The following is a 72,089-nucleotide window of genomic DNA, read 5'->3' as shown; positions in this document are numbered from 1 at the left end:
CTTTCTCAAGGTCCTTCGTTGCACCTTGCTGAAGAGGTGGCAAAGCCGGATAACATTTATCAATTGCCATTTTACGTTGCCTATGCAACTGCTCACTCGCTTGTTCTTCTTCATTATCTTTAAACTGTATAGCAGCCTGCATTATCCAGATACCCTTCTCTTTTTTATTTTTCTTCGCTAGTTTAATTTCTCTCTGTTTGGCTTCCTTTCGCCAGAGGCGGAAAGAGTCAAACATCGCCAGCCGGGCTTTCTTCTTGAAGAGTTTAACTTCTAGATTATCTAAAATCTCCGTGTCATAACTACCATATTGGGGCCACTTTAGGACACCATCCTTCCTAGTTTAGCGGATCCACACTTCATTATACGTAATGGGGCCCACACCATGTTTCGAATAGAGCTCATAGGTCGGAGTTCCAACCGAAGGTATCGGACACGAATCCTCCAATCGGGAATCCCTATTACAACCACAACAAAATATCTTTCCAAGTCTGCTAAGACCAGGCATCTTCGCTCACTAGTCTAGCTTCAAACTTCAAGGGATTATCGAAACTCGATAGTCTCGCAAATACACGAGTCCCTCGGCTTTGGCGCTTGCAAGTTCCAAATCCAAGATCCCTAAGGATACCCAAAAACTAAGGACTGGGAGACGCAGCACTCATACTTAACTGAGGTATCAATCACGTCACTAGAAGACCCGTCTATTGTCTCGCTCTACAAATCATCAAAGGGTCCAAGACAGGGCGACAGTCAGGGCAGCAGTCCTTCGTAGCCGTCGGAAAGCGGGGAACCTCGCAGCAAAGACTTTCGGACCAAGACGACATACAGGGGTCAATAAAGTGGTTGGCCTTCCTCCAGAATTTTCTCTCGAATCTCCTCACGATCTTCAGGCTTGGACTGGTACCACTGAAGTCGCCCAACGTTGGGCGCCAACTGAAGAACCGGGTTTTAGAACCCAGCGGCGCCAGGGGCACGCCCAATTTCTTCGGGTTCACCTGTCTTAGAATACAGAGACACGGGATACTTCTCGGTGACGTCAAAGATCAAATTTATTGGCTGCAACCAGGAACAGAAGTCTACGAAGCACGACAAGGGTGGTTCGCTAGAGACTGCAGAATTTTCATATTGCGAGACATCGTCTTTTATGCTAAAAATCACATTCCTGACAAACACAATTATTTACAAACTATCCAATCACAGGTGACATTTCAAAAGGTATCGCATAACGACAAGCCCACTTTTCAGTTGTCCAGCCCACCATCAATTACACGGGAAAACCCAACATTCTTGCTCGGACAGGCTGGACGAACCCATAATAAAAGACCACAAACCCAAATCATAAATAGGCCATAAAAGAAGGAACATAAACAGATGAGAAGCAAGATAGAAGGGTGTGTGCGTGTACCATAAACTCAGCAATGTCCTGCTCTTTGATCTCTATTTTGACCAGCTGCCGAACAAGGAACTGGCTCAACAAGGTTAGCTTCGGGCAATGGAGTCAGTTCGCTCAGGTCATCTAAGAGTCAGCTAAAGGTGTACGTGTCCCAAAGACTCGTTCAGCCGTAGTCATCGGCCTATGTGAGGGCAACCACAAAATGGCTGCCGTACACAAAATGGAACCCGAAGGTTCAGAACGAAACCTCTGAATACATAGTGAATCCATCAATCGAACATGACGAAAACACTCGTACTTGCCGCACTCATCATTTGCGGTTCACTATTACCAAAATCGTCACGATACGACGACCTTTATGAAACGGGTTCAGAATCACGGAACCTCAATGCTTAGGAATTTCCTTAAAATACCCTCACTGAAGGCAGAAGCGACATCTCACTGTTGAGATGAAAGAAGCATCCTCATTTTTTATCTAGACTGGACTTTTAGTGGCTCTATGATTGGCAACGTTATCGCTAAAATATATATCCCTCATTTGATGGTCTCATATATTGTTGAAGATTACTAATTTTAGGGCATTTCTCCCACTCACTTTGTGAATCTATATCCAGGCAGTTATGGCTGAGACAGCTTTGGATGTCTCCCAGAGACACCATCAACAAAAAGCCCATCTGAGTTACATCTGTTGCTATTTCCAAATATTGATCTCATAATGCTAGCAGTAAAGTTCTTGCGCATTGTGTCCAAACCATGCTAAAGAACATTTTTGGGTAGCGCATTCAGGACATCATAGTCACATCTCCGAGGATGTTGTGCCTCCCTAATGCCACCCTTGGGGTGGCAAAAGAATCCGCTGCATTCCCAGGTTTACGATTCCTCGTAAATCTGGTAATGCGCCAGATTCGATGGGTGTTGCGTGGGAACGACCACAGCAACAACCATGGAGCAGTTTACTGCGTGAAAGTGGCACATATTATTACAAGGCCATGCAAAGCCAGGTAAAGTGGCTTCACGTGGACTTGTAAATATGTTGCGGCACATTGCGCCACCGGACCATCAAAAAGTGATACTCTGGCAGCACTTAAGCGCTGCTAGGGCCTTATAGGGGCTAGATGTAGGTAGAATAGATTTACCGATTTTTAATTACCGAATTTTACTGATTCGGTAATTAAAAATCGGTAAATCTAAGGGGTGGGTATGTAGGCATTCCAGATGTGCTGGAATACCGATTCGGAAGAATTTGGTATTTACCGATTCGGTAAATACCGAATCGGTAATGCCCATTCATTCCTATGGGCTTTGAAGCCCATAGGAATGAATGGGCATTACCGATTCGGTATTTACCGAATCGGTAAATACCGAAATTCACAAGGGTGCAGGGGGTGTCACTTTGACACCCTCTGGCACCCCAAAAATAGGCATGTGCGCCATGTGGCACACAGACATGCCCTAAGGGCATGTCTGTCTGTCACATGGCTAGGTGTGCATGCACACATGTGCATGCACACCTGAATTCGGTATTTTACCACCCAATAGCATTGGGTGGTAAAATACCGAATTTGTAGGGCCTTTGGGACTCAGAAGAGTCCCACCTACATCTGGGAATTACCGTATCGGTAAAAATACCGATTCGCTATTTTACAGATTCTGTAAATTTACCGAATCGGTAAATTTACAGAATCTGTAAAATCTGTCCCCCTACATCTCAAGATGCCAAATACCGGTCGGAAACGGCCGAATTCGGCCTGTTTCCGACCGGTATTTGCCACCTACATCGGGCCCATAATATGGCCCTCAATCTTTCCTTCTGAGTTACGTGGTTCCTATCTACCGAACGACCCTAAGCTTGCTCAGGGGAACAGTTACCAGTGGGTGCCATGTGAGCTTGTTGAGCAAAGCGTCTTGTCGTGGGTGGAGTCCCACCTGAACCCCGGCCTATTTTAGTGTCTCCTAATATGGCCTTAATGGGATTGATGCTAGTTCAGTAGAAGAAAAGGCGTTTGCACAACTGAGAACATATAAATTACAAAAGTAACATTTACTGATTCCAAGTCTATTCTCTCGTGAATGCACCGCCTGTGAAAGTGGAAACATTTGTTACTTTTTACTGCTATTTCTAAACAGCAGAAGGTCGAAGGCGCGTTTCTGCTGCCAGCAGCTGTGCTATAAATGTTGCAAAAAACGGGCTGAGGGAGTGGAACTGGAAATAGTCAAACTAAGTAAGAAGAAAGCGAGATGATGCTCGTCTCTTCAACAGCAACCACTAGACATCTTAAACAACAAAACCTGACCGACGACTCGTGGAACCCAAACTTCAAATATGCTGGGAGTGTGGGTGTATATAATTGTGTTTGTTGATATGTGTGGTTCTGTGGATCTGTGGGTCTGTGAGTAGAATTCTTTATGCGTGGGATGTCTGTATTTCTTTGGTAAACTTCCTATGGATGTCTGTGAGTGACCGAGTGCTGGGTAAACTATGTTCGCCTGGTCTGTGTCTGGTGGTATGTGATGGGCTACCTATCTATCACTTTGTATGGATGGACCGCAGTCCAGGCTCCATTTGATAGACTTTGCCTTTTGATTCCACACCTGATTTATGTAGTTTATCAAACTTACCACTCAGCAGAATTGTGTAATAACACATGTCTGAAGCATTTCTATTTCAGCGAGGAGAGATCTAGAGGCAATGAATCGTAATTTCGTTGTTAAATTGTCTTCCTGATGTACCAAAAAATTGTCTGTTTATGTGTTTGTGTGTCTTTGGTCACTTTAACTGACAAAAAACTCCTCCCAGACATCATGAATCAATTACCCTGCCCCACGTATAAAGTTTGCTTCTTACGCGATCATGTATAATTAGCCTTGCCTTGCAAACGTAAGGCTGAGAAAAACCTTTATATAAAGGCTTTAGGGCCCTTATGCTTCCTGGAGCTCAGGTGAATAGCTTGGCTTGTCCTACACTGTCCTTTTAAGGGTAAACCTTGGACTTCATTCTCAGTGGGGGGTATCTTGCTCCAGAATCTATTCCTGCTGCCTGAATTCAAGAAAGCAGCGTCTCCAGTTTCTGTATGCTGGCCAAACAAGGACACTGGTTGGCACAAGGTGGCAATGGCCCAGTCTTTCCTTTCCACCCATGAGCAGCACACCACCTGCTGTGAGGGGAATGCTCTATAACCGCAAGCTCACTTGCAATCGCCTCCTTATTCCTTCCAGCCAATTGTAGTTTGAAGGAAAGAGGATTGAGCCCTCCTTCTTTCAGATTAGCTGTCACTTATTTGTTCTCCTCATACTCATATCAGTCTTAAAATATTATAGAAAGCTTATACAGTGTCTTTACAGCTTCCATTCCCAAGTAGAAGCAGTCCACTCTCTCCAGCCCGGAGACTGGGTTTATATGTGTGTGCAGTTGTGCACCAGAGAAAACCACACAGCGGCCTTGTAGTGTATGTACCCTATCAGATTTAGATCCTGCTCATCACAGTTGTCAAATGTTGTGGGCTGGTGACTTCAATCCACTCTTCTCACTGTCAGTGAACTGCTCCTCCAGGAGACAAAAGTGCCCCTGCCACGGCTTCAAAGCCTGTAACTTCCTCAGGTTTCCTCCCCAGTCATGGAATGAAACACTAGGGGGCCACCCTGCAAGGTTCCACTCGGGGTGCCCACATACAATTACCCTGTCACCCACTGTGTTAAAGTACGTCAAATCTGCAATCCACACCAAATATATCAGTAACTGGTTTAGTAAGTATATAAACTTCAAAAAGATGAACATGCTATAGTGATAATAATTTTCTATGTAGGGTTTGAGGGGCTGTGCTTTTCCCTGACCGCACCTAGAACATATTTCAATGTAACTCGTAAGAAAAAGGGCTACAGAGGGTTACTTTGTGAGGGTTATACAAATGCAAATCAAATCCATTAAAAACATTTTTGACGGTTAAACTGTCAGTACCACTGTCTTCACTCATTAACTTAAAAACTGTTTCCTTCCTTCCGATGTGCAGTTATGCTTTTTACCTTTTTAAACAGAATAACAGTTTATCTGCTGTGCTCTACTTGTATGTTGGAGTACTTCCAATAAATGTGCTCCTACATGCTGCTGAACCATTTTCATGGGCGGCTAAACAAACAGGCTAGCTGCTTAGTTAAGAACGGAATGCTGAATATGGCCCTGAAATATTTTTGGGCAACCTATAGTGCCAGACTCTGCTCAGGATGCCTAGGCTAGGGACTGTAACATATTTACCTTGCACTACAGATCCTAAGGGAGCAGGCAGTAATGTTATCCCTCTGTTACAACGATTGTCAAGCGTGTAATCTGCATATCACCTCAGTACAGCTCAATGCAATGCAAAATACTTTATTCCCACAGTGTGCTGCCCTACTCATTGACAGCAGCATAATATAGATACCCAATATGCTTGTCACGTTTGGAGTCTTTCTTATCGGTGTTAAGATGGTAGAACGGTTGTAGACTTCAACTCGTGTAGGACCTGGTTTGTCCAAGATATTGGCGACCCCTTCTGGTAGCCACTGTGCCGCTCGCCGTGAAAAGCCTAAGCAGCCACTGCCCACCAGAAAAAGTCCCAAGAGGAAAAAACCCTGTAGGGAAGAACCTCTGATGACGAGGAGACTCCAGAAACGACTGAGTATATATAAGCCAGGAAATACAGAGAAACCAGAAGCCCACGATGGACCAGGCAAAAACAGGAACTCAAAATAGAGCAGGAGGTGCCAAGGGAGGGAGAGCGTCAATGGAAGGAAAGGACCACCAAAACTGAAGCAGGGAACCAACAGGAGCGAGGACACACCAACAGGAACAAGGAGTGTTGCAACGCAAGGAAGGAAACGATTCTGCCCCTTTTATATCCAAGAACAGGAAGTAAAAAACAGGAGCAGGAAGTGACAAGACAGGAACAGGAAGTGACAAGACAAGAACAGGAAGTGTCAAAACAAGAAGAAGACCGCTGCCATCTTGGATAGGGAAAGGAGGGAAGAGCAGAATAGGAAGGCCGCAATGTTAGGAAGGTAGAAAAACCTTCCCCAAGGTCCTCTGGGAGCATGACTGTGAAGGAGAGAAGGAGAACAGGCAATAAGATGGCCCCAAAGGAGATGACCTAAAGGATAATACCATGCAAAAAGGTAAGGCAAGTGTCCCCCAAAAGGTATAGGAAGCCACAGTCTCCACCTGGGAACTCAGTATTCCTAAAATGTTATGTGAAACATCTTTTTTTTTTTAAATTTTTTTATTTTATTGGCAAATTCAGAACATAAAACATGAATATACAGAATAAACAATATGGGATGATACGGTATACATGGATTACGAGGTACATACACAGATATAAATAATTAAAATTCTACCTCAGGGAAAGATATGACGATTAAGAGAAGGAGCACTGAAAAGAAAGATGAAGAATAATACAAAAGGAGAAAAACGAAACAGAAAATGGAAAAGAAAGGAAAGATAGCATTAAGATCAGAATCAATCAAAGGCCCTATATCTGATTTCCCCTTTCTTCATTATACCACCTGGTAATAGGTTCCCATATCTGTTTTCCTATTGCTCTCATTTTCCTACCTCTTGTGGCATATATTGAGATTTCTTGTTTATAGATAGCTATGAAGCGACTAAGCCACATATTAAAGGTAGGAGGCTCTGTATCTTTCCACCTAGCTGCTAGAATTATCCGTAACACGGCGTATCCCAGAAAAAGTACCACCTGTTCTTCTCTATTGTGTTTCAAAGAGTCATCATGACCCAATAGGAGCAATGTTATAGAATCATAAATACGATGCCCAAAAATTTGGGTCCAGAATTCCAGCATCATAGTTTTGATTGTTACCAGTGTAGGGCATTCAGCAAACATGTGTAGGAGATTTGCGAGTGGTTGTTTGCATCTAGGACAGTTATCATCAGTCCTAAGCCCCCATGCAAACAATTTGGCTGGCGTGTAGTATAAATTATAGATGATTCTATAATATTGAGCCTTTAAGTTAGAGGCTATAAAATATCTTGTTGAGAGGGCTAATGAGAGATCTAAATCTACATTTGGGTTAGCTAATTTTAAGGCCCAAGATTGTTCCGTGCGCTCTAAATCATCAGGAGTGTTGGCCAAAAGTAGCTGATATAGAACCCCAATTCTGGTAGATTTTTTCCCTATAATGTCAAAAATTGGGATATTATCTAGTAGGATTTTTGGTTTAGTATTATAGATACTAGCTGATATTTGATAAAATTTTAAAAAGTCACTCGCGGGGACATTATATCTTACTTGAAAGAGCTCAAAAGAAAATGGGAGATTATTACCAAACAAATCTCCGATTGTTTTAATACCAAGGAGCTCCCACCTCTGGAATCTGCTGTCATTAAGGATACTGGGAAAAATTTTGCATTGCCATAACGGTGTATATTTCGTATATGTAGGAAGGCCTAGATGTTTGCCGATAGCTTTCCAGACTGAACGAGCATCTAAAACAGTCTTTAATTTAATTTTTTTATAGTAAGATGCTTCAACCTGCCTTAAAAAAAGTCCCTTATGTTTTTTACCTAGACTGAGCTCATATATCGATGGTATATATGGAGTTATAAAGGTTGGGCCTCCTGGTTTAGCGGTCAAAAGAGGATCCATGTGTTGCAATAATGATGCCCAAAAATATAATCTTAAATTTGGTAAGGCTAAGCCGCCTCTACTTTGAGGAAGTGCTAGCAGGGGGAGGGCCCGCCTTATTTTTCCGTAGTTCCACATAAACTTTGCTATGAGGGAGTCTATAGTCTTTATAAAGTTCTCCCCAGGTAAAAGGGGGATTGCTCTGAAAAAATATAAAACACGCGGGAATACGTTCATTTTAACGTAATTGGCCCTACCTATGATAGAGAGGTGTAGACTGTCTACCCTTCTTAGATCGCTTTTAATTTTATCAATGAGGGGAAAATAATTAATATCGCTAATCTTACTTATCTCTGCCGAGAGTACTACACCTAGATAAGTGGCCTGTTTAACCCTAAGTGTGCTTTCGTATTGGGTATTATTAGTGGATAATACCATAGTCTTATCTCTATTCAAAGAGTACCCTGAGTACTTCCCAAAAACTTGGGTAATTGTCTCGATTTCATGAACTGCTTCAGATGGTTTAGTGGTTATTACGGCAATGTCATCCGCATATGCCATAACTTTGGTGGAAAAGGACCCTGTGAATACTGGTTGTATGGATGTTGAAATTAATAATTTTTGAATAAGGGGATCTATATAGAGTGCAAATAGGACCGGGGAGCATGGGCAACCCTGCCTTGTACCTCTCTGGATCGTGATAACTTCCGACTCATTACCTGCTATACAGATTTTTGCCGTGGGGTTAGTATAAATGGCTTTAATGGCATTGATAAAATTATTTCCAAAATGTTTACTTTCCAAGATGTTCCAGGTAACTGCCATGATACTCGGTCGAATGCCTTTTCGGCATCGAGGAAGATCATCGACATCTCGCCCCCGTGGCGCCCATGATGTCAAGTAGGGTTATGGCTCTACGGATATGGTCTGTAGTGCCTTTGCCGGGTATAAAACCGTGTTGCCACGGGGATACGAGCCGTTCGATGACCCCGCTCAGACGATTTGCAAATATTTTAGCGTACAACTTTGAGTCGGAGTTAATCATAGATATGGGCCTATATGAGGAAGGCAGGTGGGGTGGTTTACCCTTCTTGTGGAAAATTATTATATTTGTTTGTTTCCAAGACTCAGGGGGAATTGTGTGGTATTGGACTCCAAGAAACAAATCAAACAGAAAAGGAGTTATCTGATTACCGAGGATTTTATATAGATCCAATGGAATTTTATCCGGTCCGGCCGCCTTACCATTGGTCATCTCGGCTAATGCGATCTCCACCTCAGTGATCGTAATCTCTCTGTCCAGGTAAATCTTACTTTCTTCATTGATACTTTTATGATGAGTCTGGTCTGGGAGCCAATTATTTAGAAATGTTGTAACTTCATTATCAGGATGTGAGATATCGCTACTATAGAGTTTTTGATAGTACTTTTGAAATATTTTAACAATGTCTTTGGGGGTAGTATACTCATTTCCTTCGAATTCTATCTTTTTAATACTACTCAGTGATTGCTTTTGTCGAGTACGTAGTGCTAACTGCTTCCCCACATTTTCCCCTGATTCGTACAGTCTATCCTTATTGGCCTGATAGGTTTCTGCGGCTTTTTGAATTAGCGTACTATTAATCTCATTTTTTAAAATCATTATTTTATTTAGGATTTTCCCAGGATCTAAGGTAGGATCGACTTGCCCTCTGCGAGACAGATTTAGCTGGGAGGCATGAAGGGCCTCAAGATTGGACAACTCCTGCGTCATTTCCATATTGGATTGTTTTTCTAGCTTACGTTTATTAGCTACGAATGAAATGGTCTCTCCTCTCAATGCTGCTTTAAAACAGTCCCATACTATAATACGGGGTGCACTAAACTGGTTACATTCAAAAAAGGACTGGGTCCATGATTTAATATAAGCTATGTATTCCGGATTAACCAATAATCTCCTATCAAAAGTCCATTGTGTAATTGGTTTAACTAAATTAACCGTATCAAAGGTAAAGGTCAGTGCATTGTGGTCAGATATGGTTTTCGGGGATTTAATTATTTCTATGATATCCTTCTGATTTATACTTGACATAATATAGTCGATTCTAACATATTTGTTGTGGGGGAAAGAGAAATATGTATAACCATCAACATTTGGCCCCCGGAGTAGACCCCAGACGTCAACCAAGTTATGGCTTTTCATCATCTGATCCAATGCACTGTATACCTTTGGTTTGCGTCCTTTATAATTTTGAGATAAATAGTTCCCAGAAGATAACCCTATGTCAATGTTGAAGTCTCCACAAAAAACCAGGGGACCAGTCCAAGAGGCCAATTCAATTTCGAGCTCGCGAAAAATAGCAGGGTCGTCTAAATTTGGGCCATAGATTACACAAATAGTGATACCCAGTTGAAGCTGAATTATGACCCATCTGCCATGTTTATCAGCTGATTTACGAATTGGGGGGCCTATTATAGGTTTAGCGAAGATGGCTACCCCTCTAGTTTTAGATGTTTGGGATGTAGCTGCCATTAAATTGTAACCAGGTAGTTTAAGTAAGTTCCTGTCAGAATATGCGATATGTGTCTCTTGGAGACATAATATATCAACAGGGTTTTGTTGTGTTAATTGGAATAGCTGGGCCCTTTTATCTTTATGATTGAGGCCTGCCACATTCCACGTACATAGACTTACTCTCCCCATGTATTAACTTGAAAAACTAGCCCGATACGCTTAGGACCCCCATTCTCCTTAAGATACATAATACGGTTTTGCTTTGCTTTAACTTTTCTGTAGCTTTTTCTCCTTATACAACATAGTTTATGACCGAATTTGCCAATTTTTCTTTTTTGGTTCCCCCCCTTCCCTCCCCCCCTCCTCAGCCCCCTCCCCAAGGCCTCCCCCAAGGCCTTCCCCCCCCCACCTCCCCCCGCACTCCACCCTTTGAGGCATGTAGACTCTCACTAGAGTCTAAAGTGATGGAGAGACACCCTGTGACCATGCCTTATCGTTAATTCTATATACTTCAAATAACACGTGTGTAGGCTAGTGGAAGGGTATGTTAAAAAAAAAAAGGAAACATGCGAAGCTGTAAAAGAATAATCATCCTAGAACTACGCAGTACCCACTGAGTCAGACGAAGAAACCCATAAATGCTGGGAAAAAAATTCATTATAACGATAACAGATTATTATACCAGATTATACAGCATATTCTAGTCCTATTCTAAGCGATTTATCCAAAAAAATAAGAGTTGAGATATGCTTATTCTTTCTAAATTGCTAATCAAAACCCACCATCCGGGGGCTATACAATAGGCAAAATAAACGTTGCATTTAGGGTTCTTTAAAGAAAAACATATTGTCTCAGAAATTAGTTCAGGCTATCTAAAAAAGCCTTCGCTTTGATCTCGGAGGAAAAAAAATGTACCTGACCATTATACAGCATTTTGAGTGTGGCGGGGTTATTCAAATAAACTTTAGCTTTTTTGTCCAAAAACGGTTTGATTAGCTGACAGAGACGCCATCTCCGCTCCACAGTTGTATGGCAGAAGTCCGGCCTGACAAAGTATGAAATGTCACCACGGATCCGATGGGCCTCAGGTCTCGCTTTCTCTGCAATGGTTTGACGTAGCAAAAAGTTACCAAAATAGACCAGGATTGCCCTAGGATATTTGCTCTGCGAGTTGGCAGGTCGCAGTGTAGCAGGGGTTCTATGGACACGTTGAACTTCCAGTTCCCAGTTCCATGAAGATAACTCCGGAAAGGTGTCTTTAAAGAGTTGGATCACAAAGCCGCGTATGTCATCTCCTTCACTTTTTTCGGGTATTCCCAGTACTCGGAGATTGTTGCGACGCATACGATTTTCCATCTGCTCAAGCTTCCATCTTACATCAGTCATCTCAGCGTCGTGGGCATCGACCTGCTCTTTCACCACAGTTGCTTCAGCCTCAATAACCACAATTCGATCTTCCATATCCGACATTCTTGCATTGGATGCTGCCACTGTTTTTGAAAGTTTACGTACCACCCCTTGTACCTTTTGTAGAGCTTGTTGAGCTTTCCGACCATCCTTAGACGTTTGTTCTCTGTGAGATGCGATTGCCTGCAACACCGTGTCCATTACCGCAGTTAAGGTAGTGTCTTGTTCCTTTGAAGAAGAAGAGGCTCCGTGAGAGCTAGAGGCTGATGCGGGAATGCCTTCCCGATAAGGGCCTGCTGGGTTATGATGGCTTCTCTTTTTTTTGATCACTGTGTGTCTTCCGGCTGTGGCTTCACCCAATATGTGAAACATCTAGCGCAAGTCCGCGGCGTGCCCGATGCAAAGAGGCAGCAGGCATCACGTGGCACACCTGTGATGCTAAAATGGCAATAGTGGGTCGCGATGTTGCTCCGCGACACACTCAAGAAGCAGAGAGAGGCGTGGCGAACTGCACTGAGGCCCTTGAAGAGGAAATAGGCAGCGTTGCAGTTCGGCCCGCCGGCCCTCCCATGCTGATAACTTACAACTCAGCCTGACAATTAAAACAGCTCATGATATCCAACAATTTAAATCATACCTTGATAGCATGCCAAGTGAATTTCAAGCACCTATGTAAATCTGAACCCAATGAGTGCAGAATTCCTCTCTTTCGCCATCAGCACCAAACAATCACAGATTAAAACCTAGCTATCTGAAATCAGCTCTAAAAGTCTGACCTCTGACCCCCCTGCTGACATCCTTTGCAAAACTTGGATTCTACCTGAACACCATCTCTTCTAAAGACCTAATAGCCAAGAAAGCTAAGCCAACTTGGTACTTGGAGTCCTTCCTTAAAAAAGTGGACCTTTCTTATCTGACACCCCCTTCAGAGCAGCAATCCAAACTTTACGGCCTGATTTAGAGTTTGGCAGACATGGGTACTCCCTCACAAAAGTGGCGGATATCCCACCTGCTTTATTACAAGTTTATTATATCCTATGGCACTTGTAATATGGCTGAAGGGATATCCATCACATGGTGACACATTAACCCGTCCTCTAAACTCTAAATAAGGCCCTAAGGGGCACATGCATCAAGCAAAATACTGGTCACAAATGGGCCGATTCGCAGAATCGGTCCCTTTGCGACCGGTATTTTGCCATTTGGGATGCATCAACCCAAAAGACATTCGCTAAATAGGCAATCACAAATTTTGCGATTACCTATTTTGTGAATGCATAGGGAATCGCAATTTGCGATTCCCTAAATGCAATGCAAGAAGCAATCTGTGATTGCGACTTTGCATTAAGGAATCGCAAATTATCATCAACTTCAAGATGATGGTAATTTGCAATTCCTTAGAAAAATGCATAGAATTGCATTTTTCTAAGTGCTATGTGGCGCGCAAACATGCCCTTAGGGCATGTGTGTGCACCACATGTGCACAAATGCATGTTTTGGGGGTGCATCAGGGTGGCCTTTAGGCAGCCTACCACCCTTGAAATTGCATTCACAATTTGTGAGTACCTATTTGGTACTTGCAAATTGTGAATACTGTCTCATTCATTCTTATGGGCCTGTAGGCCCAAAGGAATGATTTAAAAGGCATTCCCTAAAGAGAATCGCAATTTGCGATTCGCTATTAGGGAATGTGTAGGAATCGCAATTTATTTAGCGATTCCTACTTGCATAAGGAATTGCGAGTCCTTAATAAATATTTCTTAAAAATCGCTATTAAGGAATTGCAATACCTTACTTTGATGCATGTGCCCCTAAATCTCATCTCACCTGGATGGTGGCAACACACTGCTCAACTTTCTCCCAATGTTGCTTATTTGGCTGGGAAATTAAGCCTCCTCCAGTGGAAAGCCCCACATCTTGAGCCAGGTCATCCCGTAGATGGGAACTAAGAAGTGCAAAAATAACAAAGACAGAAGGTTGGCCTTCTCGATCTATGCACTCAGGATCTAGAAGTGCACCCCCATTAACATCAGAACTCCTTCTACTCTTCTCAAATTAAGAAAGGAACTTACGACTTACCTATTCAGAAAACACTATCCCCTAGCCACCGCTTCAATATTTTGCCTTATTGGAAATGATCATGAGTGGTCATGCGGATATATGCCTTGTTTAGTGTTCCACTACTTCCAGGTAGGTTTGAGCTGTACAAGTACCTTTACATTTGTACATATATTGTTAGAAGCATATCAAAAATGTCAGTGTACAACAGTCATTACTTTGTGCTTTAGAAAAGTAAATTTCAATGCAACAATATATTTTGCAAAAGGTCTTTTCAAACAATGCAATTTCTCACTTCCATCTTTCCAGCTTCATCTTCTATTACTTGTTGAGTTTATGTTTGTCTTTGACCATGTACAGTGCTCTGCTGCCTTTTGGCTAAATTTACTCTATAGATATATCATATACATCATAAACATACATCTTCCTGAGTTTATTTCTCATTTGCCTTCAAGAATTCCTGTTAAGCAATCCACTTAATGGGGTACCAAACAGTTATATACATATAATATGCATGTAAATATTGATGTTTGTTATAGTTTTGAACCCTTGTAATCCACTTTGATTTTGACAGTGGCATGATCCATACTACAAAAAATCCTCAGATAAATTAAAAAATCTCTAGCTCATTCCTTATTTTATTCTCGTGATCGCTGATTGTGCAAGCCCGTCCTACCTATGAATTGGATGGTGATAGAAAATTGTATGGTATTACAGCTTTTATATAGTGCTTCACGTCCTGTTGTGGGGCATCAAAGTGCATTTTTGGACGAGCAGCATGCTAATCGGTGAAGTAGTGGCTGGTTGGTAGAGTACTGCATTTATTTCGATACAATATGGGAAGAATTTTGATGTCATGCACGAGTGGCCAGAGAGGTGATCTAATCCTATCTTGGGCCGCAGTGCCTTGACGTGTGATGAGGAAGGTATGGGAGTTAGTCACACAAATTATAATTGCCCTTAGAATTTAAACATAAAGGCTGCTACACTGCACCAACTTAGCCAAAGAGGCTGTGGGGTGCTATGTGTGTGTGTACACTAGGAAAAGGGGAGTAATCAGAGAAGGCCCAGTAATCCATATGGCAACATGTGGAAACCAGAGATAATGTCATATGAGTAAAATGATGTCATATGAGGAAAACAGGGAGTAGTAGCCATGCACCTTTTTAAAAGGCAGCAATGCTGTCTACTGTTGTATAAATACACAGAGCAAGTAAAGAAGTTGAAGGTCCTGCTTAGACCCTAACCAGTCAGGCAACCTGTTGATGCAAGGATGAGAGACAAAGTGTTGTTGTCCTTACTATACAAGAACAAATATGCCGGCCCTGTGTTACCCTCTTGTCTTTACCCCTCGGTTCAAGTCCAATAATTTGTCCTATATCCCTCTTTCAAGTTTTACACGAGGGGGAATAATTCTGCCCTTCTACAAGTTCCTCTCAGACAAGGTCAGCTTTCCTTATTATTACTAGGGAATTACATTTCAGCATAATTGGGTAGCCCTTTACCATTGGCCAGTTCATGGACTGCCTTCATAGTTCTCTATGGCTGGAATAGATCTTAGTTTTTAGTGGATTGTATACTCTGTTCGGAGGCAAGGGCTTTGCCACCTTCAGTGTTACAACTACTAAATCTTAGAGCTTGCATATAGCAACTATGCAACCATTCATGTAGCATTTACTTGTGTAGTCTAGCTTTGCATACCAGACGGATCTATGAAACTCATACCTACTGACTTCGTTTGTAATACTTGTCGCCCAAGACATTCTTATTGCTTTGAGGGCTTGAAATAGTATGAATTGTCACACTTGCAAGACTGTGTTGGTTAATAGTTGTGTTGGTACTGACATTGGCAGTGCTGGCCAGGGAAATGGATGGTTCAAGTTGCAGTGGCCTCTTGACGAGGGCTCTGGCACTTATTTTCCACAAATTAATCACTGCCAATACTGTAAGGGGCGGTATTTTACTAGGTCGATATTGTTTGCCAACTTAGATTAGAAGATGCCAAAATTAGGTTTAATATGCGGTATTGTAATTTGTGTGCCTGATTACTGAATGCTCCTCTCGTACTTTAAAAATGCAAGTAACAAAAAGCTTTCCTTGACGAAATGTGCATGGGAAAACAACTTAAAATTCAGGTAAATCTACATTACACAGTAATAACGATGCCAGTGCATATATCTGTTTACTCTTAAAAGCACATTACAAGACCCTCAAAAGAAGGTGTTTGCCTCAAAAATGTTGCCTATAGTCCCTGAAGGAAGTGACCCGATTAGGGTCACCCGGGTCACTCGCTACCACCTCTCAGCCTTCCATACAAATGAAATGTCGGTCAGACAGTAGAGAATACAACCAAGTTATTTATTAGTATTGTGCTTGAGCGGAGTCCAGTCTGATTAGCCTCTTAAGATGCTACTGAGGGGACTGGCCCTCACCAACATTACATCAGATGTTATACATTTCCAATGCCCAGCGGGGCCCGCCCAAAACTGGAAATTTCCATTTGGAGCAGGTTAACAAAGGAGACACAGAAGATGAGCTACACTCCTGGGATCGGGTACATGTTATCTGATCCTCAAGGTTACTCTCTCTGTGCCCGCCACTGTGAGCATGAGAACAGGCCTATCTAACAAAGAAGGTATGCAAAGGCACATTCATGTATTCAGGGAGGCAACGAAACTCAGCCTTGGAGAAATGACAAAAAATATTGAATCTGCTTTCTGCTGAGGCAGACAAAATGAGATAGAAGTTAGTTTCGATCATCACACAAAATGGCGGCTAAATACAAAATGGTGCTGTAAATGCTAACTTAAGCATAATGCTAATAGGAGGAGTCAATTGGAAATATTTTCTAGTCCAACAGACCCCCCTTTTAGCATTTTGCTAACTAATTTTGCTACTATTGAAAGCTAGAACTTTCTACATTACCTGATGAAAGTATTACAAATCTAGACATACACCATCAATACTCAGAAATACCCTTGTCAATGCACATCAGGTCCTGTGTACCCTGCATCATCATAGACTTGTTCTTAGGGTCATGCTCTAGGTGTTTGGGGTGAGGGGTCAAATTCTATACACTGCAAGCACAACAGGCAAGAAGGCAGTGGATGCACAGACAACATGTTAAAATGATACCGGGGTATAGTGACGAGGAAGATGAGAATCTTCAAACCCCAGTACATGAATAGGCCCCAAAACCACCAAGTGAGAGACCATCTACCATTCTCTAGGTATATGTCAGATGCAAGCCTATGGAGCTTCTGTATAGCAGCATATAAATTCAGAGCATGGTCCGGTATGTATACACAGCAGCTATTGCCGATGACGTGGCAGGCCCCACCCCGATAAGCAAGAATGAAGTCTAGCACTATCCGGATTTGAACGGCAACAAGTCTAATAGCCTGGAGCTCAGCTGTAGTATTAGTCAGAATACCAGCAGTTGCATTTATTACTCCTTCCACCACCCTGGTGAGTCTACAAATATTGAGATTATTGGACATGGGGCCCCAAAAGGCAACAATACCTTTCCTAGCATCAGTGAGCTGCTGCAATGGAGTGTCTCTCTGATCTATGTCTGCGGTGTCAATAACTCATCTAACAGGGAACAGATGAGCACTCCTGCACTGTAGTCGGCGATTCCTGTCATAAATGGATGGAGCTATATACACTGGGGGAAGGAGAGAGGAGAGATAACATATTCCAGACCATCCCCGGGGAAGCCAAACATAGGCCTGGGACCCGCAAACAAAATAAACTTTGTGAGGGGGCAGCAGAGGTGGGCTATTTACAGTGCTCAGAACATAGGTGTGATTGCAATTAATTACCCATCCTCGTCTAAACATGCTGTGCTTTCCTGCCATATTGCTAACTCTTCAATCATTGCCTCACTCTGTATCTATTTCACACTGTCCAGTGTATCCTCAAACATCATAACTTTGGGTACCCATGTAGCAGGACCTGCCACAAACATCTTTTTGGGCACTTCACTTAGGCAGATCGGGAGGGCTCTCGCGACGTTGTCAAGCAAAGCAGAAAAATAAGCACACAGCCTCTGCTTACCTCCAAAGGCTTGTTAAGACAGAAAGCACGCAATCAGCCATGTAGTGTACATACAGCACGAACGGCTTAGCATAGTCGGGCATACCAAGCACAGGTGCAGAGCAAAGTGCAACATTTAATTGCTCAAAAGCTTGTTGACATTCAGGTGTTCAGGGCAAGGGTACATGCACATCATTAGTGGTTAGCTGCAGCAGCAGCTTTGTTAGTAAGGAAATGTTAGGTATCCAGTGCCAACGAAAGTTCGCACATCCTTCTGAGTCATAGGGATGGGCATTTTAAACAATAGCAGTAATGCATTCAGGTTTTAGTCTCCTTCCCTCCTTTGACAGTAGGTGATCTAGGTAGGTGACCTCCTGTCGACAATATTGGAATTTTGAAAGGGACACTTTATGTCCATGATATGCCAAATGTAGCAACAATTTGAGCATTACATCTTTGAAACCTTCTTCCGTGTCAGCAGCAATCAAGAGATCATCCACGTACTGCAGCAATATATTACCTGGGGGAAGTGTGAAGGAAACCAATTGGCCTTTTAAAGCTTGACTATATATGCTAGGGGCCTCATTCATGAGGCTGTGCGTCACTTTTACGCCCCCGGTGCGTCACTTTTTGTGACGCACCATTGGTGTAAAAAATGCGCCTTGTTGCGCCATATTTACAAAGTGAAGCATCTAGGTAGATGCGTCATTTTGTAAACCCCTGCGCCACATTATACCTGTGCCAGGTATAATGTATGCAAAGGGGGCGTATTGACACAAGAAAGGGTCGTAGAAGTGACGCAGTGAAATCTATAACATTTCACTGAGCCATTTCTTGCCCGCTAATGCGTCAAAATCTTACGCCTGCCTCATGGCAGGCGTAAGACTGACGCAGGCACTAACAATATGGGACTTGCCCATGTGAAAGTACACATTGCTGGAGTTGCGTAACCTTTGTGGCACACTCCAGCAATGCGTCACTTTTGCGCCTTTAGATACGTCAGAAATACTGACGTATCTGTAGCTCCTCGCGACATGATGCGTCATATTATAAATATGACCCATCAATCATGTCGCAAGGAGTGCACACTGAGAAGTGACACATCGCTGCTATCACGCAGCGATGCGTTGTTTCTCATAAATGAGGCCCTAGGTCTTTCAGTATACCCTTGAGGAGCCCAACAGAATCTAAAGCTCCTGCCGGCTAGGGCAAATCCAAATAGGTGCCAGCTATCTGGATGGATCAGAATGCTAAAGAAGGCATTTTTCAAATCGATAACAAAAAAGAATTTAGCAGAGGAAGGAATCATTGTCAGAAGGGCAGTGATGTCGGGACGACTGGGAACTGAGGGACCGCAATCTTATTAACCTCACGCTAATCAATCACAAAACGATAGACATCAGGATGGTCATCAGAGGCACCCGAGGATGCCCTCTCAAGAATAGGAAGGATAGGGCTATTACCCACATTTGCAGTTATCACTTAAACAACCCCTGACTTAATCAAGTCCTCTATAATCTGCACTAGAGCTCGCTCCCCTGCTTGCTGTATTTTGTAGTTCAAGTTCAAGTTCAGGAATTTGTATAGCGCACTACTCACCCAGAAGGTCTCAACGCGCTTGCGGGAGGGGGTGCATTATTTGTCGAATAGCCATGTTTTAAGTTCCTTTCTGAAGGACATGTGGTTCTGTGTAAGGCGGAGGTGGGTGGGGAGAGAATTCTAGGTCTTGGCCGCCAAGTAGGAGAAGGATCTTCCTCCCATGGTGGATCTATGGATGCGCGGAACTGCGGCGAGGGCTTGATTGGAGGATCTTAGTTGGCGGGTGGGTGTGTAGAAGGACAGTCGTGTGTTGAGGCATTCGGGTCCTAGTTTGTATAGGGCCTTGTGTGCGTGGGTGAGGAGACGGAACGTTATTCTCTTGTTGACGGGGAGCCAGTGGAGGTCTTTCAGGTGACCGGTCATGTGATCTTGGCGAGGGATGTCCAAAATGAGTCTGGCTGATGCGTTTTGGATACGTTGGAGTTTTTTCTGTAATTTGGCTGTGATTCCGGCGTAGAGGGTGTTTCCATAGTCCAGTCGGCTAGTGACCAGTACGTGGGTGACTGTCTTTCTAGTCTCGGAGGGGATCCAATGGAAGATTTTTTTGAGCATACGAAGTACGTTGTAGCAAGAGGATGAGACGGCGTTGACTTGTCTGGTCATCGAGAGTGAGGAGTCTAGGATGAAGCCAAGGTTACGTGCGTGGTCTGTGGGTATGGGTGCTGTGCCCAGGGCCGATGGCCACCATGAGTCGTCCCAGGCAGAGGGAGATGATCCTAGGATGAGGACTTCCGTTTTATCAGAGTTAAGTTTTAGGCGGCTGTTTTTCATCCATTCAGCTACTTCTTTCATGCCTTTGTGAAGGTTGGTTTTGGCGGTGTTAGGGTCTTTAGTGAGGGAAAGGTTCAGCTGGGTGTCGTCTGCGTAAGAGATGATGTTGAGGTTGTGTTGTCGCGCGATGGATGCGAGTGGGCTCATGTAAACGTTGAAGAGGGTGGGACTGAGTGATGAGCCTTGTGGCACTCCGCAGATGACTTCGGTGGCCTCTGATTTGAATGGGGGAAGACGGACTCTCTGGGTTCTCCCGGCGAGGAACGAGATGATCCAGTCCAAGGCTTTTCCTTGTATGCCGATGTTACTGAGGCGTTGTATGAGGGTGCTATGACAGACCGTGTCGAAGGCGGCGGAGAGGTCGAGTAGGATGAGGGCAACTGTTTCTCCGTTGTCCAGTAGTGTTCGGATGTCGTCTGTCGCTGCAATGAGGGCGGTTTTGGTGCTGTGTTTGGCTCGAAAGCCAGATTGAGAGGAGTCGAGGGAGTTGTTGGATTCAAGGAAGGCGGCAAGCTGGCTATTGACGGCTTTCTCGATGACTTTGGCAGGGAATGGGAGGAGGGAGATGGGGCGGTAGTTCTTAAGTTCAGAGGGGTCTGCTGTGGGTTTCTTCAGGAGGGTGCTGAGTTCGGCATGTTTCCAGCTTTCTGGGAAGGTAGCGGAGTTGAAAGAGCAGTTGATGACATGACGGAGATGGGGTGCGATGATGGAGTCTGCTTTGTTGAAGATGTGGTGGGGATACGGGTCGGTTGGCGAGTCAGAATGGATGGAGTTCATTAGGCGGATGGTGTCTTCAGTGGTGATTGGGTTCCAGGCGCTAAGGTTGTTAAAGGGCGGTTTAGGTTCGGAGGTGGGTGGAGTGGACTGTTCTTTGGAAGTGTTCTCAAAGCTGTTATGTATGTCAGTAATTTTGTTGTAGAAGAAGGAGGATAACGAATCGCAGAGGTCTTGGGAGGGAGTGATGTCGTTTGAGGCTGCGGTGGGGTTGGTAAATTCTTTGATGATGTTGAATAGTTCCTTGCTGTTATGGGCGTTGTTGTCGAGTCGATCCTTGAATGCTGATTTCTTGGTGGTTCGGATCAATTGGTGGTGTTTGCGGGTGGCTGCCTTGAAGGTAGTCAGGTTGTCAGTGGTTGGGTTTTTTCTCCATGTTTTTTCGAGAGTACGGCATAGTTTCTTGGATTTTTTAAGGTCATCGTTGAACCAGGGGGCCTTTTTGCTACCTTGTTCGATCTGGTTGTTTTTCAAGGGTGCTAGTTCGTCAACGCTGTGAGTGATCCATTGTTTGAGTTTGGTGGCAGCCTCGTTTGGGTCCGATGAGAGGGCGGGAGGGTTTTGGTTGAGCGATGTGAGGAGTTGGTCGGTGGTGATTTTGTTCCAGTTTCTATGAGTAATAGGTTGTGAGGGGGTTGTGAATCGTGGTAGTTTTGTAGCTGAAGTGAACACAGCTGTGGTCCGTCCAATGGAGAGCTGTGGTATGATCGAAGGAGATGTGTTTGCTGGTGGTGAATATAGGGTCGAGCGTGTGTCCGGCAAAGTGGGTGGGGGTGTCAACAAGTTGTTTGAGTCCGAGATTGGCCAGGTTGTCCAGAAGGGTGGTGGTGTTGCTGTCGTTTTTCTTTCCAGGTGGAAGGAATGCAAGGCAAAACAGCATTGTCTATCATCTTAATAGAAACTAGAGGTATCTGCAACAGCCCCACGTCCGTATCACCTGTAGCCCACAACGTGGGTGGCACATCCTTAAACTCAGCAGGGAGGGGCGCATCCTTGGACAAACACTGCTTGGTACTAACCACATTAGACCCATTGTCATATAGACATCCAATCAAATTCTCACCACAATTGAACGTTAGCAAAAAGGAGGAATCAACAGTAAATGGACCAATGGTCAGGGCAAGGGCTTTGGATAGGGGGCTCACAACCGGCACACCAGAAAAGCATAATGAAACATTATTATGGCCAGACATGGCTGCCCCAGGGACCAGTTCATTGCGCCTGTATCCACCAAAAATTGCTTAACTGAGCCCTGCAAATCAGCAGTAACATAAGGTCCGTGCATATCTGCAGGTATCTGAACTGGTCCCTCGCCCTGTCCGTAGATGTCCTATCCATGGGACAACTCAGTCACTTTGTCCAAATCATAGTCATCATGATAGTACTGTCGCCCTTAAGGGTCATCAAAATAGTTCTGATCAGAGCGACCCTGCAACACTTCATCTTCCTGAACCCCGTCATGATCACCGGCTCCACAACCCTGACCACAAGAACCCTGTCCTCTAAGAGCTGCAACATTCTGCAACAACGCTGGGCACTCGCTGCACCAGTGTCCCCCATCCTTACAATATGCACACTGATTGGGCCCCACAGGCGCAGCATTTCTGCTAGTGCGGGGCAGCTGTTGGGCCAGACCAATGCCACATCCTCTACCCTTCCCCCTGTATGCCTGCTGCATCAACACCTTCATCTTTAACTCCTTATTTTTCTTCTCCACCTTCTCCTTCTCTTCATTCTCTCTATGCTCATAATACTGTGTCATACTCAATATCACGGATGGGGAGGAGTTGGTCCAAGTGCTCTCCGAAACCTGTAACCCAGTTGTGATCACGGAAAGCAGGTTCATAAAAAATGAGTTAATGAACAATCAGACACCTCGTTCCATTGACAAATCCTGTCCACTGAAATCCAAGAACACACCTTCAAACCGAGTGAAAAAATCAGATACACTTTCATCTTTCTTCTGACAACATGCAGTTAGCTTGTCCCAATCTACTCTTCTAGGTGGAATAAGATAGTGCATATAAGTAATAATTCGACCTGGCAAAGCTAATATCTCAGTCTTAGGCTTCTCACCAGGCTTCCTCTCCTTATCCCAGGCTCTGATCTTGTCCCAAGTACCACTCAATTCCACAACGTGGTCTTGTGTGTGCACCTGCCGCCAAATATTTCAACTGGTACCAACAAACCAAAAAACATCTCAATGTCCGCCAATGTCATCACTGTTGACGAGGCGACCTCTGTCAATTCTTTATAATATGCAGTTCGATTTTTCTAGGATCAGGTAACTGACTCTTGAGGGACAGAACCTCACTTCCCTTCCACCGGATATAAATCCATTGCTCCTGAAAACGGCCCTCCACTTGCTGCCGTACAACAACATCTTGTGCAACTTCTGTATTTTGGTTTGATACAAAGGGTGGTCTTCCCTCATAGGAAACTGGAGTATCGTCTTCTTACTTTTCTGACTAAACCTACCTTGATAACCGAATAACACTGCAACATTGCCAAAAACCTGATCAGGTGCCATGCCCGCAGCATATACATGGTCCCTAATATCATAAATGACCTGAAGGGCCACTCCACCCCAAATAATGCCTTCATAACCCAATCAGGGTAGCCGACATGTGATTGAGTGCATGTTGCTGCACAAACATCTCATAGTCCTTTAACACACTCCAAATATCCTCTATGCTATAAATGGGGTTAAAAGCCCACTGGGCGGATTGATTAGCTACCATTTTCTTCTTCTCCACCCCCACATCCGATCGTATCAGTACCCGTCCCGATCGTTCCTTAGAAGCCGCCAAGTCCTCACTTCCAAATCCACACAATGGCGTTCCAATACTCAAGGGTTTTGGGGTATGGGAGAGCGGGGAGGCAGTAGCAATGGAAGCATCTGGAACTAGAGTTATCAGAGGCTGCAAAATGGGTGCGACAGCTGGGGAAAGAGATGCCGAAACGGGAGGCGTAGCAGGAAGACTGTCAGTCATAGTAGCTGCAGGGAGAGAAGCTGAAAGAGATATTGGAGAGGCAAAGACCAAGGCAACCAGGTCGCTAGCAGAAGAAGTAGGACCCACAGAGACAGGAGGAGCAGATGGCTGGTGCTGCAGGATAGCAGGATATATTCTATGCGGGGCATATTGAGGTGGAGGTCGGGTCTCCAATAGTTCCTCTGCGAACTGATCATCTTCCTCCCTAGAAACATAAGACTTATCGGATTGTAATCAGAACTCACTATCCGCTCACTCTATCCCTTTCTCTATTTTCTGCCTATCATACGCTACAGATTTCTGAGTTACTGTCTGCGTCCTCCCTTTCCGAGCATCTTTTTCTGCCTTCATCTGTCTTCTTTTAGCCTCCTTCTGCCAGGTTTGGAGTGAATCAAATATCGACTGCTTACTTCTTTTTGCGAATAACTTATACTGCAAGAAATTCAATTTTTGTTCATCAAAGGAGTCGGTCTGAATAACCGGGTTTTAAAACCCAGCGGCGCCAGGGGAACGCCCAAAGTCTTCGGATTCACCTGTCTTGGTATACAAAGACACGGAATACTTCTGGGTGGCGTCAAAGACCAAATTTATTAGCTGCAGCTAGTAACAGTGATCCTAGAAGTACAGCATAGCGTATATTCTCAGGAGACTGCTCAATTTTGTAAGGCAAGACATCTCTTTTTATACACAAGATTCACATTAAAATGTACACCCACTGCGCAAAATTCTAACCAATAAGGTACGTTTTCAAACAAAGTATCACATGACAGAAAACTCAGTTTGCAATAACCCAACCCAAAGTTAATTATTAGGAATGTCTCAAATTCAATCTCCACAAGCTGGACAAACCCATAATTGAGAGCACAATGCATGTAATAAAGGAGCATAGAAAAGGAACAATGACAGATAACGAGCAAGATAAGGCATGTGTAAGGAAACTATAAGTTAACGATGTCCTGAACATTGATTGGCAATCTCAGACAACAATCAACCAAGGAAATTGGCTTAGCAGGGTCAGTTTCAGGTGAAGGAGTCAGATCCTTACAGTTCACCTTAGAGTCAAGAAGAACCTAGTTAATGTGTACCAGTACGAGAAGGCCAGGTCGCTTTATTCGTTCGACCATATTCATCGGCCTACATGATGGCAACACAAAAAGGAGGCACGAACAAAATAGAACCCATATTTGAGACGAGGTCTCTGAATACGTAATGAACTCGCTAGTTAACGTGACGAATTCACTCCATATTAGCCGAACTTACTAAATACGGTACGACATCACCAAAATCTAGACAGAACCATAACCTCACGGGACAAGATCGGATTTTACAGAACCTCAGACCCTCCTTTTGCCATTACGTAGGCAATAGCCCAAACTCATGTTAATCTGAATCTAGGTCTATATCAATATTCATTAGATCATCAAGGTGTTGTTGGAGCATCATCCTGTTATTCTCTACTTCTCTCGAGACAGGTCTCCGCACACACATGGTAGCACAAAGACTACAAATGGCGGGAGCACACTGGATGCAAAGGCAACAAAAGAAGAGGATAGCTAAAACTATAGGGGCATTATCTGGTATGAAAACACAGCAACTGGATTGGATCAATTTACATACCCCTACTCGATCTGCAAGTATGACGTCTAACACCATACGATTCTGCAATGTCATAAGACGGTCCGCTTGAAGCTCAGCTGTAACATTACTAAGGGCACCTGCAGTTTCATTTATAGTGGCCTCAACCACTCTCGTAAGTTGTCGTATATTCCTGCTATTGGCCATAGGACCCCAAAACGGTAGGAAACCCTTGAAAAAGTCTCCTACTTCTTGTGCTGCAGTATCTTTCTGATCGAAGACACCTCTACCATATCTTGTTCTATGATAGTCCGAAGTAGTAGTGTATGTAGGGGGAAGCAGAAACGCCACATAACATGTTCCTGAAAAATCAGGCGGCAACCATGTGTAGGCTCTGTCGTAACAAACAAAATATGTGCCTTTAGCTGGTACAAACGGAGGAGAAGTCTGAGATGAATAGACATAGGTTTGAGCACACACACTCTTACCTAGCTGAGCTCTCGGATTTCGACCACTACCTTGCAAACAAAAGTGGCCTCGATGGGGTACAATCCAAATCGGGGGAGACCTTTTTTGTCTCTCCTTTTCTGTCAAACTAGTACTATATTCAGTCACGTTCCAACCAACATAAGCCTGCGCCTCATCCTTAGGGATAGCATTATATGCATCAATATCTTGAATCATATCCACTATTCCCTTTATCAAGGCACTATTACTCTGATTGTCTTTCATGGAACGAAAGGGGTATACCTCATTTGCGTAGATGAACATAGTCTGAAAAGCCCATACAGACCCATTGAAAGAAAAAGGCAAAACCAGATATGGCATACCTCTATTTGTTGTATGAGGCATAAGACCACAAACCCAACAATTAGTGGTATTTACTACCAACTGATGCTGATGCAACAGCTGTATAAACAAATTGTTGACAAATTCTGACCTCCTTGTCTGTTCATGTTCAGGCAACGTATTAAATTGGTGCAAAGAAACAGTAGTAGAGGAAAGCATAGGTTGGGAGGAGGGTGCAGATATCAGTGGTGTAGCATAAACAATCCAACCCACACAAACTAATGTGATACTTAAAAACATAAAAGAACACAATATAATAAAACATTTGTTACGGACCAATGTACAAAATCTTATCTTAAAATCTATTCTTTCAACAACTCTCTCAGTTACAAAAGACTCCATCCTCTAACGTGCTGCTCACTGCAATTTTCCTTCTTCACTTAAGTGTGCGTCCAGGCATCCTAGACGTCCCTAGAACCACAGACCTTATGTCAATACGCGGGTCCCCCCTTAAGAACTTATACCGTGACCCTGCAGCTGAACCCGGATGGTGGCTCGAAAAAGAAAAAGTAAAAAAAGTCTCTTGTCTGAAAGAGTGTAATTCACAAAAAAATTCAAATGTATTTGTCCATTCTAGCCCTTAAGTTGTAGCGTTCTTTACCAGACACAGTTTGATCCTGGAAAAGTGTATCTGGGTGCGTAGTATCAAGTCTCAAATGCGGCGGCACAGCTTCTTGCAAAACTTCATCATCCGCACGTTCCGACTGAGTCCATTTCAAATGTGCGTCACTAAAAGGTGCAAATCTCTGAACCCTTTCACTCTCAGAATCGGCAATACCATCCTTGACCCACTGGTCGTATGGTAAGGGTAAGGGTAGCCTTTTACAATGGGTGCCGTGCACCCAGTTTTTCTTGCCAAAAACCTTGACAGCAGTCTGAGTCGCCAACAGGACTTGATAAGGACCGATCCATCTCGGCTCAAGATTCTTTGTCCTTTGAAAATTTCTCACAAGAGTCCATTCGCCAGGTTGAATCAAGTGACCTGCATCCACAGAGGCTGAAGGTAAAGTATCATGCACCTGTTTGTGAAGAACACGCAATTTAGCAGTCAAGTCATGTAAGTAATCAACCAACATAGGGTACTCGATATCACTGTATTTATTTGGCCTCGGCACACCCTAAACATTTGCCGGGTGACCAAAAACAATCTCGTATGGGCTAAGTCCCACACGAGAATGTACTGTCGTTCTTGTGGACAAAAGTGCCAGTGGTAAAGCGTCTGGCCATGTAAGGCCAGAGCTTGCTTGTATCTTGGCCAATTTAAGTTTAAGAGTGCCATTGTAGCATTCAACCAAACCAGCTGACTGGGGGTGATTCGCAGCATGAAATTTCTGCCTGATTCCCAAACCCGCACACACTTTCTTCATAATCTGACCCACAAATTCACTTCCGTTGTCACTCCATACCATCCTTGGCAATCCATACCTAGGGAAAAACTCCTTTAGCAAAACCTTGGCTGTAAATAAAGCAGTATTAACCTTGAGGGGGTAGGCTTCTATCCATCTGGAAAAGGCACAAACAACCACAAGGACGTACTTCAGGTTGTTGCATCTTTCCATATGAATAAAATCCAACTGTAGCACCTCAAACGGATACGTTGGAGGAGCAAAATGACCCGCTGGAGTTGGGGTTCCTTTGCCAGGATTATGCATCAAGCAAATCATGCAGTTTTTAACCAGATTCTCAGCACATTTAGGAATTCCAGCATTCTGCCATACTGGAGCCAACAACTTACATATTCCTTTTGAACTAATGTGAGCCAAACCATGCGCCATCGTAACCACTGGAAGCACATACGCATCAGGCAACAACCATCGCTGGTGTTCTGACAACTCAACCCAACAGCCAGTCGAATCCAACATTCCCGTAGTCTCTCTCCACACACTCAATTCTTTCTCAGTAGCTTCTGCCTGAATCAATTTCACACTTTCTATTGTGTTTTTACACATTCCTCCTGCCATAACCCATCTAGCAGGACATGCAACATACATACGACTCGTCACATCTTTCGCCGTTTCTCTCGCTACTTTATCCGCAAAGGCATTGCCACGACCAACATCATCCGTAACCTTCCTATGTGCACTGCGTTTCACAATCGCAACTTGTGTCGGCAAAGTAAGTGACTCAAGAAGTTCATTCACTAATTGTCCATGCTGAATTTTTGTACCATGGGAAGTAAGAAATCCTCTCTCTCTCCACAAACGCCCAAAACTATGAGCCACGCCAAATGCATATTGGCTATCAGTATACACAGTCACTCTCTTTCCTTTCGACAACACACACGCTCTCATCAGTGCAATCAACTCTGCTGCTTGAGCTGAATTCTGTGCAATACGTGCAGTTTCAACAATCGTGTGCAAAGTCGTAACCGCATACGCTGCAGTCGTATCGCCATTCGGAAGGTTAAAGCACGAACCATCTACCCATAAAGTACCATCTGGATTCGAAGGAGGAGTATCTTTCAGATCAACTCTACCCTTCGTTTCCTCCTCTGTCTGGAGAAAACAATCATGCTGTTCCTGAACATCTGTCTCTACAGAAATCGGCAACAATGTAGCTGGATTCAATGTGTTGCACCGCTTTATGTGCACATGACTAGCCAAAAGCATCAACTCATAACCTGACAAACGCGCACTAGTAAGATGTTGACTCTTTGTTTTATTGAATAAGGTATCCACTGCACGTGGGACCATCATAATCAATGTATTATCCAATACCAAACCAGAAGACTGTCGGATAGAAACAGCCGCTGCCGCTGTAGCTCTCAAACAACTAGGCAACGCCTTAGCTACCGGATCTAAAGTAGCTGAAAAATACGAACATGGGCGCTGCTTGTCTCCAAACTGTTGTGTCAACAGTGACAACGCACAACCTTCTCTCTCGTGTACGTAGAGTGTAAAAGGCTTACTGTAGTCGGGAGTACCCAACACCGGAGCAGAACACAACGCATCACGCAATTCAGAAAAACTTCTCTGACATTCGTCAGACCAAGGAAGAGGGTTTGGTGTGTCCTTAAGAGTAAGTGCCAACAAAGGTTTCGCTAACAAAGAAAAATTCGGAATCCACTGTCTACAATACGAGGTGATACCTAAGAAAGCACGCACATCTCTCTGTGTGCATGGTACAGTCATTTGAGCAATCGCTTGTATACGCTCTGGGGTCAATCGTCTTCCCTCCTTCGACAAGAGATGACCTAAGTAGGTCACTTCTTGGCGGCAATACTGCAATTTTGAAGGTGACACTTTATGATGAAGGTCAGACAAATGTCGTAAAAAAGAAAGAGTAGCTTCTTTACAAATCTCTTCATCATCAGCAGAGACCAACAAATCGTCCACATACTGAATAAGAGTCGCACCAGAAGGCAAGACAAAAGTATCAAGCTGAGTTTTCAAAGCCTGACTATAGATGGAGGGACTTTCACAATAACCTTAAGGAGCGCGCTTAAACCGGAAACTTCGGCCTCCTAAAGAGAAACCAAAAATATCCCTACTTTCTTCAGCAATTGGAATACTAAAGAAAGCGTTCTTCAGATCGATAACAGAAAACCAAGCAGCAGAAGCAGGGATCTAAGGCAGTAATATCCGGGACAAAAGGAAACTGTGGCACAACAATCTTATTGACCTCTCGAAGGTCGATCACAAACCTATCACAGGTGGCTGGGAAGTGTCAGTACGCTTAAGAACAGGCAAAACAGGACTGTTACACACATTACCTCTCGTTTCTTCAATCACACCTTTCTCAACCAAATCATAGATAATCGCTAAAAGAGCTCTTTCGCCATCACTAGAAATCTGGTATTGGGGAATGCGAGGTAGCTTAGCATTCGACTTGAGGGTAACAACGTAGGGTGGAATCTGCAAAAGGCCAACATCATTAGGACCTGTAGCCCAGAGAGTATCAGGGAGAGAACGCAATTCCAGTGGAAGCCGATCTTTAGACAAATACATTGGAGAAATCACTTTCTTACCCAACGTAAGATGTACTCCCGAAGGAGAACAATGTAATATTGCATGCAATCTTTTCAACAAATCCAAACCTAACAAATTCTTACCACAACCTGTCGTTAGAATAAGGGGTGCTTCCAATTCACAAGGCCCAATAGAAAGAGGCAAAGGACAAGAAACCGGGTTACGAACTGGGGCACCAGAAAATCGTACCGAAACATTCGTCAAGCCAGACAAAGGTGTGCCAGGGAGTTTAGAGTGCATGATAGAACTCTTTGCTCCACCAGTATCCAAAAGAAAAGGTTCTGCCACACCTGATGTAATTACTTCAACATAAGGTCCACTCTGGTCTACTGGAACTGACACTACTCCCTCCCTTTGTCCATGGCTGTCCTAGCTATCATTAAAATCAGCCCTCTCGCTTTCAACATAATAATCATCAGTGTAATATTGAGCAGACTGAACAGACAGAACACTCTGTTGATCAAAACAATTCATAGAATTCTGAGGGAGAAAGGAACGTTCATTCTGGGGAAACGCACCACGTCCCCTACCCCTAGGTACTTACTGGACACCACTACGACCTCTCAAACCAGACATACCATTCACACGCTGTAGCAGAATCGGGCAACTATTCTTAAACTGACCTTCCTCTCTACAATAAGCGCACTGATTAGGGCCTAGCGGAAGTCGCGGAGGAAAAGACTCAGCTTCTGCAACAATCTCTGAAACTGTGGGGGCTGCTGAAAACTGGGAAGGTTGCTGAAACTGACGCTGATTAGGACTAGGCGGATACGCCTGTTGTAGAAGAACCTTCGTTTTTAATTCTTTAGTCTTCTCCTCTACTTTATCCTTCTCATCTTTATCTCTATTCTCATAGTATTGTGCAGTAGCCAATATCTGGGCCGAAGAAGAAACCGCCCATGAACTCTCAGAGTCCTTTAACTTATTAGAAAGCTCGGGAAGCAAATTATAGACAAAGTTATCTACAAACAACCTTTGACCACCTTCTATAATCATGTCCTGACCACTATGATCAATGAATGTTTCCTCAAGCCTGGTGAAGAAATCAGACACACTCTCATCTTTCTTTTGTTTGCATGCTGCTAACTTGTCCCAATTCACTCGCATAGGAGGCATCAAGGTTTTCATTAAATTAATAATCCTACCAGGTAGATCTGCAACTAAAGGCTCAGGTTTGGCCCCTCCTACCTGCCGACCATCTGCAGCAACAATATTAACCCACGTATCTCCTAACTCTACCGCATGATCCTCGTGACGGATCTTCGCCCACAAAGGTTGAGGGACTACATTACCCAACAACATATCTATGCCAGCTAAATTCATAACACACGCATCAACTAACTGGGACAACTCCTTATAATAACCGATTCAGAAAAGGGGGTGGTAATGGACAGAGTATCTGAATTAAGCAGAACACTCTTACCCAGTCCAAACATCAGGGCTTGATCCATCACCATTTTTTAGCTCACTACACCATCCCAGCTCAGAACCTGGCTACTTGCAAATCAGTCTGTCCCTGGCCCAGTGCATCATGGGAACAGAGCAGACCAAACTACCAAGCCAATTCTTATACTGGGAAGGAAACAAGCTTCCGGGGACCGGTTTCTGGCATTTCAGCCGTCTTCGGCCCAGCTTGCTTGAATCCTGATGGTGCAGTGAGCAAGGGACTCACATCTGAGTATACCCTTCCACGCTTATGGTGGACAAAACGATTCAGAAAAGGGGGTGGTGATGGACAGAGTATCTGAATTAAGCAGAACACTCCTACCCAGTCCAAAGATCAGGGCTTGATCCATCACCGTTTTTTAGCTCACTGCACCATCCCAGCTCAGAACCTGGCTACATGCAAATTAGTCTGTCCCTGGCCCAGTGCATCATGGGAACAGGGCAGACCAAACAACCAAGCCAATTCTTATACTGGGAAGGAAACAAGCTTCCGGGGACCGGTTTCTGGCATTTCAGCCGTCTTCGGCCCGGCTTGCTTGAATCCTGATGGTGCAGGGAGCAAGGGACTCACATTTGAGTATACCCTTCCACGCTTATGGTGGACAAAACGATTCAGAAAAGGGGGTGGTGATGGACAGAGTATCTGAATTAAGCAGAACACTCCCACCAAGTCCAAAGATCAGGGCTTGATCCATCACCGTTTTTTAGCTCACTGCACCATCCAAGCTCAGAACCTGGCTACATGCAAATTAGTCTATCCCTGGCCCAGTGCATCATGGGAACAGGGCAGACCAAACTACCAAGGCAATTCTTATACTGGGAAGGAAACAAGCTTCCGGGGACCGGTTTCTGGCATTTCAGCCGTCTTCGGCCCGGCTTGCTTGAATCCTGATGGTGCAGTGAGCAAGGGACTCACATCTGAGTATACCCTTCCACGCTTATGGTGGACAAAACGATTCAGAAAGGGGGTGGTGATGGACAGAGTATCTGAATTAAGCAGAACACTCCTACCCAGTCCAAAGATCAGGGCTTGATCCATCACCGTTTTTTAGCTCACTACACCATCCCAGCTCAGAACCTGGCTACATGCAAATTAGTCTGTCCCTGGCCCAGTGCATCATGGGAACAGGGCAGACCAAACTACCAAGCCAATTCTTATACTGGGAAGGAAACAAGCTTCCAGGGACCGGTTTCTGGCATTTCAGCCGTCTTCGGCCCGGCTTGCTTAAATCCTGATGGTGCAGTGAGCAAGGGACTCACATCTGAGTATACCCTTCCACGCTTATGGTGGACAAAACGATTCAGAAAAGGGGGTGGTGATGGACAGAGTATCTGAATTAAGCAGAACACTCCTACCCAGTCCAAAGATCAGGGCTTGATCCATCACCGTTTTTTAGCTCACTGCACCATCCCAGCTCAGAACCTGGCTACATGCAAATTAGTCTGTCCCTGGCCCAGTGCATCATGGGAACAGGGCAGACCAAACTACCAAGCCAATTCTTATACTGGGAAGGAAACAAGCTTCCGGGGACCGGTTTCTAGCATTTCAGCCGTCTTCGGCCCGGCTTGCTTGAATCCTGATGGTCCCTTGCTCACTGCACCACCAGGATTCAAGCAAGCTGGGCCGGGCCGACGACGGCTGAAATGCCAGAAACCGGTCCCCGGAAGCTTGTCTCCTTTCCGGTGAAGAATTGGCTTGGTAGTTTGGTCTGCCCTGTTCCCATGAGGCACTGGGTCAGACTAATTTGCATATAGCCAGGTTCTGAACTGGGGTGATGCAGTGAGCTAAATAATGGTGATGGATGAAGCCCTGATCTCTTGACTGGGCAAGAGTGGTCTGCTTAATTCATACACTCTGTTCATCACCACCCCCTTTTCTGAATCGTTTTTGGCCACTACAGGTGTGGCAGGGTATACTCAGACATGAGTCCCTTGCTCACTGCACCACCAGGATTCAAGCAAGCCGGGCCGACGACGGCTGAAATGCCAGAAACCGGTCCCCGGAAGCTTGTCTCCTTTCCGGTGAAGAATTGGCTTGGTAGTTTGGTCTGCTCTGTTCCCATGAGGCACTGGGTCAGACTAATTTGCATATAGCCAGGTTCTGAACTGGGGTGATGCAGTGAGCTAAATACCGGTAATGGATGAAGCCCTGATCTCTTGACTGGGTAAGAGTGGTCTGCTTAATTCAGACACTCTGTTCATCACCACCCCCTTTTCTAAATCGTTTTTGGCCACTACAGGTGTGGCAGGGTATACTCAGACATGAGTCCCTTGCTCACTGCACCACCAGGATTCAAGCAAGCCGGGCCGACGACGGCTGAAATGCCAGAAACCGGTCCCCGGAAGCTTGTCTCCTTTCCGGTGAAGAATGAGCTTGGTAGTTTGGTCTGCCCTGTTCCCATGAGGCACTGGGTCAGACTAATTTGCATATAGCCAGGTTCTGAACTGGGGTGATGCAGTGAGCTAAATAACGGTGATGGATGAAGCCCTGATCTCTTGACTGGGTAAGAGTGGTCTGCTTAATTCAGACACTCTGTTCATCACCACCCCCTTTTCTGAATCGTTTTTGCCCACTACAGGTGTGGCAGGGTATACTCAGACATGAGTCCCTTTCTCACTGCACCACCAGGATTCAAGCAAGCCGGGCCGACGACGGCTGAAATGCCAGAAACCGGTCCCCGGAAGCTTGTCTCCTTTCCGGTGAAGAATTGGCTTGGTAGTTTGGTCTGCCCTGTTCCCATGAGGCACTGGGTCAGACTAATTTGCATATAGCCAGGTTCTGAAATGGGGTGATGCAGTGAGCTAAATAACGGTGATGGATGAAGCCCTGATCTCTTGACTGGGAAAGAGTGGTCTGCTTAATTCAGACACTCTGTTCATCACCACCCCCTTTTCTGAATCGTTTTTGGCCACTACAGGTGTGGCAGGGTATACTCAGACATGAGTCCCTTGCTCACTGCACCACCAGGATTCAAGCAAGCCGGGCCGACGACGGCTGAAATGCCAGAAACCGGTCCCCGGAAGCTTGTCTCCTTTCCGGTGAAGAATTGGCTTGGTAGTTTGTTCTGCCCTGTTCCCATGAGGCACTGGGTCAGACTAATTTGCATATAGCCAGGTTCTGAACTGGGGTGATGCAGTGAGCTAATTAACGGTGATGGATGAAGCCCTGATCTCTTGACTGGGTAAGAGTGGTCTGCTTAATTCAGACACTCTGTTCATCACCACCCCCTTTTCTGAATCGTTTTTGCCCACTACAGGTGTGGCAGGATATACTCAGACATGAGTCCCTTTCTCACTGCACCACCAGGATTCAAGCAAGCCGGGCCGACGACGGCTGAAATGCCAGAAACCGGTCCCCGGAAGCTTGTCTCCTTTCCGGTGAAGAATTGGCTTGGTAGTTTGGTCTGCCCTGTTCCCATGAGGCACTGGGTCAGACTAATTTGCATATAGCCAGGTTCTGAACTGGGGTGATGCAGTGAGCTAATTAACGGTGATGGATGAAGCCCTGATCTCTTGACTGGGTAAGAGTGGTCTGCTTAATTCAGACACTCTGTTCATCACCACCCCCTTTTCTGAATCGTTTTTGGCCACTACAGGTGTGGCAGGGTATACTCAGACATGAGTCCCTTGCTCACTGCACCACCAGGATTCAAGCAAGCCGGGCCGACGACGGCTGAAATGCCAGAAACCGGTCCCCGGAAGCTTGTCTCCTTTCCGGTGAAGAATTGGCTTGGAAGTTTGGTCTGCCCTGTTCCCATGAGGCACTGGGTCAGACTGATTTGCATATAGCCAGGTTCTGAACTGGGGTGATGCAGTGAGCTGAATAACGGTGATGGATGAAGCCCTGATCTCTTGACTGGGTAAGAGTGGTCTGCTTAATTCAGACACTCTGTTCATCACCACCCCCTTTTCTGAATTGTTTTTGGCCACTACAGGTGTGGCAGGGTATACTCAGACATGAGTCCCTTGCTCACTGCACCACCAAGATTCAAGCAAGCCGGGCCGACGACGGCTGAAATGCCAGAAACCGGTCCCCGGAAGCTTGTCTCCTTTCCGGTGAAGAATTGGCTTGGAAGTTTGGTCTGCCCTGTTCCCATGAGGCACTGGGTCAGACTGATTTGCATATAGCCAGGTTCTGAACTGGGGTGATGCAGTGAGCTGAATAACGGTGATGGATGAAGCCCTGATCTCTTGACTGGGTAAGAGTGGTCTGCTTAATTCAGACACTCTGTTCATCACCACCCCCTTTTCTGAATCGTTTTTGGCCACTACAGGTGTGGCAGGGTATACTCAGACAAGAGTCCCTTGCTCACTGCACCACCAGGATTCAAGCAAGCCGGGCCGACGACGGCTGAAATGCCAGAAACCGTTCCCCGGAAGCTTGTCTCCTTTCCGGTGAAGAATTAGCTTGGTAGTTTGGTCTGCCCTGTTCCCATGAGGCACTGGGTCAGACTAATTTGCATATAGCCAGGTTCTGAACTGGGGTGATGCAGTGAGCTAAATAACGGTGATGGATGAAGCCCTGATCTCTTGACTGGGTAAGAGTGGTCTGCTTAATTCAGACACTCTGTTCATCACCACCCCCTTTTCTGAATCGTTTTTGCCCACTACAGGTGTGGCAGGGTATACTCAGACATGAGTCCCTTTCTCACTGGACCACCAGGATTCAAGCAAGCCGGGCCGACGACGGCTGAAATGCCAGAAACCGGTCCCCGGAAGCTTTTCTCCTTTCCGGTGAAGAATTGGCTTGGTAGTTTGGTCTGCCCTGTTCCCATGAGGCACTGGGTCAGACTAATTTGCATATAGCCAGGTTCTGAACTGGGGTGATGCAGTGAGCTAAATAACGGTGATGGATGAAGCCCTGATCTCTTGACTGGGTAAGAGTGGTCTGCTTAATTCAGACACTCTGTTCATCACCACCCCCTTTTCTGAATCGTTTTTGGCCACTACAGGTGTGGCAGGGTATACTCAGACATGAGTCCCTTGCTCACTGCACCACCAGGATTCAAGCAAGCCGGGCCGACGACGGCTGAAATGCCAGAAACCGGTCCCCGGAAGCTTGTCTCCTTTCCGGTGAAGAATTGGCTTGGTAGTTTGGTCTGCCCTGTTCCCATGAGGCACTGGGTCAGACTAATTTGCATATAGCCAGTTTCTGAACTGGGGTGATGCAGTGAGCTAAATAACGGTGATGGATGAAGCCCTGATCTCTTGACTGGGTAAGAGTGGTCTGCTTAATTCAGACACTCTGTTCATCACCACCCCCTTTTCTGAATCGGCCTTATAATAACCAGCAGGATTTTTACGGGGGTCAGGCAAAGTTTGCTTAAGAGCCAGGACCTCTGCTCTCTTCCAAGGAACATGTACCCACACTCGCTGAAAATGAGCCGGTACTGCCTGAATACCCTGATTAACATTAGCCACGACTTCCTCTCTCCATACAGGGGGAACCTCTCTCATCGGGTACTGCTTCACTTTTCTCCTTACAGAAGGGTCAGGTTCAAACAACGACTGAGAAGGAAGTCTACACCTAAATGCAAGAAGCGTCTTTACCGCTTCCTCAACATCGGGACCCACTATCGTCCCTTTAGCAAATTCAGACTGAACATTAAGTAGTTCCAATGGAATTGGACCCAATTCATTATCTTCCCATTCTTCACGGAGGAAAGTACACATAACATCAAAAACATACCTTTGTGTTGATGCCTCCCACTGCAGGAAGACATCCATAACCGTTTGTAGATTATACCTGGAGGCATTCGAAACCCATCTAGGAGCAAGGAGATCTAACACTGTCCCCTCCTCAGGACTAGGGAGCTGACTATGGGTTTGTTTCCGTGCAGAAACAGGGGTCATATTCAGTGACCCAAAGAAAAGAGACAAAAGGCTAGTGAGAGTCTCAGTCATTCGTTGTCGGAGCAGAAGGAGAAGAAGTTGACATGAGGACAGGAGACAAAGTGTTTTGAGGCGACAGAGACGTAGGGTCAGTAGCAAAGGAAGTCGAAGGTAAAGGAGAGTGAGGCAGAGGAGTTTGAGGCAGAACTGTTAGCAAAGCGGGCAGCCTTAGAGGGGGCTGCGCCGGGGGAGGAAGAACCAATTGTGGAGGAACGGGTGACTGAAGAACAACAGGGGGTTGCACAACTGGGGGTTGCGGAGGTGCCATAGCACTCTGCACATAAGGGGGTGGTAATCTCAACAAATGCGACATCAAAGGATCCTTTTCAGGGTCATTAGTCACATTTGGAAGAAGAGGTGGCAAAGCCGGGTAACATTTGTCAATGGACATGCAATGTTGTCTATCTGACACCTGAATCGCATTATCTTCTTCGTCATCTTGAAACTGCCTAGCAGCTTGTATTATCGATATATTCTTTTCTTTCCTATCTCTCTTAGCTTGCATAATTTCTCGCTGTTTGGCTTCCTTACGCCAGAGGCGGAAAGAGTCAAACATCGCCATCCGGGCTTTCATCTGATTCGAACCTACCATGTTGGGGCCATCGTAAGACACCATCTTTCTTCGTATAGCGGACCCATACTTCATTAAACGTAATGGGAACCATGCCATGCTTTGACTAGAGCTCATAAGTCGGAGTTCCAACCGGAGGTATCGGACACGAGTCCTCCAATTGGGAATCCCTGTTACAACTACAACAGAACCATTTCCTAAGTTTGCTAAGACCAGGCATCTTATAGCTCACTAATCTAGCTTCAAACTTCAAGGGGTTATCAAAAACGATATACTCGCAAATATTCGAGCCCCTCGGCTTCGGTATTTGCAAAGACCGAATCAAAGAAACCCAAGAAATAAAACAAAGTCGTGAGAGCGACCCACTTGTACTTAACCAAAATGTCTGTCACGCCACCAGAAGACCGTCTAACGTCTCGCCTTACAAATCATCACAAGAGGGTCCAAGACAGGGCGACAGTCAGGGCAGCAGTCCTACGTAGCCATCGGAAAGGGGAAGCCTCGCAGTAAAAACCTTCAGTCCACATTCGACATGCAGGGGCCGTTGAAGTGGGGGCCCTCCTCCAGAATTTCCTCACGATCTTCGAGCTTGGACCTGTACCGCTGAAGTCGCCCCACGTTGGGTGCCAACTGAAGAACCGGGTTTTAAAACCCAGCGGCGCCAGGGGCACGCCTAAAGTCTTCGGATTCACCTGTCTTGGTATACAAAGACACAGAATACTTCTGGGTGGCGTCAAAGACCAAATTTATTAGCTGCAGCTAGTAACAGTGATCCTAGAAGTACAGCATAGCGTATATTCTCAGGAGACTGCTCAATTTTGTAAGGCAAGACATCTCTTTTTATACACAAGATTCACATTAAAATGTACACCCACTGAGCAAAATTCTAACCAATAAGGTACGTTTTCAAACAAAGTATCACATGACAGAAAACTCAGTTTGCAATAACCCAACCCAAAGTTAATTATTAGGAATGTCTCAAATTCAATCTCCACAAGCCGGACAAACCCATAATTGAAAGCACAATGCATGTAATAAAGGAGCATAGAAAAGGAACAATGACAGATAACGAGCAAGATAAGGCAGGTGTAAAGAAACTAAAAGTTAACGAAGTCCTGAACATTGATTGTCAATCTCATACAACAATCAACCAAGGAAATTGGCTTAGCAGGGTCAGTTTCAGGTGAAGGAGTCAGATCCTTACAGTTCACCTTAGAGTCAAGAAGAACCTAGTTAATGTGTACCAGTACGAGAAGGCCAGGTCCCTTTATGCGTTCGACCATATTCATCGGCCTACGTGATGGCAACACAAAATGGAGGCACGAACAAAATGGAACCCATATTCGAGACGAAGTCTCTGAATACGTAATGAACTCGCTAGTTAACGTCACTCCATATTAGCCGAACTTACTAAATACGGTACGACATCACCAAAATCGTGACAGAACCATAACCTCACGGGACAAGATCGGATTTTACAGAACCTCATGTCAACGGCCACTAAAACTCACCATTGTCCCCGGTATATATGTGCCATAGTGCACTAAACATAATAGGGCCAATGCCATGCTTTATATACATTTTAAAGGTAGGCGTGCCTTCAGGAGGCGCAGGCTGACTCTCTTCCAATCGAGCATCAGTAGAGCAACAACGACATCCTACACAACACAACTTGCTCAAACAAGGCATTCTCTCCCACAGATGCACTTTCACTATATATACCAAACAGGTTGATGCAAATAGCTTCACCAAAATTGGGCCACAGACCCCGTCAAATACAATTTTCAAATGGTACCATACTCAAAAGGAGCCCAAACAAAATCAAGCGCTTGTCCAAAAACGATCCGCAGACCCTATCCAATTTAAGCCAACTTGGTGCCACAATCGAATAGAACAAACGCAAACTCACCTGATGCATACAGGTCAAATTAATGTATTCTCATCTGCCGACTCTTCGGACCAAACGGTCAGATCCAAGGGTTTCACCTTGATGACCACTGAGAGAGGCACAGCCCAGTCAGACAGGTAGGGCAGCTGCGAGTACTAGGCTCTATCATGCAGGGATCCCCGATCGGCCCAACCAACGTGGCCCCGACCTCCCCACCCGTCCGCGGGTGGGTGTGGGTCACACCCATTGGAGTTCCTGATCGGGTGCCAAATGAAGGAAGTGACCGATTAGAGTCACTCACGACCCCCTCTCAGCCTTCCATACAAATGATGAGTCGGTCAGACAGTAGAGAATACAACCAAGTTATTTATTATTATTATTGCGCTCGAGCTAAGTCCAGTCTGACTAGACTCCTAAAATGCTACAGAGGGGACTGACCCTAACCAACATTACATCAGATGTTATACATTTCCAATGCCCAGGGGGACTTGGCCAAAACTGGAAATTTCCAGTTGGAACAGAAGACAAGCTACACTCCTGGGATTGGATACATGTTATCTCAGCCTCAAGGTTACTCTGTCCGTACCCGCCACTTCACATGAACAGGTCTATCTAACAAAGAAGGTATGCAAAGGCACATTCATGTATTCAGTGAGACAACAAAGCTGAGCCTTGGAGAAATAAAAAAAGAAATATTGAAGCTGCTTTCCCAGCTAAAATAAGTTGGCAAATTGATTTAAAAATATAGATTTTGTGGAGTTTGTGAATGAAATAGACCCCTGAAGGTTTTTGTTTTCTTTTTGCGGGCATTTTGCAACAGTTTTTTTTGTGAAAATGAAAAAACATGCAACATCATAAAAGTTATAAACATAGTCTCTGTCAGAACATTCACGATAAAATTATAATTGTGACTATAATAGTAATTCCAGATAGAGTTGATGAAATGCAAAAAAAGCGGTGTACATGGACAGATTATTACAAGGTGTACATATTCAAAAACAAGTTCTGTCATGTGAAAGTGCAGTTTCCAAGAGGATTCCCCTAGGCCAGACAGGCATCCAGACAAGCATGCACAAAGATGGCCTCTTGCCTGGACAGAGTTGCCGGGGGTGACAAGTGTCATCACTGAGGGGGAGTGACAAAATGTCAAAAATATGTGTTTTAAACACATATTTGTGCCATTTTGTCAAGCCGGGGGTGACAAGAAATTTTACACACTGGGTACCTTGCTACGACACTGACTGCAAGTCTTAATTCTTATGTGCTTCTAGATTGTGTGGTTTAGCTTCTATCTGGAAGAGCTCTTGTTCCAGGACCTGTGGTGTTTTGTTTCAGGTATTGTATTGTTGATACTTTATTGAAACTCTCATGTCTGAAATGAAGGTTCCCCACTAATACAGAAATGATTTTCCTGGGCTGCAGCACAAACCGCTGTAGAAAAAGGAATTTTACAACCACCTGCATGGCGGTCCTATGGTAATCGGGCAGGTGGGACTACCGACACATTGTTGGACGGACACCTGCCATCAGCCATGCCGGTCGGATGCTCATCCGTTCGACATCGTAATGAGAGCCTTAGTTTCTTTGGGAAAACCTTGAGGCTTCTACTCATATGACCCCATGCTGAATTCGGAATTTGTCTACTTTTCGTAAAACTATAGCTTTCCTGGATCACCCATGGATTTCACACTGGTTTCCACTACAAATTGGAAGTAGATTGAGGGTGCATAAAATAGGAAAACTGAGCTACCTTTTAAAAAAATGCCAAAACTGTGGTGAAAAATCGTTTTTCTAATTCAACTTTGCATGTTCCTGAAATCTGGTAAGGTGGTGACTGGAGCACAGCAAACTATTTGTTGATGTAATTTTCTTTTTTGGTTTAAATCTTTTTTATTTGAGGCTGCAAAAATAACAATAAGCGCCACCTACATCCACTGGCCTGTGTGGAAGGACATGGTGATGGATGTAGATGGGATGGAAGGAGATAGAATGAAAGGGGAAAGACGGAGGAGAGGGGAGACCAGGTAGCTGAAAGTGATTTTTGTTTCAGTGATGTGTACTTGTGTACACAGGGGGGATAGATAATTTTGTGTGGGTATGATCTTCAGTGGTATCTCGGGCATGTGAGTTCTGTGAATTCCGTGGACAAAGAATCTACGGTGGTACCCCAGGTTTTGTCAATCGGGGGAATGTGCATGTAAGACTTGCCGTAATCTTCTCCGTGCCCACTACCTGCCATAATTTATGTAGCCACTCTAGTCTGGTTAGAGTCTCATCTGTTCCCCATTTAGAAAGCAGCACCTGTTTAGCGGCGCCCTGAGTTAGCGTAATCACTCTCCCTCGACAGGACTTTGGGGGGTAGGTAAATGCAGCAGTGTTAGACCTGGCACCTTGGCGTAAGTCTCCCTTTCACTTTTAGCTGATGTGCCTCAGATGTTTTGCTGGTGTTAGCTGCGCAGGGCACTGTGCCACTGCCAATCAGTGCCACAGTGCAAGTGCTCCCGATGTAAAGTGTATACATGTAATTGATTTCCATGATTGGCTTATTGGGTTTACTGTCAGTCCCCAGTAAATACCAATACGGCTAGTGGGCCTGCAGTGCGGGTTGCGCCACCCACAGAATCCGCCTTGTAAGATGTGTCTAAGGTCTGCCATTGAGAACCTGCGTGCAGTCTGGTACTGTCATGCTGGCTGGGTAAGTGCACACACTTGCCAGCCTCTAACCCTTCCCTTTACTTCATATAAGTCACCCCTTTGGTAGGCTCATGGGCAGGGTGCATTGTAAGCATAAGGTAGGACAAGCCCTGCTGTGTGTGGCATGTCCTAATAGTGAATTGCAGCCGTTCTCGTTTTTCACTATTACAAGGCTACCTGTTCTCGTAGGCCAGAATGGGCTGCTGGAATTATTACACTATAATCCAAGTAGACTCAGGAAACATGGTAGGAAGTCAAGTTTAGTATGCCTGAACTGAATAATAAAATACTTCTTTTAGTAAAGTTTATTTTAATATCCTGTGTTTGCACATGCTACTTTTAGAAAGTTAGCATTTGCTTGCCTAACCATCTCAGCCCGCCTCTGCTCTTATGTGTATCTGCTGTCTGGTTTGTGTGAGTGACAGGGCTGGGGGAAGACAGGTGGTGAATAGAAAGATTACACCAGGATGGGTGGGGGGTGTGCCCCTTGACTCTAAATAGGCCTGTGCTCTGCCACCTCAATGCCGACTCCGCCCCCTGGGGAGCGACCCCTACACCTTGTAAAGAGAGAGGGGCAGACCGTCAACAGAGTACTCCTGGACTGTACTTGTCATCACAATGCTGGCTCCACCTCTTGCGGAGCGTCTGCGGGCCTGCCCTGCTCACTGAAAGGAAAAACCAGACTTAAAACAAAGTGCTCAAGAGCTGAGATGGACTATGCAAAGGCCCCCCTGGCCTGAAAAGACAAAAGAAACGGTGTATAAAAAATCAGATCCTGTTTTGACCACGAAGAACCTCTGCCCGACTAGAAGGACCAGGAGAAGCCGAAGGAGGAAAGACTGTCTCTGATCTGGGAGACTGGCCTGCAGTTGGTGCCTTGCTGAGAAAGGAGAGGAAAAGACCAGAAAGGACTTTGCAGACTTGTGCCTGAAATGATCTCCAAGGGCTTGATCTCGAGCTTGCCCCCTGAACTGGGCCCCAGGACCATTGGGCGCATGCTATCTTCGCTCATTGACTGCTGACTCTCTGAGAGTTCCCCTACGCCGGAGCTGTGCCTACAATTGTGCTTTGCCCCCTCCCCGAGCCGTCAACGACTCGTGCTTAGCCGCCCTTGCCTACTGAGAGTCCCACTCAATCCAAGTCACTCTCTCTACGCTGTCCAGGGCCGCCTGCATCTCATTCACCTCGCTCGCTCGGAGCGCGCTCGGCGCATCGCACTCCTCCCGCCGGAACTCCCTGCGAGAGCTACACCGAGTCTCGGACGGCGTGTACTTTGAAGACGTGCACCGCTGCCCCGCTCCGTAGCCTTGGCCTTTTGCCGAGCCGCCCCGCACGCTCAAAGGCCTCTCGGTACTTTGAGTACTGAGCTCTGTGCGACGCCTGCCCCGCCTGATCAAGTCAGCCCTGTCGACCCAAAGGTACACCCGCATCCATCAGCGTACGGAAGGAGTACGCCTCGTTGGCCTGAAGAACGCCTCGCCCAGTGAGCTGCACACCGCCCTCACTAGGTCGCCCCTGAATGCCGCAAACAATCAGTACAACAACGTACTGTGACACGCAAACTCCACCGAGAGATCGTATCGGATCCAGGGTCCGCAACGTTTGTTTTCCCTGCCGGTCTACATGTAGAACCGGGTAGCATCGCCTTGAAACCAAAGACTAAAGAACTTTTGCCTTAACCAATCTAAGTGGCCTCATTGTAACAACGTTATATGGTCTTGTGAATAAGCCTGCATAAGAAATATATTTTTACATAAAGCCTACGTATTTTTGATACAAAACATACGACTGGTGTCCATTTGTGGTGGGTCTGTGATTTTACTGTATGTGGTCATAAATGCTTAACTCAACTATCGCCCTGAAGATTAGCCTTGTCTGCTCGCGCCACAATACCTAGAGGGTGAGCAGGGGTTATTTCTAAGGAGTAGTTCCGTTACCCTGACTAGAGGAGAGGGTCCCTGTTCGTCACAAGTGCATACCTGTGCCAACCAGAGACCCCCGATTCTAACAGGCAGGGAGTCCCAGCAAAGTACAGCATCGGAATCCGGGGATTTCTGTGTGATACATGGTCTATGTCCAGCATTTTTTTGTCCTCATAAGCTTGTATCTTCGGGCATTACCATAAGACATGTATGAGAATGCCTATCGGCCCGCAGCAGCGCCAGCAAAGGTAGTCCTCTCCAGGCTTCCATCGCGCAATTCTAGCTGGGGTATAGTACCAATAATGTACTATTTTGAGGAAAATGTCCTTCCCAGCGGTGCTACAGGAGGAAGCTCTGGCCTTACGAGTAATATCGTGCAATTCTTTGGGGGAGAACTTGCATTCAAGTTCAGACTCCCATTGACGCTGCCAGGAGATTTAGCACTATGTTTAGGCATTAACAGGAAGGTGTATATGTCTGAGAGCAGGCGTTTGTCTGATCTTGGGTTATGTACCATTTTTCAAACTTAGTTAGTGAGTGGCTGGCGAGCGGGCACACCTGTGCTTCAATAACCCAGTGTCGCAGGGCAAGATATTGCCATGGGCATCCCTGGGAACTCCAAAGTCTGAGACGTGTTGAGGGAATTCCATTACTTCCCTCTCGTCGAAGAGGTCAACAATTCTTTTGCAGTACCCTCCTGCCACTTGAGATAGCTATTCCCGTCCTTAGATTGGGGGAAGTCCGGTTTCCTATGAAGGGGGTCAGTGGTGATGTGGGGATTGAGAGCCCACAGGACTCCTGCACCCTGTCCACGCTTTGAGGGTAACCCTCAAGACTAGGGAGACATAAAAACAAATCAACTGGGTCGTTTAGGGAACCAAGGCACCTTCCGGATATGCATGCCTGCAATTTAACGGTCAATAAAGCACCAGTGTTTCTGTGATGCAGTTCTATACCATTCGATCATATAGCACAACTGTGCGGTTTGAAAATAGCGATCCGGGTGCGGAACACCTAGCCCCTGATCCTCCTGTCCCAGTTATGTTTGGTGGTGTGCCATGTGAGCTCTCTTACCTCCCTAGATAAATTGCCAGATAAGATATTGCAGTTTGGCCACCAGCCGCGGCTGCAGTGAGAGAGTCTGCATCCCATATAGGATGAATGGCAGTAGAGTCATTTTGATAGCGGCTAGCCTGCCCAACCATGACATTGTGTGTCTCCTCCAAGTCAGGAGCTTCTCCTGAGTCTCCCATAAGAGCGTCGAGTTGTTCACCTGGGCCGTCTTTTCAACCGTAGGGAATATCCATAGTCCCTGATAGGGAACACCTTCTGAGGCCCTTGTAAATGGAAAATGCGCCGCCAATTGGCTTTGGTCATGACGCAGAAGGGCAGAGCTGCAACCCTGTTCACTCGGATGAGCACCTCTGGACTACTGTATATACGGTCCACCCACCTCAAGAATTGCTCGCCTATACCAAATCTAGGTAGCACCTTTTTCAGGTATGGCCTGTGGACTCTGTAAAAACTCTTCTCAACAGCCACCGACCGGAGCAGTACGGGTTGCTGGTGCATTGGATTTTATTCAGGAGATTACACCTTCGCCATGTCCCATTACTACAGCTGCACTCCGGGATAAAACCGGATTGATCCGGGTCCACCAGACCGTGCATATATGGGGCCAGACGAGTGGCAAGTATGCTAGTGAATATTTTCAGAGCAACATTCAGTAGGGATATGGGGTGGGATGACGCACAATTTAGTGGGTCTTTTTCTGGCTTAGGTATCTTTCCACCTCTGCCATAGACATGGTAGGGGCTAAGGACCAGGTGGCACTAAATTAATTAAAAAGACAGGTGAGCAGTAGGGTGAGGTTGGAGGCAAAAGCTTCATAAAAAATCAGCCAAAAAGCTGTTGTCACTTGGTGCTTTCCCTGAGGTGAGTCCCTGAATAGCTCATAAGAATATGCCCGGGTGGACATCTGCATCTAGTTTAGTTGCTTGTGAGGTCGGGAGAGAGGCCACTGGTGCGTGGCTCACATATGCCTTGGCCCCCGCTGGGTATACGGGATCTGCTGAGTAGAAGAAAGTGTAAAATGACTCAAATTCAGCAGCAATGGCACTATCTGATCGGAGATCTCGCCATGAGAGCTTTTGATCTCTGTAATGCGGTGCGCATTTGTCTGGGATTGACGCTGATGTGCCAAATGTTTTCCAGCCTTTTCCCACCTTCATAGTAGTGCTGTTTAGTGTGCAAGAGGGCATACTCGGCTCAGTCATAATCCAGGGCCTTCATTTGCTTTCGGGCGGGGTTGAGTTGGTGCCTTGCTAGGACCGAGCCCGTACGGTGATTTACACCTTCCAGTTACTTGATTTGTTATTAGAAGTGGTCACTTATATCTCTCCTATCCTTGTTCAGGCTAGCTGCTATAGCTAAAAACTGTCCTCTTATAACTGCCTTCAGTGTGTCCCAGAGAAGGGAAATGGGGTTAGAACTGACATCATTGATCATTAAGTACGTTTGTATTGCTTCCCGGATTTCTTTAATGTTTGTGTCATATGTGAGCAGTTTGTGGTTTAATCTCCATGTTTTCTCACGTGTGGGTTTGAGGAAATGGAAAATCTTCATTCTCAGGGGTCTTACTAATATCAATAAAGAACTTGGCGCAGAAGCTGAAATATGAAAAGACATCTTTATTAAACTTAATTAAGTGAGGCCACATCACACAGAAGCCGTAGCAACTGAATGGGGTAGTCTGAGGAATACAGAGAACAGAGGCCTTTTATATGCTTAGGGTTACAAAACTCAGCATAGAAGAAAGGGGCAGTCCTAGCTTTTGCAAGCATGCAAAAAGCCCAACATTCCTTCTTACACAAGCCGGACAAACCCATAATAAAAGACCACAACCCATATCGTAAACAAGCCAAAAAAGGAGGAACAGAAACAGATGAGAAGTAGGATAAGGGGTGTGTATGTGCATACCAAACTTTACAATCTCCTGTGCTCTGATCCTTAATCTTGATCAGCTACTGGGCAAGGAACTTGTCTAACAAGGTCAGCTTCAGGCAACAGGGTCAGTTCACTCAGGTCATCCAAAAGTCAGCTAAAGTCATCGGCCTATGTGATGGCTGCCATGCACAAAATGGAACCCAAGGGTTCAGAACGAAATCTTCAAATACACAGTGAATCCATCGGTGTAACATGACGAAAACACTCATACTTGCTGAGCTCACTGTTTACGGTTCGCTGTTACCAAATTCGTAACAGAACCACGACCTTTATGACCCAGGGTTCAGAATTTACAGAACCTCAGACCCTCCTTTTGCCCTTACATAGGCAATAACCTAAACTCGCGCCAATCTGAATCAAGGTCTATATTCATCAGATTATCAAGATGTTGCTGGAGCATAATACTATTACTTAGTAACTCGATCGGGACAGGTCTCCTTACACACGTAGTAGCACAAAGGCCACATATGGCAGGACCAAATAGGGAATACCTCTATCTGTAGTATGTGGCATAAGACCACACACCCAACAATTAGTGATGTTCACTACTAACTGGTGTTAGTGCAGAAGCTGTACAAAGGAATTATTAGTGAACTCTGACCTCCTAACCAGTTCATGTTCAGGTAAAGTAGGGAAAGAATGCAAAGAAGTAGTAGTAGGAAGAGACATAGGTTGGGAGGTGGGTACAGATGTCAATTGGGTAGCAAAAAACAATCCCACCCATAAAAGACAACGTCATGTTTAAAAAAACACTAGAAAACATGTTTTTAAGAACATATAGACAACAGGAGAAAGTAATGACCTCTATTACGAACAAGATTATAATTTTTCACAACCATAAGCAGAAAGCAAATCCTAAAATTATCTAGAAACATTTTTATGGCTCCTATGCATTTCAGTAACCCATCACATGTTCAGGTGAAACAGTGGTGATCCTCATCAATGCTCTGAGGTGAAAAGGAGATACTCTTCCACAGAGATTGGACTTTATTCTGCTTTTACTAAACAGAATAGTACTTTAAAACAATGCCAGCAAAACAATACAAATTAGTCTCCTAACACCCATTCTATGTAATCACACAGGAAATACCCAGAGTCCGTCCAAGCCTCTCTGGCAGGCTTCTATTGTCCATCAAATCTTCTTTTGTTGTTTTCTTCCGCATGGGTCTCTTCATTCAGGCCTTTCATGTAAATGGTGCTTCTCAGTATCCGTTGGAGTGCCCTCCTGGCAAACACTCATAGCTCATTCGAAAGTCTCAATGTCTCAAGGCAGTGCACCAATATCTCTCCTCTGCGGCAGGCACTACAGGTAGTGTGCTCTCCATTGATCAAGGGCACAGATCATTTTATGCAGATCCGGGCCTACATTCTCAGGCTCCAACACTCATTACTCAGTGTCAGAGAATGCTCAGGCTGCTCTTTCATGGGCACCATAATATAATGCCTTTTGCCAATCTCGAATCCTCCGGTGCACTGCACTTCCGTTGGAGCAAAGGAAAGAGGGGTGTGTGGCCAAAACTCAGGCCAAGGGGCTCAAGGGACTGCACACTGTCAGAGGTTACTAGCACATGACAGGTGGAAAACTGAAGCCTCAATTCCTTCGCTCTTTTGTACTGAAACTCTGGTTCTGTGGCAAAACCAGCTCCTCCTTCTTTTCTGATGTTCAACGCCTTCTGATGAATCAAGCACAATACTCTGGAGATACCATTGATGGCACGCTGGCGATCGCTGTCTGGGTGCTGGGACTTTTCATCTGTTAGCTGTCACTAATGGGATTGTGAGTGAGTTCCGCAGGTTATTATGACTTAATCCCGCAGAACCTAGTGACGTAGGAGATGTGACACAGTTGTTAGTTTCCTTCAATTAATTACAAAACAGTTCATTTAACAAAGGGACTGCAAACAAGTGGCCTGCAATCTTCAAAGGAGTGGCTATACGCCATGGGAATTCTATCTGAATGGATGTCCTCACACATGGTGGCATTGTCTAATGGGGTACACACATTTTTCTCTCAATGATTACGTATAGGTGTTCCTAAATTCCTTATCTAAAACATCTCAAAAGAGAGTATTGAGTCAGTTAACCAGTCCATCACTACCCTGACAGTCAGACTGGGACACATCAAAGTAGGCCTAAAGAAAATTCTTAAAAAAACATTCTGGTCATACAAAAGGGAATTATACATAATATGGGGGTCTCTGGTACATTACTGCAATCTGGAAGTGTGAACCTGAACAAGACATCAACAATAATAAAAGCTGACTAGTGAAAGAAATATGGAAAAGAGAAATGGGACTAGGTCACAGCTAAAATCCCCAATAACTAGGCATAATGCGACATCGGTCATGGGAGAAGTGACAAAAAAAAATGTATAGGAAGAACAAGAAATTACTTGGGTAATAGTCAAGCATGTGACACAATACCAAGAGTGTGAGTGATACACAAAAAAAAAAAATCACAATAGTTTAAAAATGTAACTCTACCGCTGGCCGCTACACCATATACGGTAACCTCAGCTAATGCTCCAGTTGCTTCTTCAGGGAAAAAAATGAAACCTGGTTTCCTTTATGGTACAAAGCCATACACTACTTAGGAAGCAGAACAAAACTGACTAATGCAATATAGAAATTAGGTCACCATGTTCAAGAGTCACAAATCTATCATTTATCCTTACGTCCAATCAGGATACATACATTTAGGGCTGCCTGTTCCTTTAAGGGAAGAGGCAGTAAGTGACTGTGACACACTTTGATCCTGTATATCTTTTTTATTTTTCCATAGCCAAATTGACATACACTGGTGAAGTGTTGTCTGTGGTGTGCACAGTATGAAAATATCATTATCTGTGAAATTTAGCAAATCAACCCAACTGTTGTGCAGCGATACACATTGTCATGTATATCCCTTCACAACACAGGTAAACTTGTAATAATATCAAAGGCAGCAACATAAAACAAAATAAAAACGCACAAAACATCAAGCCATCAGATATACTTGCTGTATATCAAGCACAAAAAGCATAGACAAAACAATAACATATGTGAATGAGCAGTGACACACAACACCATGTCATGTACTTTATGTTACTGTGAAATTTGGGCCTGCTTAATTTGTCAGGTTTAAAATACCCTCCTTTTGACAGTAGATCACCAGTTAGTGGATATCTGCTGTCAAATACAACTTTCTAACATACAGGACCAGCAAGAACAATTCATGATAGGACCAAATACACAAACATAAAAAAACATGAACATTTCTTTCCAAAGGAGTTACGCAAAAACACATCTCCTTTCAACCAACCAAACTAACGTGTCTTGACTTCTTTAAAATCACCCAGAACAATCCATGAATGATCTGTAGGCAGAAGCAAAAAAAAACATACACAACACACAAAAGAGAGCCATTTCTCATAACAAACAAATATCAATTATAACTTTTAATCAGAAGACAAAACCTGATACACATTAACAAACACAAAAATAAATTTCCATTACTTAACTGTTACCATCTTGTCAGTCAGCTTGCAACATCAAGCCACCTTAGTTTTGCCTTTCTAAAAGTAAAATTGTTATACTGACACCCCATATTAATTTGGCACCTACAATTTCCACTGTGAAGAATAATTCTTAATTGGCAAATCATTCTCACTTAGGCATGTAGCCTTCAAAATTTTAGTAAAGGGCTGCATCTTATTTTCTGTCTAAGACTTAATGCAACACTTCTTTTTCTGTCAAATAAAAGCAACTACCGGACATTATTTTTTTTTCAGAGCAGAGACACAAATGTATCAGTTCTGCAGAGCATTTAACATGATGTTGGGACTTCCAAAGAAACCTTTTTTATATTTTCCCTTTGGAATTAAGTTCTTTAATTTTACAGATGTTCTTATGGAGAAACCAGAAACCCCACTTTTTAGAGGCCTGTTTAGCAAGGTCATTCTGTATTCCACAGAGACAAGGCCCTAATTTAAAAGGTCACAAATGTCAACATGACAGCCTCTTACATTGTTTACAGGGAAACTAAGGATATCATCTCAGCGCAACTTGAGCCTCTGCAGCTTTTCTAGCCCCCAGCTTCTGCTCACTGTGAGGCTGACAAAGACAGAAGGCCTTCCTGATTCCTCCTAACCTGCAATAATTTACTCTATTTTGAAAAATAATTTCTCCTTTGTAGGCTCTAAAATAATTATCTCTATTCCCAGATTATTAAACTACATTTACTGTGAATAATTCACAAAACCTAATGACACACATACCAGTTTTTAGAACAAATGCTTGTTGCAATGGTACTCATTTCAGCAACCTTAATTGGATCTCACTGGGCCATTTAAACGTAAACTCAAATGGGACAACCTGCAAATTTGTATTGTACCTAAATGTATGCATTTACTGAAGCCTAAAGCTCTTTAAAGCTATTAAAAATGCCAAGAATGCTGTTTTAAATGGTCTATTTTACCCAAATTCGACTTTGATATTAGGGGCACTTAAAAATAAATATCCTATAATTGTGTTACATATTAATCATCCTCAGAATGTTCTTTACAAATTGCAGATATTGGACATTAGACATATCCCATGTAAATCCTTATAAAAATGATTTTTTTACGCCTGCGCTAAGTAAAAATTCCATATGGTTATGTCCTCATTATGCAGGATAGCACAACTTAAATTAAATTATAAAGCTAGGAGGTCACAGTATGAGCATTAAGCTTCATGAATAGTAAAAAACGAATTTTCTAGCACTTATTTTTAATAATTATTTTTCATAATTAATAATCATTTTTAATAAACCCAATCATTTTTGATAATTCCACATATAAAAGCAAGCTGCATCTCTTGCCTATCATTTTTAGACGCATTCATTTATAAGCCCAGGCACAGAAGCCTAACTTGCAAGATGACAAAATGTTTGCGCCACCTTTTTTTTTTCTTTCTAAAAAGGACAATTTTATTTAGCAACAGACCCAAGAATATGCTTACAAAAATGCTTAAAGAGAGAAAACCCTTAATTTAAATGCCTTCCTGTAATACAAAATAATGAACCTTAGTTTTGGAACCTTTTGAAAACAACATTCTGAAATGCAAGTATTCACCCGTGTTTAACTAAGGACAAAATCCTGGCTAAGTAAATACTCCTGTTTATTTAGCTTGTCTCTCAGCATTGTAACATGAGCACAAATGGCAGTCCCTTTCAAACGAAAATACATCAATGCATGTTCTATAATATACTTCTGAGTTCAGCAAGACTTTTCTTCAGCTGAAGAGTTTGCCTGGAAAATTTCTAATACAATGTATGTAAGTAAAAAAATTGCTATAAGTTTGTTTTTCTATAAAACAACCAATTTCATTTTTGAGGCCTTTTTATTCCTAGTGAATGTGAATGTTTAACTTTAATTTTTTTTTTTAAGCATTTAGACATTTTGCTTAATAGACTGAAAACATAAAAAAAAACACAGACACACATTTGAGCTCATTTCAGACATAAACAGAAAAGGGTCAAACACTCAGGACACACAATACCGCGCGCCATGCATTTCGTGAATAGCGCCATCGCTATTCACTTACAGAAGTTGCACTAATGGGAAAACCACATAGACATTTAAACACATATTTGACCCACAAATCAATAACCATTTGCAAATACTAGTTGTAAGTCATATTTACAAGAAACGCTTCTCAATAGTGTTCCAAAAGGCTGCAAAAACAGCCCAACAGACTGATGTATGTCCAAGAAGCGAAAATACACTCAATTCACTAGCTTTGGCTAGCAGAACACCAAACAAAATCGTTCTGCATATCTTCGTTCATAAAACTGCGCAGAACAAAGGATCCTTGTTTTATATTATGTCATATTTTAATTCCCTGGGGATACAAAATCACCAAGGAAGAAATATGTTTTTAAATCTAAACCTATTTAGATATTCCCTTTAGGGGAAGCCGGCTAATTTACTTCACATCATACTATGGTACCTTTCAAAAAAAAGCAACACATTTTTCCATGTGAGCTTAAAACAGGCATGCAAAAAATACTGCGGAATACGCAAGTATTATAATCAAAGTAGTGCTTAAGGTACTTTTCGCACGTGCACCGTTCCTAAGGACCAAATAGAGAAAATTCTCCTTATTACCTGTCTACACAAATTGCAATTCGCATATCCAAACCTATACAAACCAAAAGTTGGCCAACACAAATTCAAAAGTTCCAAAGCTACATTTCCAAATTTGCTAAGATCAGGCATCTTAGAGCTCACTAATCTAGCTTCAAACTTCAAGGGGTTATCTCTACCAATACACTCACAAATATACGAGCCCCTCGGCTATGGTAATTTCAATAACCAAATCAAAAACCAAGAAACCAACCCCTCAGCTTTGGTAATTGCAATAACCAAATCAAAGACCCAAAGAACCAAAAACTAAGGACTGGGAGCGATCCACTTATACTTAACTCTTACTTTTACTAATCAAAAGGTTATCCAAATTCTAACTGTCAAGTTCTACATGACCTAATGGTCTTTTTATAAAACTCACGCCAAAACGGTTCTCAGTCAGGAGTGACATCATGTGGAGGATCAAAATCAGGAAGATCAGAAATATACTGGGCTGCAGAAACAAAGAATCTCCAGAATCCCTGTGCACAGAGTACCTTCTTAGTAGAATCCTGTTCTGTCCTCCTCAGTAGATTTCAGTCTCCTGACAAGATCACTCCCACAGAAAGTCACTTCTCTGATGAGCCCCGCGTTGGCTGCGCCATTTGAGGAAATGGAAAATCTTCATTCTCAGGGGTCTTACTAATATCAATAAAGAACTTGGTACAGAAGCTGAAATATGAAAAGACATCTTTATTAAACTTAATTAAGTGAGGCCACGTCACACAGAAGCCGAAGCAACTGAAGGATGTAGTCTGAGGCATACAGAGAACAGAGGCCTTTTATATGCTTAGGGTTACAAAACTCAGCATAGAAGAAAGGGGCAGTCCTAGCTTTTGCAAGCATGCAAAAAGCCCAACATTCCTTCTTACACAAGACGGACAAATCCATAATAAAAGACCACAACCCATATCGTAAACAAGCCATAAAAGGAGGAACAGAAACAGATGAGAAGTAGGATAAGGGGTGTGTATGTGCATACCGAACTTTACAATCTCCTGTGCTCTGATACTTAATCTTGATCAGCTACTGGGCAAGGAACTGGTCTAACAAGGTCAGCTTCAGGCAACAGGGTCAGTTCACTCAGGTCATCCAAAAGTCAGCTAAAGTCATCGGCCTATGTGAGGACAACCACAAAATGGCTGCCATGCACAAAATGGAACCCAAGGGTTCAGAACGAAATCTTCAAATACACAGTGAATCCATCGGTGTAACATGACGAAAACACTCATACTTGCTGAGCTCACTGTTTACGGTTCGCTGTTACCAAATTCGTAACAGAATCACGACCTTTATGACCCAGGTTCAGAATTTACAGAACATTTGGTTCCCCAGCTAGCTGTAACACAAGGGAAGTGGGGGAATGGTCCGAGAGAGCAGCCGTCCCTATTGAGATTTCCCGCGTGTCACCCATGACTTGCGGGGGTGCCAAGAAGAGGTCTATGTGCGCATAGGTCTGATGGGCCGTTGAGAAGAAAGTATACTCCCGAGCATTGGGATAACGGTGCCTCCAGGCGTCCACCAAATCAACATCCCTTAGCCTCTACTTCATAGAGTCCAAGGGCGACCCAGAATGCCCCACCCGTTGTATAGATCTATCCAGTTGGGGGTCAGATACTATGTTGAGATCTTCTCTGAATAATAGATCCTCGACCGGGGATTCGAGGATGGTAGTCAATGTTTCCCTGAGGAATGTTTCCTGATGTTCATTTGGACTGTATATGGAGGTGATAGTATAGGTCTGACTCCGCAGTGCCACTCGTAAAGCTAACATTCTACCAGTCGTTTCTGCATGTGTGCCGAGCACGGTTCCCTGAAAGTGTGCTGATAGGAGGATGGGTACTCCCGCCCTCTTCCCTGCCACAGAGGAGAAATACTGCTGGTCGAATCACCTCGACCTGAGGCGTTTCCAGTCAGTGCGCATAAGGTGAGTCTCCTGCAGTAGGCAAATGTCGCTGTGTGTATCCCTAAGCAGTGCAAAGAGCGCGCGTCTTTTGAAAGGTGAGTTCAGGCATCGGACATTAAAATTCAGTATCCTGGCCTTAAGGGGCACCATGGAGGAAGTTCAAGACAAAGCTATGGAGTCTGTTGGGGATAGTCTTATAGGGGGCTCTGTGGCCTCCCTCCCACAACCAGCACCAAAAGGGGAAGGTCGTGATTAGCAGTGACCTGAGGGCATGACTCTTCTTCCATCTCAGCCCCATGAAAGCTAAAGTGATAATCCGGTAATGCCAAGGGGGGCAAGCTGCGATGAACCCTATGCAATTGCCAAGTATGACGGCCCCTGTGTTGAGACTTTCTGTGGTTCTAGTGCCTTCGGAGTACCAGAGAAGTACATACTCCAGGAAGAGCCCCCTTATGGCTAACGGAGAATACCCCTTTGATTCTGTTGCCCCTCCAGAAATAGAGCTTCCTGTGTCACCAGAGCGTCGAGATGGTTCCCGCTCCCTGTGGGGGAGATGTCTCCAGATAACTCAGAGGGCAAAAGAGAAAGGAAAGGTTGAGAAGAGAGTGGAACAAGAAGAACATGAATAACAATGGAAAAGCCCTCCAATGGGCATTGGTATCACCATCGTGAATGGGTCCATATGGCTGGCAGTCGGTCTTCATCTTGGTAGGAGCGAGCTCCATCCACCAAGGCCATTTTCGCATTGCCTCCCGGGACTCGCCGGCGGTTGCTCATGGACATGGAGGGAGGGATCTGTGGCCTCCGTTTAAATCTATAGAGGTCTCCCCAGTGTGATCTCGATTCTGCAATTGCCGAAGTAGGGCTTCTCTTTCTTTCTGGCTTTCAAGCTTGGAGGGTGGCATGCATTTCTCCTTCCCGGTCCCACGCCGCCTTCCCAGTTTTGGTGTCTACAGGGTCACTGCATCCCTATTTTGAGACTCCAGAGTTGTCCCCTCCTCTAGGTTGACCCCGAGTACTTCCTGTGCTTCTTTTAAAGACCGCGCTGCCTGTGTCTCCTTGTTCCCAACCAAGGTCAGTCTGAATGGATGTCCCCAGGGGTAGCGGACTCCTTTCTCCCTAGGGTAAGTAGAAGCTGGTTTCAGGGCTTTCCACCGCTGCAGAGTGAGGGGCGAGAGGTCCTGATAAATGCCTACTTGAAGTCCCTCAAACAGGATAGTTACCTTGTCAAGGGTCGCGTTCATAATGGCTTCTTTTTGTGTGTATGAGTGAAGGCATGTGAGGATGTCCTGTTGTTGACCTGGGCCTGAAGCTGGTCTTCCAGCTCGGTGAGTACATTCCAGGGTAATCGCCTTGTTCCTCAATGCTGGCGCGACGTGCAAGAAAAGGCGAATCACCCACTCCTCCAGCTTCCCACTGTCTGCCAGAAACGGCACTCCCCTAATGCAGATGTTCGACCTCCTTGACTGGTTCTCAAGGTCCTCAAGATGGAGGCAGAGTTCCTCATTGCGGTCTCTGAGTTCCGGCAGCTCCCGGCCATGGTCACATCCTGTCTTAGGATTGCAAAGTCTTCCTGGAGGGTGCCAAGGTTTTCTTTCCAGGAAATGCAGAGTAATTGGTTCCTCTGTGTGCGCACACGCGGGCTCCGTGGCTTTCTCTTGGGAAGGAGCTGGCAGCTGATTGGGGCTATTTCTGTCCGTATTCTTAGAGCATGGTTTCTGCAAAAGTTCATTGATTGTGGTCTTTTTCGTATAATAATAACAATAATAATAATAATAATAATAATAATAATAAAAGGCATTTGTTGAGCACGCAGCTACCCCAAATGGGGTGTCCCGGCACTGTAGTAGACAGTGAACAAGGTAGAGGACAGCACTAGACTAGTCATTCCGATTAAAAAGCCAGGCCTTCAAGACCATTCTGAATTCCAGTTCAGACTGCATCATGTGAAGGTGAGGGGGGAGGTTATTCCAACATCTGGTGGTACCCACTTCGAATGCTCTGCCTCCCATTCTTGCTTTCACAAAGCGTGGTGAGTAGACCTTAGAGGTCTGTCTTGTTGATAGGGGCGGAGTCTCCTTCTCAGATAGATAGGCCCTCTCCCTTTGTCTGCTCGAAAGTCAAATGTCAGTGCCTTAAATTCGATCCGCTTGGCTATCGGTAGCCAATGTAGTTGTCTAAGGTACGGAGAGATGCAGTGTTGGAGCGGGACCCCGCAGACCAGTTGGGCTGCTGCATTTTGAATGATCTGGAGTCTATGGATCAGTCCAAGTGGCAGACCCATGTACAGGCCGTTAGCATAATCAAGATGGGAAGTGATTAAAGTATGGACCACGGTTTTGCGGGTTGAGTCAGGCAGGAGGTTTATAAATTTCCTGATGGTTTTAATTTTGCCAAACCAAACCCCCGAAACCGATTATACATGGGTCGTGAGGGAGAGATCTTTGTCCCACCTCACACCCAGATTTTTGACCGAGTCCTTCGGGGTAGAGGCATTGCCCAGTTCCGATGGACACCATACATTGGATGGGTTAGGGGTCGGTTGATTAAAAAACAAAACCTCTGTCTTGTCCGCATTACGTTTTAGGAAATTGCGGTTCATCCAGTCAGCGATGTTTTTAAGGCATTCTTTTAGCGGGTCAAAGGTGGAATCTGATACTCCACTAAAAGAGAACAATAGCTGAGTATAATCAGCGTAGGAAGTCACCTTAATCCTCATTTTGGTTATAAGCTCCGCCAATGGTGTTAAGCAGGGCTGGACCGGGAACCAAAACCAGCCCTGGCAAAGTGCTTCCCCCCCTGGGGGGTTGTGGGTGCCGCTGAGCTCTTTGCCAGGGTTGGTTTTCAGCCGATTTTGTTACAGGGCCGATTATGCTGCAAACACGGCCCTGTAACAAAAACGGCCCCCCACCCATGCAGCCCACCGGGGGATTGCCCGGTGCCCGCTACGGCCTGTCCGGCCCTGGTGTTAAGTAAACATTAAAAAGAAGCGGGGGGCATGGCCAAGCGGGCGAAGATGGTGGACGTAGCTTGTTAGAGCTCCCGCCGGCCCGACAATATTCAGAAGCATTTATCCTGGCTCCCGGACCCACGAAGCGATACACCGACCTAGACTGGTGGCGGAAGGTGTGGAGAACCCATCGGTGTGCCGGACTAAGCTCCTGCGCCGCCTGAAGCTGAACACACAGCTGCAGCCGTTTGGGGCCTAGTCCAGGCGTGCGCTGCCGGGGCCTCGATTTTGGCGGTGACCGGGACGGGCGTCCCTGGAACGGACCTCCGGCGGCGGTCTTCGGTGCCGCCTGGCTCGGCTGAATTGGCGTCAGAGTGGGGGTCGGAGATCCCATTGCATCCCCCCCGCCTCCTAAGTGGCCTAGTGAGAAGTGGGGGCACGGAGAGACGGCAGGGGCCTGAGCGTAGGCCTTGAGACCGGGGCCTGGATTTTCGAGCTCCCCGACTGCGAATGGTGGGACCCGGAGCCGGTCTGAGCAGCGACCTGTGCGGCCCCGCTAGCCGTCTCGGGGTGACGCTGACACCCTGGTTGTGCTTCCTGCCCAGTAGCCGACTGTGGGCCCTGCCGGAGTGCCATTTGGACCCCTAGAGGAGCTGTGGGACGGCGGCTGCTGCGTCGTGGAGCGAGCAGTGAGTACATATGCCCCAGTGGGGGTGGATGCTAGACCCGGTAGACGGAGTGGGGCAGGAACTGTGGTGCGCTGAGACCCCCCCCTGCTGAAGAGCCCCGGACGCGGTTGGCCGCCTCCGGTCGGGACTTGCCCCGGAGCCGAAGGAGCCTGGTGCCTGGGTCCCGATTTGCATTGCCTTCTAACAGTGTATGTCAAGGCCTGGGCTGACCTGAACGTTCTGGGGCGCTGACTGGTGAGGTCGTGGACCCCTGGCACCCGGAGTGGACACTTGGGAGGGACCTGCTTGGCACCAAAACGATGTCAGCTGCATAGTGGCACCAGGTGAGACTGCTGCTGCCCCCTGGATGCACCTTTGGGACTGAACTGGGGTCTGGTGCAAACCGGTTATTGGTGGAGGAACCCCCCTGTGGATTACCATACTCTGGGGCTAAGACATCATCCGACTGTCCTGCTGCTGCCCGGGAGGAGCTCTGCTGGCTGCTGAAGTTGGACTGCCCTCCCTGAGTAACCCAGCCATGACCAGGGGCGGTGGAGGGAGCGGGTCTGCCAAGCAGGGACCCATTGACAAATTTACCGGGCCTAGTGGAGGGCCTGGTGCCTCCGGGGGTGGCCAGGGTGCGGGGCCCGACAACGCGGCGTTGATGGCGGCGATTACCCAATCTCGGGACATGCTGGATGCTAAAATAGGAGCAGTGGGGGCTGATGTCACTCTGTTGCGACAAGATCTTCGCAATGCCGTAGCCCGCATTACGGAGGCAGAAACTAGGATTACTGGAGTCGAGGGCGATGTGGGGACACTGAAACAGAAGGTGGCGGCCATGGAAAGAATCCAAAAGGGCTTGGCGCTCCGAGTGGAGGACGCGGAAGGGCGGGCGCGCAGAAACAACCTGCGCTTTGTGGGCTTTCCGGAGGATTGCGAGAAGGGACACATAGATAGCTTCTTGACACATTGGCTGGAGAGCTGGCTACCCCCGGACGCCCTGTCGCGATGCTTCGTGATTGAACGCGCCCACAGAGCCTGATGCAAAAACCGCCAGCCGGAGAACGACCTCGTCCGATCATAGCCCGATTTCTGAACTTCCACGACAGGGACGTCATCTTACGGGAAGCAAGAGCCAAGGAGACACTTATGTTTGAAAGTCATAAAATTATGATCTTCCCTAACTATACTAAACTCGTACAGCAGCAACGCCACTCTTTCATGGCAGCGAAAGCTAAGCTGCGTGGCTTGAAGATTCAGTACTCCTTGCTCTATCCGGCCAGTCTCCGGGTCATCTCCCAGTCGAAAACTCACTTCTTTGATTCCCCGGAGGAGGTTTTCAAGTGGACTGATGAGACAGTCAGGGTCCGGCCACATGCCCAGCCGGGCTTGAGCTCTGGCCCATCGCGCGGATCCTCGCAGGAGAGGGGCGACCCTGCTACCAGGAGTAAGCGACACAGGAAGTCCAGGTCACGGAAGCGGTCCTTCCCTTGCAATGGCCAGCCTGATGAGACACAACTTGACACTGACCAGTCTGGAAAAGAAAATTGAACTCTTGAGTGTGAAGTGCTTCTACGGATTTTGAGGACTCACCGAGGGGATGGCTCGAGGATGGGTTGTGACTACCTGGTCATCTGTTCATTGGGCGCATAGTGCCGCGGCACGCCACGGATAATGGCCAGGGCCTACCCTGGCTTGTGACATTGCCACCAAATTGCCATGATGTCATAGGCTAACGCTGAAGGGGGGAGGTGGTGTGGGTTCGGGGTGCTGGTCCTATGGGGCTGCCTAATCCCCCACGGGTGGGGGGTGGCCCTGAGAGGAAGATTCATCGTTTGAGGGAATAGTTGGGATCCATTGGTATGGTTGGCCTTGGGCGCTCTGTTTTGGGCCTGAGGTTCCCCATGCCGCGACAGATGCTTCAGAGTTCCGTGGAGCGTAGGGGTGGGGGTGGGCTCCAGGGGTTGGTATGTTGGGGAGGGGGTGTTGGGGGGGTTTGGGGGGGGTCTGGGGTGGCCAGGGGGGTTTGCACGTGATTCCTAATGCCGTACCATTACTTGAGTGGAGTGTCTGGACTGGGTGCTGGGGTCCTCGGGTCATTTCCAACTTGACTATGGTTGATTTACCGCCTTCGGGACTCCCTAGGGAGTCAATGAGAATACTACGCTGAAATGTCAGGGAGATGCTGGACAAAATTAAGAGGGGGTAAGCGGGAGGCTACTGATGTTTTGTTGTTACAAGAGACGCACATGATGGGGACAAAGGTGTTAAGCCTGCAGAGATTTGGTTACCAACAGGTATTTCATGCCGGGTTCTCCAGGGTTTCGAGGGGGGTTGCTATTCTGGTTCACCGCAGACTGGCCTACATTCATGAGCGACAATGGCTGGACCCGCAGGGCCGCTACGTTTTTATTAAGGGTATGATTGGTGCTGAACCGGTAGTGTTTGGGAGTGTGCTCCTCCCCCGCTGCAGTGGTCCCTGGCTGAACGGTTGTTTAAAGTGTGGGCGGACATCCCGGAATCCCTGGCTGTGCTGGGCGGTGACTGGAACGATGTTATGGATGTCTGCATGGACCGTAAGAGGCTGCAAGGCACGGTGGTGGCGGCTGTCCCTACCAGACTGAGTGCGGCGGTTGAAGGACTGGGCTGGGTGGATGTCTGGAGACATATGCATGCCACGGTGAGAGAATATACGTATGTATCTGCTGTACATGGCTCCTTTTCTCGACTGGATTATATTTTCATGCCGGGAGCCTTCCTTGACAGAGTGAGAGAAGCCAAAATTCTGCCTAGGGGACTGTCCGACCATTCTCCTGTCGCAGTACAGATAGAGTTACATAGGAAGCGTCAGCCGTTCCGGTGGAGGATGTCCTCGTGGCATCTTCAACAGGCAGACTATGTTCAACACATGCGCAGCGCGATTGCCCATTACTGGCAGGAGAATCTGGTCGAGGACGTCGACGCAGCGTCGGTCTGGGAGGCTATGAAGCCTACACTGAGAGGCGTAGACATAGCGTGGTGCGCGGCCGCCCGTCGTCGTCGTCGGGAGGATATTGTCGCGGCGGCGGCACAGTTGAACGCCTAGAACAGCGGTGTCAGAGAGAGGGGGACGGGGTGGCGGTTCGGTTGCTCCTGCAGGCACAACAGTCCTACGCATCTATTTTAATGGACGAGGCTCGGCAGGCATGGCTGGCCACGCGGAGCAGGGTGTATCAGTGGGGAGATAAGTCCTGTACTATGCTCCATAGGTTATGTCAACATGTCATGCAACCACTTACATTGCCGGGTCTCACGGACGGGGAGGGAGTTTCTATTACGGACCCAGCTGCTCTGGCGGCGAGTTTTGCCCACTATTACGCAGACCAATATGCTCAACGGGACTGCCTCCCGGCTGATGCGATTGACAAATTTATTGCGGATCTGCCCCCCCGGGCTGTTTCCGATGACACAAGGAAATCCCTGGACCTTCCCCTCACAGCGGAGGAGCTGGGTGAGGCTTTGGGGCAACTCAACACAGGGAAGGCGCCCGGACCAAGTGGCTTCCCCTGTGAATTTTATAAAAAGTTTCATCTTCAACTGGGGTCCCATTATAGGGAAGCGCTGGAGTTGGCGAGGGAACGGGGTTGCATGCCAGCAGACTGGCGCCACGCCGAAGTTGTGGTCTTTCAGAAGCCCGGTACGCCCCCGGACCTTCACGAATCGTATCGCCCCATATCCCTACTCAACTTTGAGGCTAAATTACTGGCAAAAGCTCTGGCTAATCGCCTCCTCCCATACGTGGCTGACCTGGTACATCCGGATCAAGCGGGCTTCATGCCGCATAGGGGGACACGGCACAACATCAGGCGAGCGCAGACGGCCATGGACGCCATAAGGGCTACTGGGGAGCGGGCGGCCTTATTGCTAGCGGACATAGATAGGGCATTCGACTCGGTCAGCTGGACCTACCTATTCGCCCTCCTACCACGCCTTAACCTAGGCCTGGTGTTTATTTCCTATGTCAAACTACTGTACACTGACTTAACTGCTTCCGTGCGGGTGTCCGGGGCGATCTCGGAGAGATTCTCGGTAGGCCGGGGGACCCAGCAAGGGTGCCCACTATCCCCTTACCTCTTTGCGTTGGCCATGGAGCCCCTGGCTTCTTGGGTGCGTATTGATGCACACCTTCGCGGCTTTGTGTGGAGTAGGGGACTCTCCGATAGAATTGCACTCTATGCGGATGATGTCCTCTTCTTTCTTACAGACCTCAACCGGTCCGGCCCCCGTATCTTGGAGATTATGCGCATATTCGGCGAGGTGTCGGGGCTCTTCCTCAATCCACGTAAGTCCACCCTTTGGGTACTGGGCGGGGGTTCCGGTGTCTACCCCTGGGCGTCGGCATTACAGGTGGCAGCTGGGGGACTGAAATATCTGGGAGTCTTCCTGTCCGAGTCCGCTGACATAGTGTGGGAGCGCAACGTGCTGCCGGTATGGGAGAAGGTTCAAGCAGACATCAAGACGTGGTCCCGGATGCCTCTTACAATCTTTGGAAGGTCTGCGATTTTCAAAATGGTCGCACTCCCGCACATGTTGTACCAATTACAGGACCACCCACAGAAGATAGACCCACAGTGGTTTCATCGGGTCAACTCAGTACTGGCCCGCTTTCTATGGGCAGGGGGCGCCACCAGGGTGGCACTGCGGGCATGCCTCCTGTCCACTTACTGTGGAGGACTGGCCACATTGGATCTCTTATCTTACTATCAGGCCTCCCACCTATTAGTTCTTAACGAATGGTGGTACGGAGATAGAGTAGACCCTGCATATGCCCTCGAGCGCTCGTTGATGGGCGACATCACGCTCCACACACTACTGTATTCGGCCAGGCTGCGGAAAGAATTGCCTCGGGCCACACAGGTGGTCTTCATGATCTGGCGCCAGGGTCTGCGCCGCATGGGATGGTGGGGTAAATTGACAGCGGAGACTCCATTGTGGAAGAACGGACTACTTCCCGCTTTGTCCTCGTTACCAGGATTTGGGGGCTGGGATTCCATTGGAATCTCTTCCCTTGGACATGTTCTGACTGGGACTACACTTAAATCCTTTCAGGACCTTAGCTCGGAATTTCATATGCCCAAATCCCAATTCTTTAAATACTTACATTTCCGCCACGCGCTTGCTCCAAGCTTGGTCGGCCTGGAGCAACTGCCGGAATTCAGTCCGGGGGAAGCCAAAATCTTTATGGGAGACCTGGGAGACAAGAAGGTGTCCCGAATTTATCAAACCCTAGTCACTCATTGCTCCGCTTCTTTGCTCCCGCTCAAGGACTCCTGGGAAAAAGATGTTGGCCCCTTAGATGAGGACGATTGGAGGGAGGCCTTGGAGTCCCCACATGGGGCTGCAATCGCAGTACGTCTCCGACTGATCTAGTTTAAATATCTGCACAGGGCATACTATACCCGGGAGAGATTGTGGAGGGCGGGCCTGATTGCATCCCCAGAGTGCCTGCGTTGTGGGACTGAGAGAGGTACGCTGTTGCACACGGTGTGGTCTTGTGTTGGTCTGACCCGGTTCTGGAACGGGGTTTGGAGCTGTCTGTCGGAAGTGCTGGGGTGGGATCTCCCCCGCTCCCCCCGGTTGGGTCTTCTACACGTTTTGGAGAATGTGGGCGGGAATATCTACAAACGTCACCTTCTGCTGTTGCGTCTGGTGGTGGCTAAGCGGGACCTGGCGAGGGCTTGGAAGAGTGACCGGGCTCCTCCACTGGGGGCCTGGAAGGCAGGTCTTGATTACTTTATGGGATTGGAGCGACCCGTGTTTGAGGCCAGAGGATGCCCACGGAAACACTTTAAAATCTGGAAACGGTGGGCAGATTACAGGGGTTTGACTCTGGAGCCTCCGGCTGCCCAGGACGATGGCTTGCCTACAGTAGAGGACCTCCAGGCCTAGAGTGACACTCGATGATTGCTGTGCTATGAACAATTGATGGAGCTGTTGTGATCACGTGCATTGGGTTAGGGTGGGATAAGGGGTGGGTAGATGGGACACTGGGTAGTTGGGGTGGCTGGGGGTGGTAGGGGGGCTTTTTCCCTTTTCTTTTTCTTTTTTCCCTTCAATTGATTGGGTTGTATGTATATTGAAAAGTGCTTTGCTACTTGACAGTGCCTTCCTGATTGTGGAAAACTGTAATTATCCCTTGCCTAATCAATAAATAAGACCTGTTGTGAAAAAGAAGCGGGCTCAGGGCCGAGCCCTGGGATACCCCCCATTTCAGAGGTTTGGCAGGCGAGATGAAGGGCTGGGTCAGGATCTGTTGGTTTCGGCCATGCAAAAAAGATGTCAACCAATTCAGAGCTGTACCCTGGATGCCTATGTCCTTCAGTCGGTCTAATAAGATGGAATGAGACACAGTGTTGAATGCTGCAGATAAATCTAACAGCACCAACATGGCGTTAGAGCCTCCATCCACAGCCCAGCGTATGGTGTCCGACATTTCAATTAGAGCAGATTTATTACTAAATCCAGGGAGAAATCCGGATTGAGACTCATGTAGGAGATTATTAGACTCGATAAACGCTGCCAATTGCTGGTGTACTAGTTTCTCTAAAACTTTCGCTGGGGCAGGGAGCAGGAAAATGGCCCAGAAGGTTCTGGGCCACCTCTATGTACCTTGGTGACCATAGGAGTCTCCTGGGCCAAATCGCTCTCCAGGCTTCAAGTGCAGGTAGGATTATAGGTGCATTTAAAACAAATAGAAGCAATTTTTAAAAAGGAAATTGAGCGAGAGAAAGCGCTAGCACAGCAATGCCAGCAGAGTGTTACCTCTGCCTTTCAGTCCGCTGCGCGTCGGTGCCATCAAACCCTAAAATAGCCATGTAAGGGTGAAAGGCTAGAACGATGGGACGTCATCTCGAGGGGGCTACCCAGCAGAGGGGCTAGATGCCCCCCCCCAGCAAGCTAAGTGAATCTAAGCTGCTTGTGAGTCAGCGGGTGTATCTGTGCACCCTCTATCCAGATCCGGAGCAGTGGGGCCTCAGAACACTATTTTCCACCCGTCGTCAAGAGCAAACAGTGCACAGTCTCTAATCCCTCTTAGTAAGTGGGGTCCCCCTACTTAGGCCCTTCGCTCAAAAGCCACCATAATCTTGTCGATATAGGGAGTCCAGTTGCGACTACCGGAGGCCCGGGGATCAGATTCTTTGTTGCCCTCAGGAAGGAGTGACCCTACCACCCCTTCACCTGGCTGTGGGCTCTCAGCCCCGCCGCAAGGGCCCCCAACCGAGCAGTAGGAAATCCAACCTATCTTTGGACCGGCCCTCGTTTCTGCTGCTAGGGGCCTGCACTCTTCAGGCCTCCCTCACTGATCCGCTGAAGGTTCTGGGCCACCTCTATGTACCTTGGTGACCCTAGGAGTCTTCCGGGCCGAATCGCTCTCCAGGCATTTAAGTCCCTGTTGGACTGGAAAATACTTCCAGTTGACTCCTCCTATTAACATTAGGCTTAAGTTAGCATTTGCGGCACCATTTTGCATCTAACTGCCATTTTGTGTGATGATCAAAACTACCTTCTGTCTCACTTTGCCTGCCTCAGCTGAAAGCAGCTTAGATATATTTTTTTGTATTTCTCCAAGGCTGAGCTTTGTTGTCCTACTGAATACATGAATGTGCCTTTGCATACCTTTCCTGTTAGATAGGCCTGTTCTCATGCTTTCAGTTTCAGGCACGGGCAGAGTAACCTTGAGGCTGAGATAGCATGTACCTGATCCCAGAAGTGTAGCTCATCTTCTGTATCTCTTTGTTAACCTCCTCCAACTTGAAATTTCCAGTTTGGGGCGGGTCTTGCTGGGCATTGGAAATGTATAACATCTGATGTAATGTTGGTGAGAGTCAGGCCCCTTGGTAGCATCTTAGGAGGCTAGTCAGACTGCACTCCGCTAGGGTGAAATACTAATAAATAACTTGGTTTGTATTCTCTACAGTCTGACTAACTGTTCATTTGTGTGGAAGGCTGGGAGGTGGTCGCGAGTGACTCGGGTGACCCTAATCAGGTCACTTCCTTCAGTTGGCGCCTGAACAGGTACCCCATCGGGTGTGTGACCCTTCCTTGCCCATGGATGGGTGCGGAGGACAGGTGCACATCGGGTCAGATGAGTGGATTGGGGATCTTGGCACGATAGAGCCTAGTACTCGCAGCCTCCCCACCTGTCTGACTGGGCGATGCCTTGCCCAGTGATCATTTCAGCTGGGGTCCTGAACGGCGAAACCCTTGGATCTGACTGTTCGGTCCGAAGAGTCGGCAGTGGAGAATAAATTTGTTTGAGCTGTGTGTACCAGGTGAGTTTGCTTTTGTTCTTTGTGATTGTGGCGCCACATTGGTTTGATTTGGATATGGTCTACTGATCGTTTTTGGACAAGCGCTTTACTTTGTTTGAGTTCTTTTGAACATGGTACCATTTGTGAATTGTATTTGATGGGGTCTGTGGCCCAATTTTGGTGAAGATATTTGCAAATATTTGTTTTGTATACATAGTGAACGTGTGTTTGTTGGGGAGAATGCCTTGTCTGAGCAAGTTGTGTTGTGTGGCATGTCGTTGTCACTCTACTGATGCTTGATTGGAAAAGAGTCAGCCTGCGCCTCTGGAAGGCACGCCAAATTTTAAAATGTATGTGAAGCATGGCATTGGCCTTATTATGTTTAGTAAATGATGGCACAAATATACGCGGGACAATGTCAAGTTTCAGTTGCCGTGGACCGGCACCTGTGATGAACAAATATTGAATTAGGCTGTCTATGTTTGATTCACTCCAAACCTGGCAGTCCTATGTCTCTAAGGAGAAAGATGATCAGTTCGTGGAGGAATTTTTGGAAACTCAACTGCTGCCTCCATATGCTCAGCAGAGAATATACCCTGCTATTGCCCAACCCCGGCCATCTGCTCCTCCTGCCTCTGCAGCTCCTGCTGCTTCTGCTAGCGACCAGGCTGCTTTGGTCATTGCCTCTTCAACCCCTCTTTCAGCTTCTCTCCCTGTTGTTACTACGGCTACCAGTCTTCCTGCTATGCCTGCTGCCTTGGCATCTCATTCCCCAGCTCTCGCATCTACTTCACAGCCTCTGATAACTTTATTACCGGATGCTTCTGTTGCTACTGCCTTACCACTCGCCCATACCCCTAGATCATTGAGGATTGGAACGCCAGTGCATGGATTTGGAAGTGGGGACTTGGCGGCTGCTAAGGAATGATTGGGACGGGTATTGATACTATCGGATGTGGGAGAGGAGGAGAAGAAAATAGTAGCTAATCAAGCCGCCCAGTGGGCTCGTAACCCCATTTACAGCATAAAGGATGTATGGAGTGTGCTAAAAGATGATGAGCCATTTGTGCAACAACTTGATCTCAAACATATGTCGGCTACCCTGATTGGGTTATAGGAAGAGTGTTTTGGTGGAGTGGCTCCTCAGATCATTTATGATATTAGGGACAATGTATATGCAGCTGACATGGCACAAGATCAGGTGTTTGGTAATGTTGCGGTGTTACTCGGTTATCGAGGTAGGTTGATTCAGAAAAGACCAAAAAATACTCCAGTTTCCGATGAGGGAAGTCCGTCGCTTGTATCATCCCGAAATACCGGAGGTAAGAGATGCACTAGATGTTGTTGGGCGGCAGAGAGTGGAAGGCTGTTTCCAGTAGCAAACAATTTATACCCTGTGGAAGAGAAGTGAGGTTTTATCCTTCAAGAGTCAATTACCTGACCCTAGGAAAAGTCCTACTGCATATTATAAAGAATTCACAGAGGCTGAATTGTCAACAATGATGACACTGGCAGACATTGAGATGTTCTTTGGTTTGTTGGTACCAGTTGATATTTGGTGGCAGGGGCATACATAGGATCACGTTGTGGAATTGGGTGGCGCCTGAGATGAGATCAGAGCATGAGATAAGAAGAGGAAGCCTGGTGAGAAGCCTAAGGCAGAGATACTAGCTTTACCGGGCCAACTTATTATTTACATGCACACATAATTCCACCAAGAAGAGTAGGTTGGGACAAGTTAACACCATGTCGTCAGAAGAAAGATGAAAGTGTATCAGATTTTTTTACTCGGTTTGAAGGTGTATTCTTGGATATCAGTGGGCAGGATTTGTCAATGGAAGGAGGTGTCTGATTGTTCGTTAACAGATTTGTTACAAACCTGCTTCCCGAGATCGCAACTCGGTTACAGGCTTTGGAGAGCACTTGGACTACCTCCCCCCCTCAGTGATATTGAGTATGGCACAGTATTATGAGCATAGAGAGAATGAGGAGGAGAAGGTGGAGAAGAAAAATAAGGAGTTAAAGACGAAGGTGGTGATGCAGCAGGTATCTAGGGGGAACGGAAGAGGACTTGGCACTGGTCCGGCCCGACAGTTGCCCCGCACTAGCAGAAATGATGCGCCTCTGGGGTTGAATCAGTGAACATATAACGCAAGGATGAGGGGAACTGATGTAGTGAGTGCCCGGCGTTGTTGCAGAAAGTTGCGGCCCCTAGAGGACGGGGTTCTCGTGGACGGGGTCATGGGGCAGGTGGTCATGACAGGGTTCAGGAAGATGAGACATCGCAGGGTCTTCTGATCAGAACTATTTTGATGACCCGCGAGGGAGACAGTTTTATCATGCTGACTATGATTCGGACGAAGTGACAGGGTTTTCCCACAGTTAGGACAGCCAGGGACAGGGCAAGGGATCAGTTCAGATGCCTTTGGATCAGCGCGTCCTTATGTTACTCTGATTTGCAGGGCTCAGCTAAGGAATTCTTGGAGGATACAGGCGCAATGAACAGCTCTGTTTCTCATTCACTGGTCCCCGGGGCAGCCCTGTCTGGCCATAATACTGTGGCGGTAGGCTTTTCTAGTGTGCCGGTTGTGATCCCCATATCCAAACCCCTTGTCCTGACTATTGGTCCATTTCCTATTGATTCATCATTTTTGCTGACATCCAATTGCGGAGAAAATTTGATGGGATTGGATTTATTGAAGAAGTTGCATGCTACAATATATTGTTCCCCAGCAGTTGTCTATATGACAATGGGTTCTAATGTGGTTAGTACCAGGCAGTGTTTATCCAAGGATGCGACCCTCCCTGCTGAATTTAAAGATGTGCTGCCCACGTTGTAGGCTACAGGTGATACAGATGTAGGGCTGTTACAGATACCTCTATTTTCTATTAAGGTCAAAGACAATGCTGTTTTGCCCCACATTCATCAGTATAAGATACCACAAGCAGGGGAGCAAGCTCTATTGCAGATTATACAGGACTTGATTAAGTCAGGGGTTGTTGAAGAGATGACTGTGAATGCTTGTAATAGCCCTATCCTTCCCATTCTTAAGAGGGCACCCTCAGGTTCCTCTAATGACCCTCCTGATGTCTACCATTTTGTGATTGATTTGCGTGAGGTTAATAAGATTGTGGTCCCTCAGTTCTCAGTGGTCCCTGACATCACTGCCTTTTGACAATGAATCCTTCCGCCGTAAAATTATTTTCTGTTATCGATTTGAAAAATGCATTCTTTAGCATTCTGATCCATCCAGATAGTAGACATATATTTGGGTTTACCCTAGCCAGGAGAAGCTTTAGATTCTGTCGAGCTCCTCAGGGCTATACTGAAAGTCCCAGCATATAGTCTGTAATGTATCATTAGACACTGCCTCGTTTACCTCAAATTCGAAGAAGGCCTACATCAAGCCACTGCTTAAGAAAGCATTAGCGGACCCCGTAGACCTACAAAACTATAGGCCAATTTCTCTTCTCCCATGTTGTTCTAAACTCATGGAAACCCTGATCACTCAGCAACTTTCGGGTTATCTATAACAAAATAACCTGCTTGATCCCTCACAGTCGGGTTTCTGTGCTGGTCACGGCACTGAGTCTGCTTTGACGGAGGTAACAGACTCGATAAGGATATTGTGGGATGAGGGAACTCCCACAATGTTAGTTCTCTTGGATCTGTCGACAGCCTTTGACACCATCTCTCACAGTATCCTTTTGGGTAAGCTGCGAGAGATTGGTGTCAAAGGATCGGCATTAAAATTGATGCATAGTTTTTTGACCGACAGAACACAATGTGTACAACTGGACACATTTGTGTCACAGACCACACTAGAGGATAAGGGGGTACCACAGGGTTCCATCCTAAGCCCCACCTTATTCAATATTTATGTGTCCTATCTAGCCCCTATTATTAGATTGTGCGGGTTCCAAACAATCTCCTATGCGGACGACACTCAGGTGAGAATCCCCATAGGAAAGGACCCCGCACTGACCAAAGAAAAATTTAAGAGCTGCATGTCAAAAATAGAGACATAGATGAGCAAGAATTTCCTACAGCTGAACTCTAATAAAACTGAGATTTTGCTGTTCTGGAAAGCTGAGGAGTTATGGTCCACAGAGTGGTGGCCGATGGAATTGGAGGAAACCCCCATTCCTAAAAGATGTGCAAAGAACTTGGGCATCG

This window comes from Lissotriton vulgaris, chromosome 4_1 (genome assembly GCF_964263255.1).
Source record: "Lissotriton vulgaris chromosome 4_1, aLisVul1.2, whole genome shotgun sequence".
NCBI lineage: Eukaryota > Metazoa > Chordata > Amphibia > Caudata > Salamandridae > Lissotriton > Lissotriton vulgaris.
The sequence above is the reverse complement of the archived record's forward strand: the minus strand, read 5'-3'. Positions refer to the sequence as shown.